The sequence below is a fragment of the Phyllobates terribilis genome, unplaced genomic scaffold, assembly GCF_046119375.1.
Source record: "Phyllobates terribilis strain yellow unplaced genomic scaffold, ASM4611937v1 Scaffold_3__8_contigs__length_932513732, whole genome shotgun sequence".
NCBI lineage: Eukaryota > Metazoa > Chordata > Amphibia > Anura > Dendrobatidae > Phyllobates > Phyllobates terribilis.
Window position 1 is genome coordinate 256,484,724 of NW_027362763.1, and position 72,089 is coordinate 256,556,812.

General features: G+C 44.0%; 1 protein-coding gene across 1 annotated transcript; it reads left to right on the forward strand.

The window, feature by feature from the left end:
• Positions 1-23,578: 23,578 nt before the first annotated feature.
• Positions 23,579-25,366, forward strand: RAP2B (RAP2B, member of RAS oncogene family). Its single transcript, XM_073674752.1, has one exon. The coding sequence runs from the start codon at positions 23,775-23,777 to the stop codon at positions 24,324-24,326; it is 552 nt and encodes a 183-aa protein (XP_073530853.1). The 5' UTR covers positions 23,579-23,774; the 3' UTR covers positions 24,327-25,366.
• The last annotated feature ends 46,723 nt before the right edge of the window (positions 25,367-72,089 follow it).

The following is a 72,089-nucleotide window of genomic DNA, read 5'->3' on the forward strand; positions in this document are numbered from 1 at the left end:
CCAAAACACACCTCAAGACTATGGAAGAACTAAATAACCAAAAAGGAGAGGGACAGATTGCTATGTCAGATGACATAACCTCCGCAATCACCTGACCTCATGAGATGGAATAAGTTGGACCAAAGAATGAAGGCAAAGCACCCAATAAGTGTTCAGCACCTCTGGAAACTCTTCCAATCCAAGACTGTTGTAAAGCCATTTCAGGGAACTACTAGAGATGAGCAAACGTGCTCGCCACTTCTTGGTACTGGCCCGAGCATCACTGTGCCCGACGAGTACGGCGCTTGGCGAGTATTTCTGGGTTGCTCGGTCGGGAACTCGGGTCCCCTCCCTCCATGTTTGGCGCTCTTTAGAGAGCCAATGAACATGCAGGGATTGCCTGTCATGCACTGTAATGCCGTAGCCATGTTGGTTGTGGGCATTACAGTGATTGGCTGGCCGCACAGCATCATCAGGTGTATATAAGACCGGGCGCCGCCATGCTTGTCACAGTCTACTCCAGAACTACACCAGTAGGGAGAGCTGCTGCTGTCTCAGGGAGAGATTTGCTTCTTCATAGTTAGTATAGGTATTCCACAACATATATATATCCAACTGAACTAACAGTCCTTCTGAGGACTAATCCAGCTGCATATATTCAGTGGTGTTTAGTGTTGAGCGAGCATGCTCGACACTGCTCGGTACACGCCCGAGCATCACGCTACTCGGGATGTTCGGCGAGCACCGAGCATTTCCGGGTGACTCGGGCGGGAGCTCGGTTCTCCGCCCTGCATGTTTGGCGCTCTTTACAGAGCCAATGAACATGCAGGGATTGCCAGCCAGTCACTGTAATGCCACAGCCATGTTGTTTGTGGGTATTACAGTGATTAGCTGGCCGCACAGCGTCACCTCGAGTATTTAAAACCAGGCGCCGCCATCTTGGACACAGACGCTCCGGATCAGACAATGTAGGGACAGCGCTGCTGAGCTAGGGAGAGATTTTTCCTGCGAAATAGTTAGTGTAGGGTCTGTAAAGGCTGCCAGAACAAACAAACAGTCCTTCTCAGGACTAATATCCATCTCAGATATCAGGCAGGCAGGCTGTATAGGAGACGCAGTGGTTATACCAGCAAATGCTTCATTACAGTCCTGTGTGCTCCTGTTTCTGAAATTGCTGGACTTAGCTGCAGGTCTCGGGGGCCAGTAAAAATCCTTTTTTTTTCATCTAAATCCTCTTTTTTTTTTCCTCCTACACACTGTACAAATACCCGTCTTATTAACCTATTGGTGTCCCCCCCCCCCACCAAAAAAAGTGTGTCTCTGATTTTTCAGACACAAATATATCTGTTGAAAAGAGTCTGGTATAGGCCACAGAAACAGAAGCGTGGTTTTGCAGTTCCACGGGTAAAATCTCTGTAGTATCCAGTTTTGGGCCTTTGATATCTAAAAAAAACAGTTTGAGTGTGTCGCTCACTGTTCAGCCGCAAATCTATATTTTTAAAAAAGTCTGGTATATACACCACTAAATTAAAACTGTGGTTTTGCTGTTCCACGGTAAAAAATCTCTATTATCCTGCTTTTCGCATTTTTTGCAGTAAAAAAAACCAGTAGTGTCTCCTGAGTGTTCTGACACAAAAATATATCTGTTGAAAATAGTCTGGTGTACGCCTGACAAATCCCAGTGTGGTTTTGCAGTTCTACGGGTAAAATCTCTGTAGTATCCAGTTTTGGGCCTTTGGTATTTAAAAAAAAACAGTTTGAGTGTGTCGCTCACTGTTCAGCCGCAGATCTATATTTTTAAAAAAGTCTGGTATATACACCAGTAAATTAAAACTGTGGTTTTGCTGTTTCACGGTAAAAAATCTCTATTATCCTGCTTTTCGCATTTTTTGCAGTAAAAAAAAACAGTAATGTCTCCTGAGTGTTCTGACACAAAAATATATCTGTTGAAAATAGTCTGGTGTACGCCTGTCAAATCCAAGTGTGGTTTTGCAGTTCTATGGGTAAAATCTCTGTAGTATCCAGTTTTGGGCCTTTGGTATCTAAAAAAAAAGCAGTTTGAGTGTGTCGCTCACTGTTCAGCCGCAAATCTATATATTTTAAAAAGTGTGGTATACACCAGTAAATTAAAACTGTGGTTTTGCTGTTCCACTGTAAAAAATCTCTATTATCGTGCTTTTCGCATTTTTTGCAGTAAAAAAAAACAAAACAGTAGTGTCTCTGACACAAAAATATATGTGATGAAAATAGTCTGGTGTACGCCTGAGAAATCCCAGTGTGGTTTTGCAGTTCAACGGTAAATCTCTGTAGTATCCAGTTTTGGGCCTTTGGTATCTAAAAAAAAAACAGTTTGAGTATGTAGCTCACTGTTCAGCCGCAAATCTATATTTTTAAAAAAGTCTGGTATATACACCAGTAAATTAAAACTGTGGTTTTGCTGTTCCACGGTAAAAAATCTCTATTATCCTGCTTTTCGCATTTTTTGCAGTAAAAAAAACCAGTAGTGTCTGAGTGTTCTGACACAAAAATATATCTGTTGAAAATAGTCTGGTGTATGCCTGACAAATTCCAGTGTTGTTTTGCAGTTCTACGGGTAAAATCTCTGTAGTATCCAGTTTTGGGCCTTTGGTATCTAAAAAAGAAACAGTTTGAGTGTGTCGCTCACTGTTCAGTCGCAAATCTATATATTTTAAAAAGTGTGGTATACACCAGTAAATAATAACTGTGGTTTTGCCATTCTACGGTAAATAATCTCTATTATTCAGGTTTCGGTATTTTTTCCGTAAGGAAAAACAGTAATAGTTTATCCCTGATTGTTCTGATTGTTTGAAAGAGTCGGGTGTAGGCCAGAGAAATAGAACTGTGGTTTTCCTCTTCCACGGTTCTAATCTACTTTTTGTTACCCTTTTTCCATTGATAGTGCGAGTGTAAGCTATTTTACTTCCTTTACAATGGGCAAGGTGCGTGGCAAGGGACGTGGAACTGGACGTTCTGGTGATGGTGCGTGCAGAGGACGGGGCCGTGGCCAAGGTGAAAATGTGCCACAACCAATAGCCACATCTTCTCGCTCCCACTTCTTGACCGAATTACTAGGGAAGCACAAAACAACACCAGTATTGCAAACTGATCAGTGTGAACAGGTTATTAATTGGATAGCAGATAATACTTCCAGTTACCTGGGCACCACCACATCCGGTCTATCTTCCACACGGTCAACTCTTAGTAGCCGTGAGTCTCGACCGCATACTCCTCCTCACCCTGATGCTCCTTCCTCCCACCATGCCGAGTGTCGTCAGACAGCAATTGATCCCAAACTTGGACACTCTGAAGAGCTGTTCACTGGTCCATTTCCATATTTGTGCCCCTCGCCTGCTAAACTTGAAGTGGTGGAAGAGGAGATCCCATGTAGCGATGCCCAAATATTTGAACAGCCACGGCCACAGGAAGTCGACGCTGGTAATTTGTCACAAGAGGTGGACGATGACGATACACAATTGCCAGGAAGTGAGGAGGAGCATCGTGGTGCGCAAGTGGAAGAGGAGGAGGGGGTGGATGATCTAGTAACTGACCCAACGTGGCAGGAGGACATGCAGAGTGAGGCCAGCAGCACACAGTGGGAGGGAGGCAGAGAACCCCAACAGGCAGGAAGAAGCAGTGTGGTGGCCGCAGACAGAAGGCGGGCAACCGTTCCCCGTAACACCAACACGAGGGACGTTGCCAGTACAAGCGGTAGTTTTCCAGAGTCTGGAATTTTTTTAAAGACTCTGCTGATAACCCCAAAAAGGTCATTTGTACCACCTGCCATGCCAGCATCAGCAGGGGTGACAAAACTACCAGCCTGACCACCACCAGCATGATCAGGCACATGGCAGCAAAGCACCCGACTTTGTGGGGCGAAACCCAGGGTCCACGACTAGTGTCAGCGGGTGACACCACTGCTTCTTCCGCTGTTGTGCGTGCAATAGAACCCCCTGTTGTGTGTGCAAGGCAATCCCCTGTCCATACTGCATGTAAAGATGCCCACTCCTCTCAGTCTTCACTTGTTATGGCAGTTTCTCAAGAAACAGCATCAACATCCACGTCCACGTCCCACCACAGCGTTCAATTGTCCATATCCCAGACCTTTAAACGAAAGCGGAAATTCGCAGCCAACGCCCCACAGGCCACAGTCCTAAATTCGCACATTTCACGACTGCTTGCGTTGGAAATGCTGCCTTTTAGGCTGGTGGAGACGGATTCCTTCCGCAACCTTATGGCGGTGGCCGTCCCTCGGTACTCGGTCCCCAGCCGACACTATTTTGCCCGGTGTGCCATCCCCGCACTACACAAGCACGTGTCCCAAAACATCTGCCGTGCCCTCAATAACGCAGTTACTGGGAAAGTCCACCTGACAACGGACACGTGGACAAGTGCTTGTGGCCAGGGACGGTACATCTCCCTGACGGCACTCTGGGTAAACATAGTGGAAGCTGGGACCAAGTCGGACCTTGGGACGAAACACATCCTCCCCACACCGAGGATTGCGGGCCCTATGTCAGTCAGAGTTGCCCCCACAGTGTACAGCTCCTGCGCATCATCCTCCTCCTCATGTTCAGCCTCCATCTCAGATATCACCACATCAGTTACAAGCTGGAAGCACTGCAGTACTGCCTCCGCCAAGCGGCAACAGGCTGTGCTGAAAATCATAAGCTTAAGTGATAAACCTCACACTGCTTGTGAGTTGTGGACAGCTGTGAAAGAGCAGGCAGATCTGTGGCTGAGACCGCTGAACCTACATCCAGGCTTGGTCGTGTGTGACAATGGCCGTAACCAGGTGGCGGCTCTGAGGCGAGGCGAGATCACACACGTACCATGCCTGGCTCATGTGCTTAACCTCGTGGTTCAGCGGTTTCTTAAATCATACCCGGAGTTGCCAGATCTGCTCGTGAAAGTACGCCGCCTGTCAGCTCATTTTCGCAAGTCGGCTACAGCTTCCACCGCCCTTGCTGTGTTGCAGCAGCGTTTGCAGCTTCCGGCACACTGACTGGTGTGTGATGTCCCCACACGTTAGAACTCTACCCTCCACATGTTGCAAAGGATTTGTGAGCAGAAGAGAGCAGTAGTGGAGTACCAGCTGCAACAAGGCCGTCGATATTCAGGTCAGACTCCACACATAAGACCTCATGAGTGGACCTGGATGTCTGACATATGTACCATCCTGACAAACTTTGAGGAGGCCACCAAGATGGTGAGTGGCGATGACGCCATCATTAGTATCAGCATCCCACTTGTCTGTCTTTTGCAACGCTCTCTGCAGAGAATTAAAGAGGAGGCATTGCAGCCAGAGTATGATGAGATGGATCAAGAAGCCGTAGTGGGCGATTACACACAGCCCAGGCTCATCTCATCCCAAAGTGCATTGGGGGACAATGAGGGAGAGGAGGAGGAGGAGGAGGAAGAAGAACAGGAGCTGTTATCATGCGCTGTAGACGGTAGTACCTGCACAAGTGTCATACCGTCGGTTCAGCGTGGGTGGCCTGAGGACAGGGGGGAGGAGGAGGAGGAGAGCATGGTCAGTCATCATCTTGGTGAGGACACGGAAATCTTGCCCGTTACCAGTCTGGCACACATGGCTGACTTTATGTTACGCTGCCTTAACCATGACCCTCGCGTTGTCAAAATGTTGGGTGACAGTCATTACTGGTTGTTGACACTTGTAGACCCTCGCTACAAGGAGAACTTTTACTCTCTTATTCCTGAGGTGGAGAGGTCTACAAAAATGGGCCAGTACCAGAAGGCCCTTGCTGCAGAACTGTTAAAAAAAATTCCCATCTGAACACGCTAGCGGCAGAGGTCACAGTTCGTTAACCAACCAAAGCGTACAATCGAGAGAGAGGCAACTCCAATTCAGCAGAGGCATGGAACACTGTCAACGTTCTGGGACAGTTTTCTCAGACCCTCCCTTCGGACAGACCCTGAGGTGCGGGGTACTCTCACAAGGAGTGGAAAGTTTCAAAAGATGGTGAGGGAGTACCTTGCCGACCGTACCAGCGTCCTCCGTGATTCCTCTGTGCCTTTTAATTATTGGGTATCCAAGCTGGACACTGGGAATGAACTCGCTCTGTACGCCTTGGAGTTCCTGGCCTGCCCTGCCACTAGCGTGTTATCGGAGCGTGTTTTTAGTGCCGCTGGGGGAATTATAACTGATAAGCGCACTCGCCTGTCAACTGACAATGCTGACAAGCTGACCCTTATCAAACTGAACAAGGGCTGGATTGGGCCAGACTTCTCATCACCACCAAATGACAGCAGAGTAACATAAAGTCAAATCTACTGTGTTATTTCGGGAGGTGTATTCACATGCACCGCTTCACACCCACACATGGGTATACGCTTCCTCATTTCGGCTGTTTTATGTTCTTCTCCTTATCCTCAGCCTCCACCACCACTATACCACCAGGGTGACCGTGGTCCGTGTTGCCATTATGGAAAGTTCCTCCGTCCTTATTTTTGTCAGCTTTTGCTTGGAAGGCATAAGCAAAGACTGTGGGAGACCGACTCCCAATAATGGGAATAATATTTTTAAGATGCTGTACTGTATGGCTCTTGTAAGGGGCATTAAAAGCGTCTTGTTATACTACTCTGACCTCCACGTCTCTTGTAAGGGACATTAAAAGCGTCTTGTTATACCACTCTGACCTCCACGTCTCTTCCGAGGGGCATTAAAAGCATCTTGTTATACCACTCTGACCTCCACGTCTCTTGTAAGGGGCATTAAAAGCATCTTGTTATACCACTCTGACCTCCACGTCTCTTGTAAGAGACGGGCATTGCATTTCCTCCTAATTATTGGAAGCTTTTGCTTGGAAGGCATAAGCAAATACTATGGGAGACCCACTCCCCAATAATGGGAATAATGCTGGTAATATGCTGTACTGCTTGGCTCTTGTAAGGGGCATTGCAAGTTGCTCAGTCTTAATTTTTGGAAGCTTTTGCTTGGAAGGCATAAGCAAACACTATGGGAGACCCACTCCCCAATAATGGGAATTATGTTTGTAATATGCTGTACTGCATGGCTCTTGTAAGGGGCATTGCAAGTTCCTCCATCCTAATTTTTGGCAGCTTTTGCTTGGAAGGCATAAGCAAAGACTATGGGAGACACACTGCTCAATAAAGGGAATAATGTTTTTAAGATACTGTACTGTATGGCTCTTGGAAGGGGCATTAAAACCGTCTTGTTAAGCTACTGCGACCTCCACCACTTTTCCGAGGGGCATTAAAACCGTCTTGTTAAGCTACTGTGACCTCCACGTCTCTTCAAAGGGGCATTAAAAGCGTCTTCTTAAGCCACTCTGAACTCCACAGCTCTTCCAAGGGGCATTGAAATGTTGTTTTTAATTACCTCTAACCTCCACGACTCTTCCAACGGGCATTGCATTTCCTTCTAATTTTAGTCAGCTTTTGCTTTTCAATGCAAAGGCGAAAACTAAGGGAGGCCCACTCCCCAATAATGGGTAGAAGGTTTTTAGTACGCTGTAATCCACGTCTGTTTGAAGGGGCATTGCAGTTCCTCATAATTTTTGGAAAGCCTTCCATTCACTGCTTAGGCTAACAGTGTACAGGAGACCCAGTTGCTATAAATGGAAAAAACAGTTTAGTTAAGGCCCTCTGACCTCCATGTCATTTCCAAGGGGCATTGGATTGCCTCAAAATTTTTGGTAGGCATTGCACTCACTGTATGCCCTATAACTGTGTAGCCGAACCGCTCCTTTTGTTACAGAAACATATCCTACAACACATATGTGGTTGACTGGCCTGATATTGATGTGAATGGTCCCTGTTCCTCCTGCTCTTTCTCCTTTGCCACTACCTCATCCATCAATTATCACCTGAAGCTTTGTTTTAATGGGAGTCATAGAACTGGAATAGTAGCAGGAAAACATCCAGCAATCCTCGGAGGATGTAGGATATGCGCCAAAACGCTGACCACCTCAGGTCTAGCTGCTACTACATACATGCGCTTGCATTCCAAGAAAACAAAGCAGATGCTAACTTGTATCATCATCATCATGGTCCTCACCTTGGCACTCTCAACTCCCCTGATGGAGAAGCCAGGGCCCACCGGAGGAGTCTGGTTCTCTGGTGGGCTCGTCCAATGCTGCCCTAAAGCAGGCCGGGCTAAGAAAAGTGTGTGGGGGGATGTTCCAAGGAGAAATAGGGGCGGCTGCGGACCGTTTATGGACACTCGGCTGCCCCCAGGCGGCTGGGGATCGTGTGTGGACACCCGGCCGCGGGGCGGCTGGGGACCGAGTATGGACACCCAGCCGCCCCCTGGCGGCTGGGGACCGAGTGTGGACACCCAGCCGCCCCCTGGCGGCTGGGGACCGAGTGTGGACACCCAGCCGCGGGGCGGCTTGGGACTGAGTATGGATTCCAGGCCGCCAACACAGCCATGACGTGGTGGCCAGATTCCGCCTCCACATGCCTAAAAGGCCCAATTTCAAGTGCAAGCAAGCAGTATGGTATTGCAGCCTGGGGGTGGGTGGGTGGCAGGCTGCATACTTGCTCATGCATTGCAAGGAATGGGAGAGGTACAATTGAACACTGCCCTGGGACAAGGACTTGAACGGGGATAGTTGCAAGTCTGCAACAACAGGTGCAGGGTGGGAGGCATCTTCGCATGTACCATGAACAGGGGTTTGGCATGCGCACACTACAGCGGAATAGGCTGTCCTTCCCACTAAATGCACTGGGGAGGGCACAGGTAATGTTTTGGTATACGCACTTAATCTTATGTATAAGGCACACCGGGACAAATAGGGGAGGCTGGGGACTGAGTATGGATACCTCGCTGCCGAAGCAGCCATGAGGTAGTGGCCAGCTTCGGCCTCCTCCAAACTAAAAGGCCCCATTTCAAGTGCAAGCTAGCAGTATGGCATTGCAGCCTGGGGGTGGGTGGGTGGCAGGCTGCACACTTATGCTTGCATTAAAAGAAAACAAAGCAGATGATAACTTCTATCATCATCATCATGCTCCTCACCTTGGCACTCTCAACTCCCCTGATGGAGAAGCCGGGGCCCACCAGAGGAGTATGCTTCTCTGGTGGTCTCGTCCAATGCTGCCCTAAAGCAGGCTGGGCTAAGAAAAGTGTGTGGGGGAAGTTGACAGGGGAAATAGGGGCGGCTGGGGACCGCTTATGGACACCCGGCTGCCCCCAGCCCCGTGCATTTGTCACGGTTGAAAGCAATACAAAAGTGCAAAAACGCATAAAAAATGCTACTTGTGAACATAGCCCAAGGTGTGGAGGAGTATTTTTTTGGGGGGGTTATTTATTTTACCTTATACACAAGTCTTCTTTACCCTGGAAAGGAAGTTCCTTAACATATTTCACAGGAAAGCAGTTTCAGTTTCGTTTTTGAACGTTTTATTGTGAGCCCTTAAAAGTGGCTTAATACCTCTGACCACGTTGTTGACAGCATTGACCTGGGCGTCAGAAATGCTTCCTGGGGCAATCCCCATGCTGTCTCCATGTCATTTGAGCACTGTCACTATCGTTTTGGGCACTTGTTAGGCTTTTAAAAGACTGCCGGGGGTGTCGCGCCAAAAATGCTCAGGTCTCCCATAGACTAACATTGGGCTCGTTGCTCGGGTCGAGCACCCGAGTATCACGGCGAGCTCGGCCCGAACTTCGAGCACCCGAGCACTTTAGTGCTCGATCAACACTAGTGGTGATAGCAGGAGTTAGGTAGGCAGGCAGTGTATGTGGCAGACGGCAGTGCATTACACAGCACAAGAAGCTTCATTGAACGTCATGTTAGTATAGGTATTCCACAACATATACAGTACAGACCAAAAGTTTGGACACACCTTCTCATTTAAAGATTTTCCTGTATTTTCATGACTATGAAAATTGTACATTCACACTGAAGGCATCAAAACTGTGAATTAACACATGTGGAATTATATACTTAACAAAAAAGTGTGAAACAACTGAAAATATGTCTTATATCCTAGGTTCTTCAAAGTAGCCACCTTTTGCTTTGATGACTGCTTTGCACACTCTTGGCATTCTCTTGATGAGCTTCAAGTGGTAGTCACCGGAAATGGTTTTCACTTCACAGGTGTGCCCTGTCAGGTTTAATAAGTGGGATTTCTTGCCTTATAAATGGGGTTGGGACCATCAGTTGTGTTGTGCAGAAGTCTGGTGGATACACAGCTGATAGTCCTACTGAATAGACTGTTCAAATTTGTATTATGGCAAGAAAAAAGCAGCAAAGTAAAGAAAAACGAGTGGGCATCATTACTTTAAGAAATGAAGGTCAGTCAGTCCGAAAAACTGGGAAAACTTTGAAAGTGTCCCCAAGTGCAGTTGCAAAAACCATCAAGCGCTACAAAGAAACTGGCTCACATGAGGACCGCCCCAGGAAAGGAAGACCAAGAGTCACCTCTGCTTCTGAGGATAAGTTTATACGAGTCACCAGCCTCAGAAATTGCAGGTTAACAGCAGCTCAGATTAGAGACCAGGTCAATGCCACACAGAGTTCTAGCAGCAGACACATCTCTTCAACAACTGTTAAGAGGAGACTTTGTGCAGCAGGCCTTCATGGTAAAATAGCTGCTAGGAAACCACTGCTAAGGACAGGCAACAAGCAGAAGAGACTTGTTTGGGCTAAAGAACACAAGGAATGGACATTAGACCAGTGGAAATCTGTGCTTTGGTCTGATGAGTCCAAATTTGAGATCTTTGGTTCCAACCACTGTGTCTTTGTGCGACGCAGAAAAAGTGAACGGATGGACTCTACATGCCTGGTTCCCACCGTGAAGCATGGAGGAGGAGGCGTGATGGTGTGGGGGTGCTTTGCTGGTGACACTGTTGGGGATTTATTCAAAATTGAAGGCATACTGAACCAGCATGGCTACCACAGCATCTTGCAGCGGAATGCTATTCCATCCGGTTTGCGTTTAGTTGGACCATCATTTATTTTTCAACAGGACAATGACCCCAAACACACCTCCAGGCTGTGTAAGGGCTATTTGACCAAGAAGGAGAGTGATGGGGTGCTACGCCAGATGACCTGGCCTCCACAGTCACCAGACCTGAACCCAATCGAGACCGCAGAGTGAAGGCAAAAGGGCCAACAAGTGCTAAGCATCTCTGGGAACTCCTTCAAGTTTGTTGGAAGACCATTTCCGGTGACTACCTCATGAAGCTCATCAAGAGAATGCCAAGAGTGTGCAAAGCAGTCATCAAAGCAAAAGGTGGCTACTTTGAAGAACCTAGAATATAAGACATATTTTCAGTTGTTTCACACTTTTTTGTTAAGTATATAATTCCACATGTGTTAATTCATAGTTTTGATGCCTTCAGTGTGAATGTACAATTTTCATAGTCATGAAAATACAGAAAAATCTTTAAATGAGAAGGTGTGTCCAAACTTTTGGTCTGTACTGTATATATATATATATATATATATATATATATATATATATATATATATATATATATATATATATATATATATATATATATATATATATATATACACTGCTCAAAAAAATAAAGAGAACACTCAAATAATACATCCTAGATCTGAATGAATGAATGAAATATTCTCATTGAATACTTTGTTCTGTACAAAGTTAAATGTGCTGACAACAAAATCACACAAAAATCATCAATGGAAATCATAATTATTAACCAATGGAAGCCTGGATTTGGAGTCACCCCCAAAATTAAAGTGGAAAAACACACTACAGGCTGATCCAACTTTGATGTAATGTCCTTAAAACAAGTCAAAATGAGGCTCAGTATTGTGTGTGGCCTCCAAGTGCCTGTATGAACTCAATACAATGCCTGCGCATGCTCCTGATGAGGTTGTGGATGGTCTCCTGTGGGATCTCCTCACAGTCCTGGACTAAAGCATCTGCCAACTCCTGGACAGTCTGTGGTGCAACGTGATGTTGGTGGATGGAGAACGACATGATGTCCCAGATGTGCTCAATCGGATTCAGGTGTGGGGAACGGGAGGGCCAGTCCATAGCTTCAATGCCTTCATCTTGCAGGAACTGCTGACACACTTCAGCCACATGAAGTCTGGCATTGTCCTGCATTAGGAGGAACCCAGGGCCAACCGCACCAGCATATGGTCTCACAAGGGGTCTGAGGATCTCATCTCGGTACCTAATGGCAGCCAGGCTACCTCTGGCGAGCACATGGAGGGCTGTGCGGCCCTCCAAAGAAATGCAACCCCACACCGTTACTGACCCACTGCCAAAGGCAGTGCTGAAAGATGTTGCAGGCAGCAGATCGCTCTCCATGGCGTCTCCAGACTCTGTCACGTCTATCACATGTGCTCAGTGTGAACCTGCTTTCATCTGTGAAGAGCACAGGGCACCAGTGGCGACTTTGCCATTCCTGGTGTTCTGTGGCAAATGCCAAGCGTCCTGCACGGTGTTGGGCTGTGAGCACAACCCCCATCTGTGGACGTCAGGCCCTCATACCACCCTCATGGAGTCGGTTTCTAACCGTTTGTGCAGACACATGCACATTTGTGGCCTGCTGGAGGTCATTTTGCAGGGCTTTGGCAGTGCTCCTCCTGTTCCTCTGCTTTGGAATGCACTACCCTGGACAGTTCAATTAATTCCCAATATCCACAGTTTCAAGCGGACCCTAAAAACCCATTTCTTTAGACTGGCGTATCGCCTAAACATACTATCTGTCCGTTCCAGTTTTCCCCCATATTAAAATCTTCTTCAATTTCAGGTTCATACCAGCCATGTACTTAATAGCCTCGGTCAGGACTGTACACATACTGGCTGGCGACCAGTCCAGGTATTATTATTTATCCTATTTAGTATATCAAGGCTGCATTATACAATATATGTACAGTTTGTGTCTCCCCCATTTCCTCATAGACTGTAAGCTTGCGAACAGGGCTCTCACTCCTTTTGATTTGAGAAATGTTTGTTCCGTATTGTTTGAATAAGTCCCCCCTAAAAGTGTAAATTGCTGCGGAACATATTGGCGGTATAAAAATAAAAATTATTATTATTATTATTCCTCCTTGCACAAAGGCGGAGGTAGCGGTCCTGCTGCTGGGTTGTTGCCCTCCTACGGCCCCCTCCACATCTCCTGGTGTACTGGCCTGTCTCCTGGTACCGCATCCAGCCTTTGGACACTACACTGACAGACACAGCATTCCTTCTTGCCACAGATCGCATTGATGTCCCATCCTGGATGAGCTGCACTTCCTGTGCAACTTCTGTGGGTTGTAGAGTCCGTCTCATGCTACCACGAGTGTGAAAGCACAACCAACATTCAAAAGTGACCAAAACATCAGCCAGAAAGCATTGGTACTGAGATGTGATCTGTGGTCCCCACCTGCAGAACCACTCCTTTATTGAGGGTGTCTTGATAACTGCCAATAATTTCCATCTATTGTCTATTCCATTTGCACAACAGCATGTGAAATTGATTGTCAATCAGTGTTGCTTCCCAAGTGGACAGTTTGATTTCACAGAAGTTTGATTTACTTGGAGTTAAATTCTGTTGTTTAAGTGTTCCCTTTATTTTTTTGAGCAGTATATACAGTATATATATATATATATATATATATATATATATATATATATATATATATATATATATATATATGTGTGTATATCCATCTGAACTCACCGTGCTTCTGAGGACTAATCCAGCTGCATATATTCAGTGGTGATAGCAGGAATTAAGCAGGCAGGCAGTGTATGTGGCAGACTGCAGTGCATATAGTGCAAGAGGGTCCATTGAACGTTTCTGCTGCTCCTGGTCTTACAGATATTTGTAGACATAGCCCCAGATATCAGGGGCCAGGTAAAGAAATTTTTTTATCTTAATCATGGCTATTTGCTTAAAAAGCAATCCCGAATACACCATTTTTCTGCTCCATTTGCTTGTTCTCACTGCAGAATTAAGCCAGATCTGTTCCATATTTCAGCGATAAAAATCCAGAAATTTAAACTCCTTTTCCATTCTGTTGCAGTGTGTCGGTCAAGCTATTCACACTAGGTGTCTGTGAAGGATAGTATTAGCAAATTACAAGCCTGCTACTTAAAACTGTGGTTCTCTGTCAGACATAACACCTATAACAGTGTTCCAAAATCAGACATTTCTTCCATTTTCATTTTGTTGCAGTGTGTCGGTCAAGCTATTCACATTAGATGTCTGTGAAGAATAGTATTAGCAAATTACAGGCCTGCTATTTAAAACCGTGGTTCTCTGTCAAACCTATCACATATAACTGCGTTCCAAAATCAGCCATTTCTCGTGAACGTGGAAAATATTGTTCTCCATTAAAAATGGGCAAGGTGAGTGGCAAGGGACGGGGAAGTGGACGTGATGGTGCATGCAGGGGACAAGGACGTGGCCGTGGGAAAGCTGAAATAGTGCCATAACAAAAACCCACATCTTGTTGCTCAACCTTCCTTTCCCAATTACTAGGGGACCTCAGAACACTGCTATGGAACACAGAGCAGTGTCAAAAGGTTAATGGTTGGATAGCAGATAATGTTTCCAGTCACTTAGCCACCACAACCCTGTCTTCAATCCAGTCAAGTCTCAGTAGAAGTGAGTCTGGACCGCATATTCCTCACCCTGATCCTCCTTCCTCCCACGATGCCGAGTGCCCGGAGACAACTGATCCTACACTTGGACACTCAGAAGAGCTGTTCACTTTTCCATTTGTAGATTTGGGCCTCTCGCCCGGCCAGCTTCAAGAGAGTCAAGAGGAGAACGCGTGTAGTGATGCCCAAATATTGGAGCAGCCACAGTCATACGAAGGCGACGGTGGGAAAGTGCAATTACTGTCGCAAGAGGTGGATGATGATGATGATGAGACACAATTGCCAGAAAGTCATGAGGAGGACCAGGGTGCGTAAGCGGAAGACGAGGTGGTGGAGAATATAGTAACTGACCCAACCTGGCAGGGGGACATACAGAGGGAGGACAGCAGAACACAGGGGGAGGGAGGCATAGCACCACAACAGACAGGAAGAAGAAGTGTGGTGGCCGCAGACACAAGGCAGGAAAGCGTTCCTCATAACGCCAAGACAACAGAAGTTGCCAATGAAACTGTTAGGGCTTCCCGAGTCTGGTTATTTTTTAAAGACTCTGCAGATAACCCCAAAAAGGCCATTTGCACCACCTGCCAGGCCAGCATTAGCAGGGGTAGCAAAACTAGCAGCCTGACCACCACCAGCATGATCAGGCACATGGCAGCAAAGCACCCGACTAAGTGGGCCGAACCCCATGGTCCAGCAACAGTGTCTGCGGGTGACACCACTGCTTCTTCCGCTGTTGTGCGTGCACGCCAATCCCGTCCATGGCACATGCCAAGATGACTCCCGCCCTGCACCTCTCGTTGCACACTCTTAACTAGCACCCTAGCACCATCAGCAAGCACATCCATGTCCTTGTCCCATCGCAGCGTTCAGTTGTCCCTACCCCAGTCCTTGGAACGTAAGCGCAAATACGCAGCCAACGCCCCACAGGCCACACTACTAAATTCACACATTTCGCGAATGCTTGCACTCGAAATGTTGCCCTTTAGTCTCGTGGAGAAGGAAGCTTTCTGCAACCTGATGGCGGCGGCCGTCCCTTGGTAATCGGTCCCCAGCCGCCACTATTTCTCCCGGTGTGCTGTCCCCGAATTACACGAACAAGTGTCCCACAACATTAGCCGTGCCCTCAACAACGCAGTTACTGGGAAAGTCCACTTAACCACAGACACGTGGACAAGTGCTTGTGGGCAGGGACGGTACATCTCACTGACGGCACACTTGGTTAATATTGTGGAAGACGGGACCCAGTCGGACCTTGGGACGGAACACGTCCTCCCGACGCCATGGATTGCGGGCCCTGGGTCAATCCGGGTTGCCCCCACATTCGACAGCTCCTGTACCTTCTCCTCCTCCTCTTCCACCTCCATCTCTGAAATGACCACATCAGTCGCAAGCTGGAAGCACTGCATCACTGCCTCGGCCAAGCGACAACAGGCTGTACTAAAGCTAATATACTTAGGTGACAAACCACACAACGCTGAAGAGTTGTGGACAGCTCTGAAAGAGCAGGCAGATCTGTGGCTGACACTACTGAACCTACAGCTAGGCATGGTCGTGTGTGACAATGGTCGGAACCTGGTGGGGGCTCTGAGGTGAGGCGAGCTCACACACGTACCATGCCTGGCCCATGTGCTTAACCTCCTGGTTCAGCAGTTTCTCAAATCCTACCCGGATCTGTTGGATCTGCTTGTAAAAGTACGCTGCCTGTGTGCCCATTTTAGAAAGTCAGCTACAGCTTCCGCCGCCCTTGCTGTGGTTCAGCAGCGTTTGCAGCTTCCAGCTCACCGACTGATCTGCGATGTCCCCACACGTTGGAACTCTACATTGCAGATGTTGGGAAGGATTTGTGAGCAGAAGAGGGCAATTGTTGACTATCAGCATCAACAAGGCCGTCGGTATTCAGGTCAGATTCCACACATAAAACCTCAGGAGTGGACATGGATGTCAGACATTTGTACCATCCTCCAAAACTTTAAGGACTCCACCAAGATGGTGAGCGGCGATGATGCCATAATTATCGTCACTGTAACGGGTCTGGGAGGCGGAACCTCTGAGCAACTATACAAGGGGGCGGTCCTTGTAAGGAAGCGGGTGGCTCCCAGGGAAGACGGGCAGGTAGTCACGGCAAGTGACAGGGACAGTCTCTGGGTAGAAGGGCAGGTAGTCACGGCAAGTGACAGGGACAGTCTCTGAGTAGAAGGACGGGTACTCACGGCAAGTGACAGGGACAGTCTCTGGGTAGAAGGACAGCAGGCAGGTGGCTGGTGAGCGCTCCCAGGTGAGCGGGCGAGAGTCTTTGGACAGGCAGGTGGTCAAGGCAAGTGACGGCAGAGCCTCCAGGTAGGCTAGCAGGCAGGTAGCAGGTGAGCGCTCCCAGGTGAGCGGGCAAGAGTCTCTGGACGGGCAGGTGGTCACGGCAAGTGATGGCAGAGCCTCCAGGTAGGCTAGCAGACAGGTAGTAGGTGAGCGCTCCCAGGTGAGCAGGCAAGAGTCTCTGGACAGGCAGGTGGTCACGGCAAGTTACGGCGGAGCCTCCAGGTAGGCTAGCAGACAGGTAGCAGGTGAGCGCTCCCAGGTGAGCAGGCAAGAGTCTCTGGACAGGCAGGTGGTCACGGCAAGTGACGGCGGAGCCTCCAGGTAGGCTAGCAGGCAGGTGGCAGATGAGCGCTCCCAGGTGAGCGGGCAGGCTGGTCCATAGACAGACTGACACGTGTCGGAAGGCAGACCGTCGGACCGCAGGCTTGCAAGCAGGTAAACGGATATCAGGCAGGTATCAAGCAGGAATCTGGCAGGTGACTGGCAGGTAACAAGCAGGAATCTGGCAGGTGACTGGCAGGTAACAGGCAACGGGACCTGAGGGCTGAAGCAGAGTGAAGGCTTTGCAACAACATTGCTCGGGCACCTCCATTTTGGAAGAAGTGCCTTATATATGGTGAAGTCCTCCAGCCATTGGCCGGGGACTCCTTAGGACGGCGCGCGCGGCCCCTTTAAGAGAGGGGGAGCGCGCGCGCCCTAAGCACCGTGGCCGGGAAGCAGCGCGCGCTGCCAGCAGGGCGGGAGGAAGACGCCGGGCACGGAGCGGAGAGATGAGGGGAACAGCGTCCCTGCCTAGCAGGAGGCAGGGACGCCGACTCTACAGTCACCATCCTGCTTCTCTGTCTTTTGAAACGCTCTCTGCTCTCAATTTAAGAGGATGCATTGCAGGCGGAGCACAATGAGATGGGGCAAGAAGCCATACAGGGTGATTCCACAAAGCCCAGCCTAATCTCATCCCAACTTGGATTGGGTGACAATGAAGAAGAGGAGGAAGAGGAAGAACAGGAGCTAGTTTCATGCGCTATAGATGGTACTACCTGCACAACTGTCATACTATCTGTTCAGCGTGGATGGCCTGAGGACAGCAAGGAGGAGGAGGAAGAGAAGGAGGAGGAGAGCATGGTCAGTCATCCTCTTGGTGAGGACACAGAAGTCTTGCATCTTTGCAGTCTGGCACACATGGCTGAGTTAATGTTATGCTGCCTTTCCCGTGACCCTCTCGTTGTCCAAATTTTGGGTGACAGTCATTACTGGTTGGTGACACTTCTAGACCGACGCTACAAGGAGAACTTTCTGTCTCTTATTCCCTTGCAGGACAGGCCTAATAAAATGGGGCAGTACGAGAAGGCCCTTGTTGCGGAATTATTTAAAAAATTCCCATCTGAAAACACTGGTGGCAGAGGTCACAGTTCATTGGACAACCAAGGAGTACAGACAAGAGAGACACAAATGCAATCCAGCAGAGGCAGGGGAACACTGTCAAAGTTCTGGAACAGTTTTCTCAGACCCTCCCATTGCACAGGCCCTGAGGCGTGGGGTATTCTCCCAGGGAAGGAAAAGTTTCAGAAGATGGTGAGGGAGTACCTTGCCGACCGTACCAACGTCCTCAGTGATTCCTCTGTGCCTTATAATTATTGGGTATCAAAGCTGGACATGTGGCATGAACTGGCTCTCTATGCTTTGGAGGTCCGGGCCTGCCCTGCTGCTAGCGTTTTGTCAAAGCGAGTTTTTAGTGCCGCTGGTGGAATTATAACCGATAGGCGCATCCGCCTGTCAACTGAAAATGCTGACAGGCTGACTCTTATAAAAATGAACAAGGGCTGGATTGGGCCAGACTTCTCAACACAACCGAATAACAGCAGCGTAACATAAACTGAAATACAGTGTCTTTTTTTATGGAGGTCTAACTCTATTCCCATTAACCTCTGTCTTCACACCCAGACATGGGTATATGCTTCCTGATTTTGTCTAGTTTCTCTTGTCCTCCTCCTTCTGCGCATCCTCATCCTCCACCACCATATCACCACCACATGTACCATATCAACATATCTACGTCTCTTGCAAGAGGCATTGGAGTTGCTCCAAATTTTTGGCAGCCGTTGCTTCACTGCATAGGCAAACAGTATGGGAGACACACTTCCTAATATTGGGAGCATTTGTTGCAGGAAGCCCTCTGACCTCTACGTCTTTTGCAAGAGGCATTGGAGTTCCTCCAAATTTTTGGCAGCCGTTGCTTCACTGCATAGGCAAACAGTATGGGAGAAACACTTCCTAATAATGGGAACATTGTTTTCAGGAGGCCCTCCGACCTCTACGTCTCTTGTAAGGGGCATTGGAGTATCTCCAAATTTTTGGCAGCAGTTGCTTCACTGCATAGGCAAACAGTATGGGAGACACACTTCCTAATATTGGGAGCATTTGTTGCAGGAGGCCCTCCAACCTCTACGTCTCTTGCAAGGGGCATTGGAGTTCCTCCAAATTTTTGGCAGCCGTTGCTTCACTACATAGGCAAACAGTATGGGAGACATACTTCCTAATAATGGCAGCATTTTTTGCAGGAGGCCCCCCATCCTCTACATCTCTTGCAAAGGGCATTGGAGTTCCTCCAAATTTTTGGCAGCCGTTGCTTCACTGCATAGGCAAACAGTATGGGAGACACAGTTCGCAATAACGGGAGCATTTTTTGAAGGAGGCCCTCCGACCTCTACGTCTCTTGCAAGGGGCATTGGAGTTCCTCCAAAATTTTTGGCAGCAGGTGCAGTCACTGCATTCGCAATAACAGTATAGGAGGCCCACTCGTTAATAATGGTAACAACAAAACATAGCGGGCTGATGGCTCTCTAACAATAGTAAGGGCCGACTGCTGGCCCTTTAAGAATAGTAAGGGCTGCCTGATGGCCCTATAAAAATAGGCTTTGTCACTTTCAGAGTCCCTCCATCATAAATGAAACAGGATGTGTCTGATGATATGTCACACACCACATGGCCAGATAAGGTTGTAAAATGTTAAAATGACATATCCCGATGAATGCATTTGTCTTGGTTGAAAGCAATGCAAATGTGCAAAATTCGCATCAAAAACGCTACGTGTGAAGATAACCCAAGGTGTGGAGGAGCATTTTTGTCTCTGTATATTTATTTTGCCTTATATACAAGTCATTACCCTGGAAAGGTATGTTCCTTAACATATTTCCCAAGAAAATCCATTTTGGTTTCATTTTTATATGTTTTATTGTGAGTCAGTAAAAGTGGCGTAATACCTCTGACAACGTTGTTGACAGCAGTGACCTGGGAGTCAGAAATGCTTCCAGGGGTCTTCCCCATGCTGTTCCTATGTCATTTGAGAACTGTTCCCATCGATTTGGTCAATTTTTAGGTCCTCTGCAGACCGCTGGGGGGAGCCGCCGGAAAAATGCTCGAGTTTCCCATAGACTTGCATTGGGCTCGTTACTTGGACCGAGCACTCGAGCATTCCAATTTGCTCGACTCGAACAACGAGTACCCCGAGCATTTTAGTGCTCGCTCATCACTAGTAACTACCTGAGGAAGCTTCTTGAGAGAATGTCAAGGGTATTCTGTAAGGGTATGTGAACATGGTGTCAGTTAGATGCTGGCGCAGCCACTGAGTTTTCCCTGGTGTAGCAGCTTCAAGAAAATACCAGCAGTTGTCTTCCTACTGCCGCTTCATTTTTGTCTATGTTTTTGCAGCAACTCTGTTGCCAGCGGCTTTCACTCTATAGTGTTTAGTATAGAAATCAGAGAAAGCCTCTCAAATTATGAGCATGGCACTTCTTTGACCGCTTCAAAATTTCCAAACCATGAACCAGTTTAACCTTCATGATACGTCATCAGCCATGTCCCTGGTGTTGATGCGGGCTCTGGTGCTGAGCCCACATATTTCCCTGCACATGGCAGCTGATCTGATCAGCTGTTATGTGCATCTACCAGCCATGGGTGGAATCACGATCCACCCGCTGCTAAGTTAAACGCCGCTATCAATCTCTGACAGCGGCATTTAACTCGCGCTAGCAGGAAATGCGTCACAAGACACGCTTATCGGTGCCCCTGTCACGTGATCGCAGGGCGCCGATGAGTTGTCTGCAGAAGACCCATGTGCTTGTCATTGTGAATCTCCTATGAACGCTGGCCTGTGGCTGAAGCCCTGCTATGTGTAGCACAGGCGATCGGATCGGATTCAAGTCTCCTAAGGGGACTATTAAAGTCAGTAAAAAGCAAAAAAAAAAAGTTTTACTTTTACGTTTAGTCACTACAACATTGTAATAAAATGCAATAACAGTTGATCAAAACATTGTATCTATCCCAAGATGGTATCAATAAAAACGTCAGCTCTGTGCGCAAAAAATAAGTCCTTACCCAGCCCCAGATCACGAAAAATGCATCGGGTCTCAGAAAATGGCGACATTTATTTTACCTTAGAAAACATTGGATTTATTTTCACCACTTAGGTAGGTTGTTGTGCCAATGGTTAGAATATCACCAGCACCAGACACTTATCACCAAACTACACACGCAAAGCACTAATTATATATCTCACAGATATCCATCTATATCTTTGCACATCTGATCTAAAGAGAGAAAAAAAAAACATGCGGCAAAAACGCAATGAAAAACGCAAGTGAGCTGAGGTGCGGAATTCATGCAGAAACCCAACTGTGTGAACAAACACTGATCGTGGGAACGTTCCCTTAGGGTATGTTCCCACGATGAGCTTTTGGTGAGTTTTTGATGTTGAAGATTTTCTCCACCAATTCTGCATCCATTAAGTAAAATAGGTTACTTGCATTTTTTCAAAAATCTGCAGCGTAAAAAACGCACCAAAAACTCATCGTGGGAATGTAGCCCTAGGCTACATTCCCATGAAGAGCTTTGTGTGCGTTTTTGACGCTGAGTGTTTTTGCTGCGTTAAAAACGTGACATCTTACAGTTTCAGCAAAGTGGATGGGATTTATAGAAATCTCATGCCCACTGTCCTTTTTTTTAACGCTGTGTAAATTGACCTGCGGTGAGTTTTCTGTGCGGATTTTCCCCATAGACTTACATTAGATGCAGAAAATCCGCAGCAAAAAAACACACGTAATCTACACCTAAACATATCAATAAAGTTTTGTCAAAGCAAACAACCAAGAAGTATGAAAAACAAAGTAGCTTTATTTAAAATATGACACACAACACAGAGACAAAAACGCATATTAAAAAGCGCAGCCAAAAACTCAATGAAAAAGCACAAGTAACCTAATTGAAATAATAGCCGCAGAAATTCTGCAACATCAAAAATGCACCAAAAACTCATTGTGGGAACGTAGCCGTATAGCCTATGAAACTGTTCAAATGTCTGTGTATTTTTGAGGATAAAATCAAGGAGATATATGTCTGATATTGATCTGAGTCACAGACTAAACTCAACAATGCATGTCCATGGGTCAGTGAAGATATCGGACAGCACGCTGATGCCAATTGTGAGTTTTGTTTTTTTTTGCATACGAGAAAAACCGATGAAACACTGAACAAAGTCTGAAGAAAATCTCATCGAAATCAGAGATGGAAATTAGTTTGTTTTTTGCATTCGAGAAAAATCACTGACATCTGAATGAGCCCCGAGGGCCAGCATGAACCTGAAACCGGCTTTGCCCTGATTGGTTATTAAAGGGGTTGCCCGGGTTTAGGCTACAAGTCTGCAGGGACTCTATGTAACAGCAGACTTGTGAATCCTCACAACACAACACACACACCATGAGGATTCTCCGCTAGAAGGCGGTCAAGTACGTGATTTGCATACTTCCAGCCACATTCCGACTAGACTGTGTCAGGCCTTAGGCTACCAGTCTGCCGTCACTCTGCGACTGCAGACTTGTGAATCCCTAGATCGCGCGCACTACTCGCTGTGAGGGTTCTCCAGTGCTGGTGCTAGAAGCAGGCGGTCATGTGAGATTTGCATACTTCCGACACATTTCGACTAGACACTTGCACTGAGCGAGGCTGCGTCCATCTTGATAGCATGTGACATACTTGTGGTCACGCGCCCGCCGCTCCTGCTCCCTGAGACTCCTCGCAGCATGTAGTGCACGCAATGTGAGGATTCACAAGTCTGCAGTCACATAGATGACTGCAGACTTGTAGCCTGAGGCCGGACAACCCCCTTAATGTATCTCCTTGTTTTTATTAGTAGTAAAGCTGTGTGACAACCAATATGTCCGCCATTATAACGCTGACAAGGGTGTCAGTCAGCTTTCCTATAGTCCTGAATGAAGATTGATTACTTAGAAGAGTGACTAGTACAGCCGGCAGTATAGCCATTCAACCTTCTAGGAAAGCTGGGTGACTACCTGCTGCAATTACCAGTGCAGTAATATTAGGCACACAGCTTTCTCAAAAGCAGATAAAAAAAAAAACTTAACAGACGCTGAAGGACTTTGATGGACGTAAGTGCAAGGTGTCGTGAAGAGGACATGTATAATGAGACGTTATGAGGCGGGTAATGGGAGGGAAGGTGATTCATGTGAGGGACTACATGGAACCATCCTGGCAATGCCGCGCACAGCCAATCACGGGCCGCGCACCGGCAGCCAATGGGAAATGACTCATGTTTGACTAATGAGAGGACTTTCTCTGCAGCTAATCAGCTGAGCCAATCACGGCGCGACATTCCAGACTGACAGCCTGAGCAGCCAATAAATGCAAAGAAGTAACAAAATGCAAGTGTAATTGAAGATAAGTAGAGTGTGGGCTGCAGCCTCAGAGAGGAATGGAGAGCTGCGGGCAGAGAGCACAGCAGAGCCGGAGCTGAGCCCACTCGCCTTTGTTGCATGTGGAGCTGATGAAGTGAGTTGCTGCCTTCCCTCTCAGTCCAGCAGCCGGCGAGCAGCAGACAGCCAGGAGCCATGAGAGAATACAAAGTAGTGGTGCTGGGCTCAGGCGGGGTGGGGAAATCTGCCCTCACCGTGCAGTTTGTCACAGGCTCGTTCATAGAGAAATATGACCCCACCATTGAGGACTTCTACAGGAAGGAGATCGAGGTGGACTCGTCGCCCTCGGTGCTGGAGATCCTGGACACTGCGGGCACGGAGCAGTTCGCCTCCATGAGAGATCTGTACATCAAGAACGGCCAGGGCTTTATCCTGGTGTACAGCCTGGTGAACCAGCAGAGCTTCCAGGACATCAAGCCCATGAGGGACCAGATCATCAGGGTGAAGAGGTATGAGAAGGTGCCCATGATCCTGGTGGGCAACAAGGTGGACCTGGAGGGGGAGAGGGAGGTCTCCTATGGGGAAGGCAAGGCTTTGGCCGATGACTGGAACTGTCCCTTCATGGAAACTTCTGCGAAAAACAAAGCCTCTGTGGATGAACTGTTCGCAGAGATCGTCAGGCAGATGAACTATGCTTCCCAGCCCAATGGGGACGATCAATGCTGCTCGTCCTGTGTCATCCTCTGAGGTGGCCCTTTTGGTTTACAATGCACTGTGTCACTTGTTGTAACGTGATTGCAACCAACTTTGCATCTCTGGATTTCAGCTCTGAAGGATCTATCCTGCTGAGACGTCACTGGGGTCTGCAGAGTGGAGAAGAAAAGTTTGCTGAAGGGGTGAGGGCCAGGATGAGCCCTGTGCCCTGGCCAGGAGGCATGGGCTCTCCCCCCCCCCCCCCCCCTCTGACTGTCATATCACATACTTCTATGCAAAGTGGGATTGTTGTTACAGAGTATCCATTCATAAGTATTGCACATCTACAATGATGCCAACTGGCGTGGGCAGCTTGTCTGCTCCCCTGTGGTGTATGTTAGTGTGTGTGTGGGGATGAGAGGGGGAAATCTATTTTGTTTACCTGCTGTATAAAATGGGAATTTGGGAAGATTGTTATTATTTTTTTTATCAGCTGTGAAAATGTGTTTTTCTTTTTTTTTTTTTCATGTGCTGGCAATAACTGTTTTTTGATGCCCAGCTATATTTAATAGACAATGAAACAATGACTTGTGTACCAGGGTCACCAGCACCCAGAGTGCCTTCAAAATTCAGCTGTTCCAGCCGGTGCCAACCTGTGAAATCTCCACAAAATCCCATTATCTCCTATTCTGCAAACTACTTAACAGTTTCCTCTTGGTAATCACACTGAACAAGCAGTGGACAAAGGGAACTATTGTCCCTGGAACCTATATCTGAGCCTGTAAATGTCATTTCCATGTCTTGCACATTTTTAAGGGGGGGGAAGGGATTTTGGAAGTTGGCTAACAAATTTTGTCTTGCGCCAACAACAATACGGCACAGAAAGGGTTACAGTCTTATTACTCCTTGTTTTTAACTTTTACTTGGCAAGCAGTGGCTTTATCATTGCACAGAGGCCTGAGATCTTACAAAAAGGAAATGTGATGTACCACAAGACTATAAACCAGTGTCATTTTATTTCTTGGACATGCTAGAACAAGTTTTTCCTCTTCTGTTTTAAAGTATGTTGAATACAGATTCATTGTGACATAACATGATGTGGCTTCTTTGCTTTTCTTTGGGAGGGGGCACGGAGGGTGCAGTTACTGTACGGGTGGGTGCTCATGAATCCATGCTGGTTATGATGCCAGGCCTCATTGGATTGATGCCACAGTGTGGTTGGTGTTCCCTACCTCTGACTACTGAATTGGGATTCTTTTTGTTTACATGTGATCTGTTTATTTTACAGTCTTATTTCACAATTTTGTAAATAGACAGATGTAGCCTTGGTGAGTTTGTTACAATATTTACAAAAGGAACTGTACTTCCAGTAAGGCCATGTTCACACCTTCAATATTTGTAAGCCAAAACCAGGAGAGGGTTAAAAAAAAAAAAAAAAAAAAAAAAAAAAATGCCGAAGTGGTGACTTGTTTCTATTATACTTTTCCTCTGATTGTAAGCCAAATTCAGGAGTGGAACAAACACTGATGTAAAATACTGAATGTGTTCTAATAGGAATCTACTTATGAGAAAAGATTCTCCAAAGTGTAATGGCGCTTCAGGCTTTGAGACCCTTAAAGTGTTAATTAGAAAGCATATTCACACAGGCTACTATCAACTTTATTTGGCTTTACTTAGGAAAGCTGAAGACAGTGGATAGACTGTGATGCATATCTAAATAAAACTGGGAGTAGCTGATGCTCCTGGACCCTCAGGCTACATTCCCACAATGAGTTTTTGCTGCGTTTTTAATGTTGCAGAATTTATGCTCCTATTTAAATTGGGTTACATTTTTTTTTTTTTTTTTTCCCTTTTCATTTTTGTGTGTTTTTGACATTGCGTGTTTTTTTTTTTTTATTTATTTATTTTTTATTATTGTTTTGTTTTTTTGGTGTTTCCTGTTTTGTTTTTGATACTTCCTGTATTTTCACTCTAACAAAACTTTTTTTATTGGCCTACTTGGATGAGGTTTTGATGCACTTCAACCATGGAAACGTTCTAAAATCACACGAAAGTGTTTTTTTTTTTTCCTCCTTTCTGCGGATTTTCTGCATCTAATGCAAGTCTATTGGTAAAATTCACACACAAATCTCAGTGTACCTGCAAGAGAAATCAACATGCTGCGGATTTGAAAAACGCACCGCAGGTCCATTCACGGCGCATTAAGAAAAGCACAGTGGGCAGGAGATCTCTATAAATCCCATCCACTTTGCTGGAACTGTAAGATGCTGTGTTTTTAACACTGCAAAAAAAACATGCAGCACCAAAAGCTCGTTATGGGAACGTAGCCTAGCAAGAACTCTTATATATTTTCTCTAGAGAAACAGTGGGGATCTTTAAACCTGGAGTCCCACCAGTAACAAATCCTCGTATGTATTGCACATCAGGGATTTTTAAGATTGCAGAAGCGTATATAGCTGTTTAACATTATACTGAACATAGGTTTTCAGCCCTCTAACTGATCACGAGTGCTCCTGAGTATTTGGTTCCTTTAGGCTATGTGCCCACGATGCAGAATTGCTGCGGATTTTTCCTGAGCGTTTCTGCATCTCCCTGGCAGAAAAAAAAACGCATGCGGATTTTACATGTGTTTTTCCTGCCAGGGACATGCGGAAGTGAAGCATTTTGCACATACGATTTCGCATGCCGGTTGTCAAGCGATTATTTATTTTTTTTCCTTACTTGGAAAGTGCTTGACAACTTGGTCACACTATATAAATCCATGCAACCGACATGGATTTATATAGTGTGACCGTAAATGAATGGTAAAAAATAAATATTATACTTGCCTTCTGATGGCCCCCGATCTGCTTATCTGATGTGTCTGGTCACATGACTAAATGACGTCATGGCAGGTCCTTTTAGACCATCGCGAGCTGCCGGGAAGCCAGGACGGATCGCTGAGGAGACTGGGGGCCATCAGAAGGTAAGTATAATGTTTTTTTTTTATTTTAATTAGTGTTTTTTTTTTTTTTTTTTTTTTTTTTTTTTACAGGTACTATGGTACCTGGGTCTGGATGAGAGTCTCCTCTTCTCCAAACCCGGGTACCATCCACACATTGAATCTCATAATATCCGCATGTGAACATGTAGTGATGTGGATATTATGCGATTGAGTGCAAGCCAATGGCGGAGAAAACGCCATGATTATGCAGAATAATTTGTAGTGCTGTGGATTTTTCTGCAATGATAATCCGCAGTATGTGCACAGCACATGTGGATTATCATTGGGAAACATAGCAGACCTTCTACCATGCGTTTCTGCAGCGGAATTACACAGCCTTACTCAGTTTTGCTCAGATGTTCCACCTAGAATGTTGCAAATGCTTTTTCCATTCTTATGGAGTCTGGAGAGTAGTCTGCGTAATACAAACTTTGGGGTTTTCTTCTTCCTGTTTCTTTCTAGAGGCGGAAACTGCTGTAGTAAATCCATGCTGAGGAGAGCAATGATCCCCCACCATGGTCAGTGTGACTCTTTGCTTAACTAGAATTATAGGAGGACAGGGGAAGTAGTGCTTGTGGTTTTAAATGTAGGGAGCACTAAATATTGAGGTGTAGGCTATGGCCCCACTATCAATATTTGGTTGGTATTTTTCCTCAGTATTTGGTAGCTAAAATCAGGAGTGGGTGAAAAATACAGAATTGGTGACGCGTTTCTATTATACCTTTTTCTCTGATTGTTCCTCACCTGGTTTTGGCTTACAAATACTGAGGGAAAAATACTGACCGAATACTGATAGTGGGACTGCAGCCTTGCATTTAGATCTTAGTGACTATATATGGGCCTGTGCAGATTTGTCACAACCTGATGGGTTACCTAGTACCAGCAAAGTGGATGAAAATCCTGAAGTCTCATGCACACCTTGCTTATTTGTGACCAGCAGATTTAAAGCTGCAGGACGTCAATTCTTTCAGTGTTTTTTTGCTGCAGATTTCACCAATACTAATGAGTGTGGGAAAAATCTGCTCCAAAGATGCACCTATTTTACGCTGCTTTTATCTTGCTGAGAGATGCAGAAATTTCTGCACCTAATACTTGGGGTATGCACACACGTTATCGGTTCGTCCATTTTATATGCAGATACTATGTTATTTGTGGCAGCATAGTTTTATGTAATTGTTTTGTGTTACAGAAATCTTGTTTTAGCTTTACAGGTATGTGTAATATATATATATATATATATATATATATATATATATATATATATATATATATATATATATATATATATATATATATATATATATATATATATATATGAGCATCATTATTTCAGACATGTCCATTTTTTAGAAAATGCTTGTATTCTCATCTTCTTTTAGAATTCATCATGCTGTTATTCATCCTAGAAATGTATGATTTGATAGCTAAAGATTTCCTTTTGTAAAAGGGGTGTGTTTCCATGCAGTAATCACTGATTGTCCAGTGTAAGCGTATGGAGGGACACGCACTCATGGTAGAATTCAGTTGTCAAGTTTATCCATGAATATCTTTGAGGAATAACAAAGGGACTGTACAATGCTGGGTTCAAAGAAAAGATTCTCCAAAATTGTTACTTAATGGAAAATGCAAGTATTTACTATTACATATGATAGGGGAGCTGACATGTCACCTGATGTGTAGGGGGAGTTGTCCCTTGCTTACTTTACAGTGACACCTTCACAATGATACAAGTTTCCATTAACACTGACTTTTGCTTTGAACCGGATTTATTTGCTAATGTGCTTTAGATTTATCTGTAAACATATTCCACTTGAAATGAAAGTGGCATCTTTATTTTAATGCCGCTTCTGTTGTCTTCTCATGGTCTTGCTTGTTTCCATTAGGTGAGATGAGGACAGTTTACAGACAACTGCCAAATAGAGCTACGGTTTAATCTTATTTGATTATTAACTGTTATTTCATTCACACTTCAGTATTGTTAATCTGTAATTGGTATCTTACATCTATTTTTATTCAATCAGATATTTAAGTGGGAAACCAGATCTTTGCTGCACTAGTTTTAAAGGGAACCTGTCACGTCCTAGTTACTACCATTATTGCCCCCATTGGTGTGTTAGTGATGCAGTGTGCATCACTAACAAGCTGTTTTCATGCAAATTGGTGGTATTATAATGCTTTTCTAACGTTTTATATACTTTGCCCTACCTGCTCGTATTCAGTCATAGGGGTGTGATTCTCAGATTCAGTCACTGCTGGCGCTGCCCATGACATTTGAATACTGCTGGCAAGCGCTAGGTTTGAGGGGCCCATGCGTATTTGCACACATCGGGCTGCTGGTCCGGTGCGTGTGCACTGAGGCTGTGTGATTACCAGCTTTAGTGCGTGCGCGCTGTGACCTGTGCCTCCTGGCGCGTCCGCGGTCAATGTATCTTGTGGTCACCACATGCGCAGTGACACTGGAGCAGTATTCAAATGTCATGGGGGGGCTCCAGCAGTGACTGAATCTGAGAATCACACACCTATGACTGAATACGAGCAGGTAGGGCAAAGTATATAAAATCATTATACTACCACCGATTTTCATGAAAACTGCTTGTTAGTGACGCACATTGCATCACTAACAAGCCAATGGGGACAGTGATGATAGTAACTAGGATGTGACAGTTTCCCTTTAATAAACCTAAGTAAAGGGTGTAGTGCAGTATAATACCTCCGTACAGCATTGGATTCTCCATTGTAAGCCATGCGCAATCCATGAGAAGAAAACAGTGATTGCATTGGCGTCAGAAACAGACCTGCAGCATTGGGTCCTAGCCGGGTCAGAGCACTGTATTGGGAGGTGATAACATGCAGATCCGTATTCCAGTATTGTTCATGTGGGCTAAACTAGACCTTTAATAAACTGCAAAAGTGTAGCTAAGCAATGATGTGATCCTGTGCTAGGTTTGTACTTTCGGTTGGTGTCGTGCCAGCCCTGGTATGTTTACACTATGCTGCGCACACTGGTAGCTGAAAATAGTAAATGATAGACTACCATATCATTACTCATGGTGTAAACTTTAAATAGACCATAATACAAGAAGCAAACTTCAAGATCTAGAATTGGTTGGAACTAGTAATTTGTCTGATGTTTTGTATGTTGCCCAAGGGGACTCTGGCACCAGATTTCTGCCGCCTAACTTGAGAGCAGTATAATGTAGAGACCCTGATTCCAGCGATGTAACTTACTGAGCTGCTTGTTGTGGTTTTGCTATAAATTTTTTTTTTTTTTTTCAGCAGCAGATAATCACTAGAGAACGAGTAAACGTGCTGCTGTGTATATCTACGTTATTTATGAGCTCTGTATAGCTCCATGTACTAGCACTGATTGGCAACTTTCTGCCTATGGACAGTGCACAAAGAAAGGTGCAAATCAGTGGTGTGAGTGGGATTATACAGAGCTTCAGCAGAGACAACTGTTTTTTATCAAAACTTCAGCAAGCAGCTCAGTAAGTGACACATCGCCGGACTTGGGGTCTTTGCCCCTGTGCAATGCTGATCTCGGATGGATGCAAAAAAAACTTGGTGACTGATTCCTTTTAAGTAGCCCATAAACCCTTAACAGCTAACACGAAATAAGATGACACCTGATATAGCAGCTAGAAAGAAGAATCAGCCTTTGTGAAATCTAACATGCTTGATCCTACTTTTACCTGATGTCAACATTTGGGAGAGTCAGCTGGTCCTATGTGTATGGGCGCCTTTAGTTACATTTTCAAAACTCCTATAAGATAAAACCATAAATGATACACTGGTAGTAATGAGCAAAGTTTTTTTCTGTAGTACAGTTAAGGTGTAACAGATCCTTTTAATATGCCGTAAAGGGTTTACAATCCTTTTTTAAGCAGTCTAGGTCATTTCAATAATGCATTTATACTCCTAAGACCCCTTCAATTTTAAGTTTTGAGTACGCCTCTTGTCAGGATTACAACAATTCAGTTTAGTCACACCTTGTTACAAAGTTCTTGGCAAGTAATATGAGCCCCCATTGCAACTTCATACAAAGTAGTTACTCAACTCCTTAATGGGATGTGCGCCTCATTTATACATCCCTTTCATATTTCTGTGCAGCTTCCTACACGATGCTGTCCAATCTGTGCCGACTGTGTGACGTTGTAGGGGCACACCCCACTGACTAGGGAAAATGGTAATACCCAGTTGGTAAATGTATAAATTACTCGTAAGAATAATAGATGACTGGCACAACATAGTTGTGAGAAAATTCCACAAATTTGAAAGAGAATCTGTCAGCAGGTTTTTGCTATGTAATCTGAGGTCAGCATGAGGTAGAGACTGAGACACTGATTTCGGGAATGTGTCCCTTTATTAGACTGTGTGCTTTCATTTCAATACAATGAGTGTTTTATCAGCAGGATAATATCACTGCCCAAACTAGCTGCACATGTGCACCCTGCTCCGGCCATGCCCCAAACACTGAGTAGCTGCTGACTCTTATTATAAAATGTACACAAAGCTGCTAATCAGGTGGTACAGGCATGGCTTTCTGAGCTCTGCTACATCTGAAACCTGTGTCACAACTGCTACAATCAGGATCTTTCTCTACAGTATGCTGCTCTCAGAGGAGGAAACAAAACCCTACTGGACATATTTATAAAACGGGCTTGTCTTGAGGGGTAACGGGTCTTTATTTAAACTTACTGGTTATTTTTGTACTAGGAAGAATTGCCCTTTAAAAACCTTAGAGGGAATCTGTCACCCACTGACACTTATCTGACCTCTAATATGGGCATACAGGTGATTAGAAATGTAAATCTATACCTAGCTGTATGCCTCATATTAGAGGTCTTGTTGCTGTGAAATTTTGTTTTAATTCAATCAAGTTTCTGATGTGTTCCAGTCCTGGGGCCCTGAAGAAATCCTGCCTCCTGTGTGAATTACAATGTTTCCCCCCCTCCCCTGCATGTCACAGTGCCTGGATTTGGCTGCTGCAACTGCACATCACAGGTCACTGTGACATGCAGGGGAGGGGGGAAACATTGTAATTCACACAGTAGGTGGGATTTCTTCCAGGACTCGAGACTGGAACACATCAGAAACTTGTAGGAATAAAGACATTTCACAGCAACAAGACCTCTATTATGAGGTAAACAGTTAGAAATGTAAATCTATACCTATCACCTGTATGCCCATATTAGAGGTCTGATAAGTTCCAGGGGGGTGACAGATTCCCTCTAAAGGGCGATATATAGCATAACATGCAAATGTCACATTTAGTATTGTAAGTTTTCTCCTTATTTTCTTCAGCTATTGTTGCTCTGTAATGGTTATACATATTGCTTTTCTGTGGATACCTCTGTGCAGGGTTTATGGTTTCATGAGCATTAACTACTGTAAATAAGTGAACTGCTAACGAAATGTCAAAGTTAAAAGGGCAAGTAGTCCAATAATAAGAACCTTGGTCTCAAGAAGTGGGAGTTACTTTATTTTATTTGAAATACAACACTGACACCCACACGACATGTTGTCTGGGCAGTCCACCATCAAAGCTCTTGTCACTGGGCGTGCTAATTACTGTAAAATACCCTGTTTACAAGGGCAGCTAAATAGCTCGGCACATTGTAAGGCCTCCCTCGTGATTTACATTTTCAACTTTGTTTTTTGCATGACTGTTCTTTTAGCAAAGTTGATTAAAATGCCAACTTCTAAGCTATGTTCCCATTCTGAGCTCTTGAGTTTTTCAAGTTGCAGAATTTCTGCACCTATTTAAATTGGTTTGCTCACTTTTTTTTATTGCGTTTTTTTTTTTTTTTTTTTTGTGCAGTTGTGGTTTTCAACATGTGTATTTATCGCTTTTTTTTTTTTTTTTTTTTTTTGTTTTTGTCTTTTTAGTGTGTCATGCATTAAATAAAGCTGCTTGTTTTGTTTTTGATTATAACCTGGTATTTGGGTTTGACAACTTTATTGTGGATAACATGCGTTTCTGCCACAAAACCGCACTGAAAACGTATATATTTTTTTTTACCTGTGGAATTTCCGCACCTATTGCAAGTCAGTAGGGAAATTCTGCCCATAAATCTCAGCGTACCCGCAATAGAAATTGACGTGCTGCGAATTTGAAATATGCACAGCAGGTCAGTATACGCTGCGTTCTAAAGAAGCACGGGGGGGCAGGAGATTTCTATAAATCCCATCCACTTTGCTGGAAATGTAAGACGCTGTACTCTTGACCCAGCAAAAAAAAAAAAATGCATATTGTCCAAATGCAACAAAAGCTCATTGTGGGAACATAGCCTTAAGTGTACAGTAAAGATTTGGCAGGCTGTTTGCAGAAAGTTCTGCCACTTCCCCTTTCATCTGAATAGGGCTTGATAAAATCCATATATATGCTGCCGAAACAACCCTGTTTATGTATGAAATAGATTTTTCTCTTGTAAGCAGGTTTGCCAATGATTACAAGTCTGTGCCATGAGAATATATCGTTATTAAACAGCAGATTCTGTGGCCTAATCTAAGACCCATAAGTAATTCTGCCTGTAGTAACATGCAGATTTTGCTGTGCATTTCATAGCAAAGTGAAATATACGATCTGACGTAGGTATGCAGGTTTTGCATCTGTCCTGTGTACGTCGCCTATAAAGTATGGGTGTTGTAACTGAACTGTTCACTTGTGGGTGGTTTTTTTTGTTTTGTTTTTTTTTCCTAGACCTCACCTTTTTAGCAGAAAATCGGTGAAATCTAACTTGATATATCATAGGATCAATAAATCTCAAAATTTATATATATATATATATATATATATATATATAATAAAAAAATTATTATTATTTTTTTTTTTTCTCCTGAGATCTGTAGCAGTTGTTTTTGACTAGGTACTCCTTATACCTCTCCAAGACCCAGTTTGATTTCTAACTGGCTTCTAAAATCTGTAGCAACTCGTGCATGTCTCTGGCCACTAAACCTAAAACCGTATTTCGCTATTTATCCAAACAACCCCAAATGTCCTATCTTGTCATTCCCCAAAAGACCACATTTTGGTAATCTAACTTGAACCCTTTAATTTGGTGCTAGCCACTCCTCTCCCGCTTACACATTATGAGGCCACACAGTGGTTAATATTCAGCACTATGGATAGTATGAGGGACTAATTATTCAGGTGTAAATGGTAAACAAATTGGTGCTTGCAATGTACGGCCAGCACTATCCCTGTCCCTGGACCGAACCTAAAGCCAAATGTGGAGCCAGCAAAAAGGTGAAGTTTATAATTCCCATTCCATTAGAATCTATTTTCTAGCTTTGGCTCAAAAACTGCTTTTGTGATTTCAGCCTAAAATTTTTCTTTCCATTACAATCAAGTATTATGAATGGGTTTTGATAAGAAATGAGTTTTAGGCTGTGTTCACACGATGCGTATTTCATGCGTTTCCGCGGCGTTTTTGCAGTTGCGTAAACGCCGCGGAAACGCATGAAAAACGCATGGTAGAAGGGAAGCAATGTTCCCCAATGGAAATCCGCATGTGCTGTGCCCATGATGTGGATTTTTCCGCAGCGTTAACGCTGCGGTCAAAAATCCGCAGCATGTCAATTAATTTTGCGGAAACGCGGCGATTTCGCCGCCATTGACTTGCATTAGAACGCGCCAATTCCGCAAGACTACATTTGTACTTGCGTAATTGGTGCGTTCTAATGTGCGGATGGTACCCGGGTGTGGAGGAGAGGAGAGTCTCATCCACACCCAGGTATCATTAAAAAAAAGCTGTAAAAAGAAGAATAAAATAAAAAATAAATGTATTCTTACCTTCTGTCGGCCCGCGCAGCGCTCCCGCTTGGTTCCCGGCACTTGCAGTGAGTTGTAGGACCTGCGGTGACGTCAGAGTCATGTGACGGGTCACGTGACGCTGACGTCGGCAGGTCTTTCAATTCAAAGTTGCCGGCAGCCGGGAGAACGGAGTGAGCAGGACAGCGCGGGCCATCGGAGGTAAGTATATACACTCTCTCGGTTCACACTGTATAAATCCATGCTGTTTGCATGGATTTATATAGTGTGACCTAGTTATCAAGCACTTTCCAGGTGATGCTAACATCGCCTGGAAAGCGCTTGTCAATCTGCATGCGGAAACGCATGTGGATCCGCATGTATTCTGCAGGAAAAACGCATGCACAATCTGCATGCGTTTTTTCTGCCAGGGAGATGCAGAAATGATGCAGAAATTTTCTGCTTCATTTCTGCATCGTGTGCAAATACCCTTAGAAGCACTTATGACTTTGGCTGAAACATTACATCTCCAACGGTGACTGATTCCAGCCCAAACATGATCACTTTGATTGTATAAGGCCACGTGCACACGTTCAGTATTTGGTCAGTTTTTGACCTGAGTATTTGTTTCAATTTTTATTGGGTATTAATTTTTATGATGGGAAGGGAAAGGGGGAAAAAATGGGAAACAAGGGAAGGGAAATATTTATTAAGGAAGGGCAACAAATAAAGAGGAGGGTAAAGGGAGGACAAAGATTGTATAGTCATATTTGTACATTTAGAGCAAGAAAAGAACAAGATTACGCAATTCACCATACTTCAGTTTTAACTAACAAAATAAGTACCAGCGAGACAAATTAAGAGAATATTTAACTCCAAAGATCCCTTTTTTGTTTTTATTTATAAAAAATTTCCAACATATTAATTGTACTGGCACATTTACATTCATATGTTTTATATAGTGATATTTTCTCAATGTCAGTAAATTTAGGAGGAACCTGTTTTGTTTTTTTCCGTAAGGCTGCTATTGAATTTTTTACCACCAGAAATTTGGTGATTAGTCCACGGCCCCACTATCAGTATTTAGTCAGTATTTTTTCTCAGGAGTGGGAGACAAAACCAGATGAGGAACAAACAAGTCACCAATTCTGCATTTATCACCCACTCCTGGTTTTGGCTCCCACTCCTGAGAAAAAATACTGACCAAATACTGATAGTGGGGCCGTGGCCTTAAAAGGAGCTTAAGAGGAGAAGGGAGTTCCATCTCGAGAGAAAGGAGAGCCATTTAGGATGACAGTGTAATTTCACTGTTTAAGTAGATTATTAATTAACTGAGGCCCCTGATACCACAGATTCTTGATCTTCAGACAGTTCCAATAAATATGCATTAAAGAAGTTGTCCACTACTTTAGATTCCCCCACCCCCCACAATGTATCCTCCCCCATCCCCTGGGGCCACTAAGGATTTTTGTAAATACCTCCCGCTGCTGTTTCTGCCTGTGAGTGGCGCTATCGGTGGCCGCTCACAGACGTCACGACAAGTGAGGCGTGACCAGCGCTGGGGTCCCCGCGGTGACTGCTGGGTTGTGGATGGGGTTACCCCACATGTCACACCGCGCGCTTTCCCAATGGATGGGGAGAGGCAGAGCGCGCGGTGGATGCTGGGTGTGACGCGGGGGGGGGAGGGGGAACCCCGCCCACAGCCTGGCATCCGCCGTGGAACCAGGAAGACAAAGACCCCCCCCCGACTGCAGCCTGCACTTGTCGTGACATCAGCGGATGGCAGAGCTGGCTGCAGCCGGGGGTCACGTGATGCCTGTGAGCGGCTAGTGATAGCGCCGCTCACAGGCAGAAAAGGCAGAGGAAGGTAATTACAAAAATCCTTAGGGGCCCCGAGGGTATACGTTGGGGGGGGTAATATAAAGTACTGGACAACCCCTTTAAGTCACTTTTTTTTTCTCACAATTTCTCCAGCAGTTAAGGGAATAATTTGAATTCATTTTAGAAAGTCTAATTGCTTTATTATACCATCTGGTAAGAATCTTAATACATTTTTTGGAGGGACACACAGATATTGGATGTTGAAGTTAGTTTTAGGCCATGGCCCCGCTATCAGTATTTGGTCAGTATTCGGTCAGTATTTTTTCCCAGGAGTGGGTGATAAATGCAGAATTGGTGACGTGTTTCTATTATACCTTTTCTCTGATTGTTCCTCACCTAGTTTTAGCTCCCACTCCTGGAAAAAAAAAAAAAAAAAATACTGCCCAAATACTGATAGTGGGGGGTCGTGGCCTTATACTCTTTTCCCATTGATCTAGTGAAAAGGGATTTTTTTAGGTCCTCTTTCCATTTAATCATATGAGAGTTTTTTTTTTTTCAAAGTGACAGTCTGTCTTCAGATTGTATAAATTATTAGTATTCCAAAGTAATTTGTTGGTTGGGTTCCCTACTAACAGACCTATGATCTCAGAAATAGGAGCTTTGCTATTTAAAAGAGTTTGAGTTTGTTCTTTAATCAATAGGAAATGTAGAAAATCTATGCTAGATAAATTGTATTTTAAGATCTTTAAAAGGAAGGAAACTGACACCATCATGTATATCTTTAATCTTTTTAATGCCTGCCAGGATCCAAGATTTGAGAATTTCTCCTTTACCCAAATAATTGATAAAAGTGAGAGGGAAATTTTTTATTTGATGAAACTTAGATATTCTTTTATTGGATTTTGTGAATAGTGGTGACCTGAGTATCTGTAAGCCAAAATCAAGAGTGGAACAATCAGAGAAAAGTATAATGGAAACACTTGACCACTTCTGTATTTATCACCCACTCCTGGTTTTGGCTTACAAATACACGTGTGAACGTGGCCTTAGAATCTGATATCCGGGCTGATTGTTTCTCTTAAGGTTTTTTTTTTCCTTCATCCACGATCAGCTCCATGGTCCTTCTATTTTAGTTTGTATTCCCCACAAAATAGCCATTTGGTAGCTTTGTCTTGGGACTCTGCCTTGAGAAATTCCATTAATATTCCTATTAGAAATTATTTGACAACTTCATTCCATATCAGCTCTATCACAGCACATACCCATTCTTCTGTGTTTTTCATTGGACAGATGGTCCACCGAACAAGAATGGAGACTTGTTTAAACTTTATTCAATTTACAGATCAAAGTTGCCCATTTAAATGAAGAAGTCCTTGAAGAAAATAGCACGCATGTGCCATCCCTGTACCGTCCATTTTCAATGACTATTTGATAAAAATACGTACAGCAGTCGGAGGGCATCCATGTACCATCCATGTGCTGTCTGTATTTATCATTGCAAAGTATAGGAGAAGCTTTGTCATTTATTACTTTATTCATCCTGGAAAAACACTGATGACCCACTGATGTGTAAAAACAGACCCATGGATGACACACTGACCACGGTACCATTTTTTCCACGTACGGATTTTGTGCGGATAGGTGATGGAGTCCTTAGGGTAAGTTCACATGTTGCACATTTTTGTGTGGGGTTTTTCATGCATATTTGGGAGCAACAACGCATTGCTGAAAACCTCTGTACAGAAAGTGACGTGGTGCAGATTTTAAATCTGTAGCATGTACAATACGTTATTTGCATGGACTTCAAAGCGAAGTTCCTCATTTACAATGGAAATGGAGAATTCTTCAACTCCATTTCAAAATTTGCATGCAGGTTCCATAGCAGATGAAAAATCTGCATGGACTATGCACTGAACTTACACTAAGTGTTAATTCCCACGCTGCAGATTTTGTTGCAGAAATTTCTCGCAACTGGAGAACTGTTCCATTCATCCGAATGCGTTCATTTCAGAAGACGACATCGGCAGAACTTTCCACAACAATGTCGGTAACAAGTAAGCAATGTGTGAACATGTCCTAAAGGGCCATTTAGATGGCAGATTTCTGGTCTGTGTACACAGTCTTTATGTGTTTTTTGGCAGCTTTATACTGCTTGCAACTTGTTTCCTGTTCATTTGAATGAGAATACTCGCTTGGGCTACGTTCCCACAATGAGTTTTTGGTGAGGTGTTTTTTTTACGCTGTGTATTTGTGAAAAAAATGCAAGTAACCTGGCTGCAGCAATGGTGCAGAAAAGCTGCAATATCAAAAACTCACCAAAATCTCATTGTGGGAACATAGCCCTATAGTGCATATATTGTGCGGTTGTTGCTTTTTTTTTAATGTGGGGGGCGTTCATGTGTCAAAAACGCATGTCACTTCTTTTTTTTTTTTTCTGCATGTAAATCACGATACAACCAGTGTTTTTGCCATGTTTTTTAAATGACCTTTGATGCGTTTTGCGATGTTTTTACAGCGAAAACTCACAGAAAAATACTATTGCTGCATCTCATAATTAAAAATGATGAAAACAATGTATCAAAAACTGCAGTGTTTGAAAACCATGCCAAAAACCACGTGCTTTAACTAGTGGGATTATAGTTAATTTTAGAAAATGTAATTTCAAAAACTACGTGATCATACCCTTCTGCGCATAAACATGTGCCAATCCACTATGTCCAATTTGAAAACCAGTTCCCACAGCCCAATAAAAAGTGTATGGGGACAAGACAATCATTCTGTTCTCATACAATATCCATTTTAGTTCCATATATACGATTGATTGAATCAACCAATGAATGAGCAGTTGTTCTGCTGAACAGTCTGATATTTACTTGGGCATTTAAATAAACGCCTAAAACACCAAATGTAAGAGAATTACTAACATCAGTTTTGATTTCGTGAGTACGCTCTATTTGTACATCATGTATCTAATAGGCATTCACCCTGTGGTCTCTGCATCCTGCCACAGTTATTATTATTACTTTACTCTGTTACTGAGGTGGAGCTCTGTTTTCCCTGCTTCAAAAAAGAAAAGAAGAGTTGTCACATGTCTGTCCAAATACACGAGCCATAGCTTGCACCCGTGTGACCCATCATCATGTGAAGGATGCACGGTTCCTATAATCTGGTTCAGTGGTTAAAAAAAAACCCTGCTATTTCATAACTGTGCCCTGAAGTTGAGAGATGTTATCATGTGTGAAAGATCATCACATTCTTATCAACTCCTCCCAAAAAACATGATACGAGACCTATCACTACCTCAATAGAAGTGAAAATGAAATTGAATAAACTGATTTGTAAGGATTAAGGGTATGTGCCCACGATGCAGAAATGAAGCAGAAAATTTCGGCAGCGTTTCTGCATGTTCTTGGCTGTCAAGAACGCTTGCGGATTTTACACGCTTTTTTGACACATTTTTTGCAGCGTTTTTACATGCGGATTTGACTTGCGTTTTTCAAATGCATTGGGACCTCAAATCCGCATGCAGAAACGCACTGATAATGGACATGCTGCGGATTTTTCCGCAAGGAAAATCCGTTGCGGAAAATTCTGCAGCATGGGCACAGAACATGCAGATTTTCATTGGGGACCATGGGGCACGGATTACCAAGCATTTTGCAAGTGTTTACGCTGCGGAAATTCCGCAGCAAAAACGCTTGAAAAACGCATAGTGGGCACACAGCCTAACAGAACAAAATAAGACCTATCATTATCCATACTGAACGGCCCCACCGTTTACCAGAGTATAATATTAAAGGGGATGTCCGGTCCAAATCGATAAGTCACTCCGTGTGACTGCAGACTTATGAATTCCCCCAGAGCATGCACTGTGTGCTGCGGGGATTCGCCGGTTTCTGAGCCGGGACCGGCAGGTACATATGCATTATGCATACTCCTGGCCAGAGCCTGTCCACTGGGTGTGACCGCGTCTGACTACAGGGCGCTGCCTCACTCCATACAAGTGTATGGAGAGAGGCCACACCCACTGTACGGGCTCTGGCCGGGAGAATCTATAACTCATTCATATCCTACGGTCCCAGCTCAGAAACCGGTGAATCCCTGCAGAGCACAGTGAGTGCTTTGAAGGGATTCATAAGTCTGCAGTCACACAGAGTGACTGCAGACTTATCGATTTGGACTGGACAACCCCTTTTAGGCTGCGTTTACACTGCAAGATTATCATAATTGAGCATTCTTAGGAACACTTGTTTCACAATAATCTTACAGTCTAAACAGGCTGCCGATCACCCAACGAATGGGCAAAATGCTCATTCATTGGGGGAAATGATCTTTTGGTTTGCCCACAAGATTATCATTCTCGGCCGCACAGTTACTGCTTACACATGGCGACACTCTGCAGACAGAACGATGATGGCGTGCGGATAGGCTGAACAATGGCAGCCAATCCACACGGAATGATCTATTACAGATTTTTCAGTGCATCTGCAGCGTGGTTGTGGTCTAAACAGGCTAATAAAGGATTGCCGATCAACAAACAAATAGTTAATCAATGGTTGTTTATTGCCGCAGTTTGGCTAGTGTGAATTGACCTTTAACTGGAGTAGGGCAACGCTGCAATATGTTCCACCCCGGGTGCAAAAAGTATGGCGTACGTAAGTACAAACAAGGAATACAAAGAAGAGCCTTCAGGACCCACACAAGCACCGCAGACTGTTCTGATCATTCCCACTAATGTGCACATGTTCTAAATAGAGTAAACCACTCGCAGGCACTTTACGGAGGCAGCTTGTGTCCTCTGAACAAAAAGGGTGAGTATACTAAAAACAGCAGATTGGTATTCTTTTCATATGAGAGCTGTTTTCAGGAAAAATTAGATGACCAAGACATCCATCCTAAGGCCACGTTCACACGTTCATATTTGGTCAGTATTTTACCTCCGTATTTGTAAGCCCAAACCAGGAGTGGAACAATCAGAGGAAAAGTATAAACACGTCACCACTTCGGTATTTTTAGCCCGCTCCTTGTTTTTGGCTTACAAATACTGATGTAAAATACTGAATGTCTGAATGTGACCTAAGAGTCAGTGATCACATGCTCCCGTATCAGTTGGATATGATGTGGATTGGTTATTAAAGAAGACCTGTCACAACATTTTTACTGTTAATCTAGACACAATATGTAATAGTGGCTGCGGAACAGAATACTTATTTTTCTTTTTAAATTTTGCTTCTTTGTTGTGGAGATATTAGCTATTAAAGTATTTGGCACCTAGTCAATGTTCATTATGTCCAAGTGGGTGTTATCAGATAGTCCTCACTCCCAGTAAAAACTCCTTCCCATTGTATGATGTTGAATAATCATAAAGCAGCAGCAACAATTAAGGTAAAGAAGGGCACAACCCCACCATAACTTAGAGCAGGTTTTTCAGTGTGTGAGATGTAATGACAGTCTAATCTTTTCGTCTAACATCTTGCAGGATTAGAGTGCTTGAAGGAGAAGACAAATGATAATATCATTCAGGTAAGGTCCATCTGGGGTGTGGGGCAGCACAGCTGAGGTTAGCTCTCCTCCTCTCATAGCACTGTCACCTCTGCTGTACTGCCTATTCAGAGATGAGAGCGCAAAGGTGTCTGTATCACATTTATGTTTGTTGTGCTTATAGCAACAGTTACTCGTTTTACAGTGACATCAGAGCAAAGTATTATTACATCTCGCATAGGAGTAGCCTGCCCGTTCTAAACTACTCCTGTGCAAGATGTAATTATACAATGCTCTGATTTCACTGAAGAGTGAGTACAAGTTGTTGCGAGCACAACAAACATTAAAAATTGTGATTGTGACACCTTTGAGCTCATCTCTGGACAGACATTGTAGGGTGGAGGGGCAGGACTGCAAAGGTGACAGTCCTATGAGATAGGGAAATCTGATAAAAGTGTTGTAAAGTGACATAGCTAAACTTAGATGTGCTGCCTCTCCCCCTCCCCCTCTGGGTCCTTATTTGAAAGGTGGTGGTCATCTGTACTCTACTCCCAGTACTTTCTAATCATGCAGGAGGCTAGGCCAGGAGATGAAAGATGTATCCTTACATTTCACATACTGAGAGATCTGCTATAAGCTAATGTAGAGATGTGTTCTTTCTCCGTTCATAATTGGTCAACATCATAGATAACACACACTTGAACTTAAGGAAAATGAGTTCATTAGATGCCAAATACTATGCTATCTCCGCAACAGAGAGGCGAAAGAAGTAAAATGTTTTATCCCGCTCTGCAGCCACATATGAAAAATTTGGTGAAAGATCCTATTTAATGTCTAGTTGTAACCAACCAATGTTTCAATTCACTGGAAACGCTCAACGCACCTTGTAGTGTCTCATCGTGCAGAAGGTCTGAAGGTTTGCCGTTTTAGAAGCCAAGTGAAAGCCGCGTGCTGATTCCCACAAAGTTGGTAAATATAGTGGAAGTTTTGATTTTTGTATATGGATTATTGTTATGGAAATAAAATTCAATGAATTTTTGCTGAAGCAGTGAAGAAAAAAAATTATGGCTTGTGCTTTTTGAAATGGTGTTCCAATTGAGAAGTTGAATATGCTGAAGCACGGAAGTACAACGTATAGTAAAGATAATCAAATGCAAAATAAATGGTAAAGAAGAGAAGGGCAAATTGAAAGTATGTATTGTAAGGCAGCGCTCGTCATCATACTGGGGGTAACTCGCTTCGCTGCGTCAATCAATGCACACGTGCAATGTCTTTACAGTGTTGCAGTTTATTATGGCACTTCATAAACCGCTGTTCACACACAGTTCATCTTAGTCCGCCACCGGCAGGTTTACACACATAAACAATTCATGAGCCAAGTGGCACACTGGCCCACTTGCTCCAGGGTACAGCTTACGGCAAGGTAATAAAGTAGCAATGTTCATATCACAATGTCCATATAGCACCGGGTATTACCTTTGCCGGGTATAGCTGTCTCAGTCCGTTACTCTGCCACCGCTGTGGCTCTGCGGCTTCCCAGGTAGGGGTCTCCAGCCGTCGTTCCGTCTAAGGCTACTGGTATGTCTCCACTCACATCCAGCCTGCGCCTTTCAGGACTCTTCCACAAGCCGGCTTTCCCTCAAAGGCCACTGACATCCATGCATCGGATCCAGGCTTGGCCTTTCAGGCTGCCAGGCTTCACTCTCGGCCTCACTAGGCCTCTCACAAACGGTATCACGGTATCCCACACACATATGGAACAGGCCTCACACCGAACACACCTGTCTCAAATTAAGCAGGTTTATATATGCTGTGCACAGACAGCCACATACCGACAGGACCTTGCTGATGTCACAGTCATGTGATCAGTCAGCTGTGTGTATAGGTCCTGTGTGCTGTCCCAGTCATGTATACAGAGCTTTACTGTGCATGCAGGACCTGGGTGATGTCACAGTCATGTGACCAGTCAGATAAAGGGGAAGGTACATGGTCCGGTAAGCACATCCTGGACCATTTACAGTAATGCTAGCAACCTGCTGCATTACATATCCCCCCCCTCTTCAAACTTGTGGGGTTGAACACATAATATACACAATAACATTATAACCCCCAGCTCACATATAGACCATGAACTTTACAATTGTGCTACTCAGTCCCTGGAACCTTAGTCAATGACATTAGCCCATTCCTTAGGGACCTACCATTTGTCACTGTCACTGACTTCGTCAGGTCACCTTTCCGGGTCGTAACGTTGTCAGGTCTCCCCCGCTCCCAGCGGTCAGTTGTAACCTTGTCAGGTCTCCCCCGCTCCCAGCGGTCAATCAAAACCCTGTCAGGTCTTCCCTGCTCCCAGCGGTCAATACAGCAGTGCGACTCACATGCCCTGGTATCTAAGGTCCGGTTCGACTCCGTACTGTCCTGTCCTCTATTGGGTCGTTTGTACGGACTGCTCAAACCTGAGTTACTGGAGGTCTCACTACCTCTAAACCCAGGCCCACTAATCTCAGGACATCTTGAAAGGTCCCTAACTTCAGCTGTAGCTGTTCTGTTATTTAGGGGGCCCTTTCTCTGTCGGGTCTCACTATTTCTAGACGGCTCCCATCTTCTGCTTCTCAGATGATACTGTCTATCTACTCGCAGTCTAGCGAGATTCAATTGTTCTACCTCCTGCAGGTAGGTCACTCGGTACTCAATCAGCATGCGTATATATTCTAGGCTTTCTTCTGTTCCTACAGTGGAGAAGGACACCATGCCGTCTTCGTCTGGTATCCAGTCCTGATGATCACGTGGACTGCTTACTTTCACCACACCAGACTTCTTGACCATCATCTGCATGGCTCGACCGCTTCTCCCAATGAGCTTTCTCACCAGAACATGAGGCACCCGGATGACCTCTTCACGCATACTGTGAGCTTTTCTCCTAAGCTCCAGTTGCCTAACGGCTTGTTCCGTCTTCAACCGGAGAAACCGCTTCGTACGAATACATCACCAGTGCATGTCACTTAGGATAGCCACCCTCTTCACTGTGACTTCGGTCGTGGACAGGACCACCAGCTGTTTAGCTTTTGAGGTCAGGTACACCTTACAGGCTCCCACGGCTTTCTTAAACTCCTCATGCACGAACTCACGGGTGCATTCTTCCCTCAAGTCCTCGGGTACATCTACGAGGCACTTGTACCGAGACGTTTCGGTCTCACCAGTGGTTTCCAAACGATCAACCAGCTCAGGTTTCAGGGACAACTGACTTCCAGCTTCTTCACCTTGGATGCTTCCCCTGAGCTGACTCACAACTACCACTTCACAACTTTTCGTCTTGACCACCTCCACTTCACCTTTATCTTCCAACACCATACTCTTAGCTCTCCTCAGGTCTACCTTCTCATGGTCTAAGGGAGTAAGTGCAACTTGTTTGCCTTTTCCCTTCTCCAAGGAGACCTCGTTCACCATGTGACACTTTGCTAGGCGACCTTTGAGCTCCAAAACTTCTCCTTCCAGCTCAATTACTCGCCTCTCAGCGGCCCGTCTCTGAAGCTCTTCCTGCTTCAACTGCTCTTCCAGCAGCAGAGCTCTCTCAGACCTCTCCATCTCCAATGTGCCCACTCGGCTCTCAATAGCCAGTCTCTCACGCTTCTCTTGCGTCCACTGGGTTTGTAGATCGGTTCGATAAATTCCGGTTTGTATATCGCGGCGCTTCCAAATAGGGCCCAGTGGATATTTACATTCAGGATTTATTGATTAGAATATAAAATAGCAATGTACAACGCGTTTCTACTCATTACAGAGTCTTCATCAGGTACAATTTCGTAGTCAACCTTAGATTGCATAACTAATCACATGCATAAATCAACTCAATTAACATGATTAATTAACTGGGCGGTCCATGACCCTGATGAACCTGATCAGTGCTTTATATAATGAAGAGACTTTCCATAAGCATGACTACGAAATTGTACCTGATGAAGACTCTGTAATGAGTAGAAACGCGTTGTACATTGCCATTTTATATTCTAATCAATAAATCCTGAATGTAAATATCCACTGGGCCCTATTTGGAAGCGCCGCGATATACAAACCGGAATTTATCGAACTGATCTACTGAGCAAACAGGATCTTCCAACATGAGGACCTGATCCTTCCGGTAAAGCGTGCTGCAAGCCACAAGAGTCCACCACTACTAAACGTTAAACCTCAAGATTACTTAAAGGTGAGCAGTTTTCAGTTACCTCACCCTTATTTACAAATCCTAAAATATACTGCACTTAGATCTGCGCCGTTCCTTTTTCCATTTTCTCCCCTAGAAGCTGAGAGACAGCTTTACTAAGTCCACTGGGTTTGTAGCAACTCCTTGAGCTCCCTGATCTCGGCTCTTACTTCCACCGAATCATCCAAGCTCGCATCACTCGAGGAGGTATCTGCTTCACACCTCCCCTCACCAGCGGCCAACTCCTGGCCCTGGTCTGTGGATTCTCCGACAGACTCCTCCATCTTTTTCCGCTCAGCTTCCATCTTGCTGACTGTTTCTTTAAGGTACGTCTCCGCCTTCTGGAGAGCATCACAGGACATCTGTAGCTCCTTCACCTGAGCTTCCAGATCTAGGGTCTTTCCCCGGAGACCATCATTCTCCTCACGGGTGTCTTGCAGAGTGGTCTCAACCGCTTGGCGCACTTGCTCTGCACCCACCTTATCCTCCTCTAGTTTTTCCTTCACCTTGAGGAGATCCTCATAATCTCTCTTACTCTGTTGCAGTTCCCTACTGCGTTCACCACACTCCTTCTTGGAGTCACACAGCTCCTGGTTGAGCTGTTTGCGCAGTCGTTCTAGGATTTGTTCGCGTCCAGAAACACCATTCTGCCGCGCCTCCTTCTCAAGCTTCAACTGCAAAACCTCTTCCTGGATTTTGCGGCGGTCCTCCTTAATTGCGTAGAACATTTCCTTCCACTGGTTAATTTCCTCGTTGCTTCCCTTTAGATCTCGCTGTAAGTCCTTCACAAGCTGGTGTATTTTCTGCTGTTCAGACTCCAGGATCAACTGGATTGAGGACACGTTCCCTAGGTTTCCACATAATTGCTGCCCGTCACTCTGACCCTGCTGGCCGATAGGTTCCAGCTCTTGGTCACGACTGGCCGCCTCCCCTTCCAGGGCTGTCAGATCCTTCTGACTCGGTACCGTACCGGAGGTTGCTACTGGCAACGTCACCTCCTCTTCTACCTCTAATGGAGGATCCACACAGTACTACCCTCTCTTTATTTTTATTTTCAGCCAAGTCTACAGGAGCAACCTTTTTGTGGCCCTTGCGCCGTCTACGAGATGGGGACTCTCTCACCTCGTCTAGCCCCTCCTGACTGAACTCACTTTTTACTTTCATAGTGTCACAGTCAGCTACGGGGTCTGTGTCACTACCCATGGTGTTGTGGACTAACAGGTCACCTCCCACTTTGACGTCACCCCCTTCTACTGGAGTTACCACGTTATCAACGGTCACATTGTCATTTTTAGGAGGCACCAACCCACCACCAGTAACAATTTTCAGTTTTCTACACTCCATACTCTTGTGAAAATCCGCCCCTTTTTTAGACTCCGCCCCCTTTTTAACAACCACACCGGCAGGGTAATTTTTACACAAAAAATCAGCAGTAGTCTTAGGACTCAGTTCACAACATCTCTTACCACCTCCCCGGGTACTCTGGGACAACACTGGCGCCCCCGGAGAGTCCATAGAATGGTCCACTGCCGCCATTCCATATGGTGCCCACAGCTCCTGCGGTTCCTGCACCATGTCCAGTAAAAGTTTCCCAAATACCTGCTCCGGTCCCAACCGGCCCTTCAACCGCTCAATAGCTCCAGACAGATCTGCTGCTTTGCTCACAGCCATCGCGGTACACTGTTCACACTAGCACTTCATCGCTCTCCCGGAAAATTTTCGTGGCCCCACCAAGCCACCGCAAAACCGGATTTGAGTGCGATGAGAATCTTCGCAACCCCGCCGAGTTGCCGCAAGATGCTTTATACTTCGTGAGCCCCGCCGAGCCACAGCAAACCAGGTTTGAGTGCGACGCCAATCTTCGCAACCCCGCCGAGTTGCCGCAAGATGCTTTATCCACAATCGTCGTCCTGTGCCGTTGCCCCTAGCAACCAGGGTTGTCGTTGCCACTAGCAACCGGGCTGCCGTTGCCCGCACTCTCGAACCATATGTAAGGCAGCGCTCGTCATCATACTGGGGGTAACTCGCTTCGCTGCGTCAATCAATGCACACGTGCAATGTCTTTACGTTTTTCACACAGTGTTGCAGTTTATTATGGCACTTCATAAACCGCTGTTCACACACAGTTCATCTTAGTCCGCCACCGGCAGGTTTACACACATAAACAATTCATGAGCCAAGTGGCACACCGGCCCACTTGCTCCAGGGTACAGCTTACGGCAAGGTAATAAAGTAGCAATGTTCATATCACAATGTCCATATAGCACCGGGTATTACCTTTGCCGGGTATAGCTGTCTCAGTCCGTTACTCTGCCACCGCTGTGGCTCTGCGGCTTCCCAGGTAGGGGTCTCCAGCCGTCGTTCCGTCTAAGGCTACTGGTATGTCTCCACTCACATCCAGCCTGCGCCTTTCAGGACTCTTCCACAAGCCGGCTTTCCCTCAAAGGCCACTGACATCCATGCATCGGATCCAGGCTTGGCCTTTCAGGCTGCCAGGCTTCACTCTCGGCCTCACTAGGCCTCTCACAAACGGTATCACGGTATCCCACACACATGGGGAACAGGCCTCACGCCTCACACCGAACACACCTGTCTCAAATTAAGCAGGTTTATATAAGCTGTGCACAGACAGCCACATACTGACAGGACCTTGCTGATGTCACAGTCATGTGATCAGTCAGCTGTGTGTATAGGTCCTGTGTGCTGTCCCAGTCATGTATACAGAGCTTTACTGTGCATGCAGGACCTGGGTGATGTCACAGTCATGTGACCAGTCAGATAAAGGGGAAGGTACATGGTCCGGTAAGCACATCCTGGACCATTTACAGTAATGCTAGCAACCTGCTGCATTACAGTATATACAGTGTATATATACATACACACATTGATATACATATACACAAAAAATAAGATGTAAAAATGGATAACAACACTCCAAGTGTCAAGTTAAATGAAAAAGTTGTGCCTTTATTAAGCCATGTGGTTAATGGCTTAATAAAGGAACAACTTTTTCTTCATACTTGAATCTTGGCGTGCTGCCATTTTTTACATCATATCTACATGTGGATTTGATTAAAATCCCTGGATTTGCTCCCTTTAATACTACAGAGTTGTTTCACATTTCCTTTGCCAATATTCAAATACATATATACATACATGTGTGTGACAAATGATATATGGCTGAAAGGTCCATTGTTATTTTGCTAATACTCTCAATTTTAAACCTTACTGATCACACAATTTCTGCTACTGTCATTTGGTCATTGAGGTTCTGATCTTCTCCTGTAAGCTGTGATGCATTGTCCCAGCCTGAAGTGGCAGGAAACTTCCCCCTTCCTTGTGTGTTGGTGACATGTCATAAGGCCCTGGTTGACTAGCTCAGTTCATTACTTAAGCCAGACCCCTTCTTAGTTACTGAATATGCTATGACAAAGAAGGGGCCTGGCTTATCCAATAATCTGAGCCAGACACCTAGGCAATTTAAATACATCACCTGCACACAGGTAGAGGCGAAACCTTCGTGTCTTCTGAGTCTGCAATCTATTTTTTTCTTATCCTGTACATAACCCCTAGGATATGTTCAAACGTCATGTTTTTTGCCACACATTTTTCCAATAAAAAACCACAGGATTTTACTGTCCAAGCAAAGTGAATGAGATTTCTGAAATCTCATATACTTGCTGCTTATTTTTTTCCATGGAGCAGTTTCAAATCTGCAGCATGTCAAGTCTTTCAGCGTTTTTTGCAGCATTTTTCACAGATTCTAATAAATGGGGAAAAAACGCATCAAAAACACACAAACAAAAATGCACATTTTTATGCAGTGCTTTATCTGCCAAAAGACACATTTTTGATGCTGAAATGTCTGCAGCAAATGCTTAACGTGTGCACATACCCCTAAAGCACAAAATTACTGCAGTGAAACGTCTTCAAAAAGAACCATCCAAAATTGCATTTTAAATTGGGCTTCTAGGTGGTGGTCTTCTCAAACAAGATGGATAGCGTGCATAAAATATGATGGAACTGAAAATCTGTCTAATGATTTCTGACCTGGATAAGGGAATGGCCTCCGCAGAAAGCTTGTCTTAGAGAGGTTTAACTGTACTTTAGTAATATACTCTTTTGTTCCAGTTTTAATATTTTCTGTAAACTCTTTCCAAAACTTCCACAGCTATATCACCTACATTTTACAATGTAAGTCTGGTTTATGGATGTCTTGGAACTATTGATGCCAAGGAGCCAGATTTTATAAGCTAGTCATCCATGCAAACCAAATGTAATGAGGTTAGTGATTTATGTGTTTGGGTTACGTTATATCTGTGCCACTTGGATGCGAAGATGTGGCTGCCCTGTCACAGTGATTAAGATCTCAAGCTATCTCCTATACGGCATTCATGACTGCCTTGTCATTTTGATCGCCTTTAGCTATTGTTCACAGGATACTAATGCAACAGTTCAGCACTGGGTGCATTTTAACATGAAGATGACATACAGTATATACGATACAAATGTGTACTCTTTTATAAAGGGAATCTCTGACAGCACAATTACTTCCACCTTTTTATAACCTAGACATCATTATAATGCATAATGCTGTTCCTGTTCAATTTAAAGGGGTTTTCTCATGATCATAAATGGGTAAAAGTCCAAAGTACTTGTAAAATCAATTGTACCTATTTTTAAATATTATCTCAGAGGGATTTTTTAATTCTGCTGCTTATTGCTCATTGTCTAGGTCACTGGCCATGGCTGCAGTTTAAAACAGGTGGCCGTTTTTTCTAGGCAAAGAACATGCACTTGCAAGTGATATTCTGAAACTGGCAGAGCAGCTCAATCATGTCCCTTGTCTGGACTGTCAGTCTTTAGGAGCACATAACCCCCTGGCCAACAAGAAGCCAAAAGGCATGGGAGGTGTGCACACCTGAAGATAAATCAGGAAAGGAAACCTTTAACCCCTTAGCGGTCATACCCTATTTGAACCTTATTGACAGGCCCAAATTTTTTAAATCTGACCAGGGTCACTTCATGTGGCCATAAATCTGGAACGCTTCAACGTATTACAGTGATTCTCAGATCGTTTTTTCGTGACACATTTTATTTTATGATAGGGGTAAATTTAGGTCATCATATTTTGCATTTATTTGTGAAAATATCGGAATTTTGTCAAAAATTTCGCAATTTTCAAACTTTCAATCTTTATATCCTTAAACCAGTTAGTCATAATTGAGGGTTTTTTGGCCCTGATCAGTTCCAAAACTGGCCAGGGCTAATATCTCAGGGAATCAGTCGTCACATACAACTTTCACACATGGGAATTGCGCCTGCGAGGGGCGCTATTCACTTATTCCTGATCGCCTTTTTAAAACAGCGATCAGGAATAAGGCCCCTTAACACTCACCGTTTTAATGCGTATTGACAGTCATTAACGGGTTAATGTTTTAGCTAATTAACCAATTGCTTGTAGAATTGACTTGGGGTCACTGCTTGATGTTTAGCCCCAGCTTTGAGTGGCAGTTTGTACTAGAAAGTAAGGAGATAAATTAGAAATATTACAGGAAACAGTGAGAACTGTAAAATTAAGCCCTCCTACACACTTTAGAAAGCTGCCGGCTAAACAGTGGTTTGGCTGATCATTTTGTAGCTATCTTATAATTATTATTTATTTTTAGAGCCCAAATGAGTCTGTACATGAGAAGGGGTTATATATGAAATGCATAAATGCAATGAGATGCATTTTCAAGTTCTGTCTGAAGGTTTTGAAACTGGCGGATAATCAGACGTGTTGGGACACAGAATTCTAGAGTACGGTGGATGATCAGAAGTCTTGGGGGTGATTGGGTGAGGAACGTATAAGTATGGATGAGAGAAGAAGGTTTTGAGAGGACTATCTCACCTGACTCTCTGATAGACCACTCTGCCAAGTGCTCCTGTATTCTCTATCATAGAGCTGCTGTCAGACATCTCACCCACTCTGTTATCACTTAGAGAACAAAAGTATTGGCAGTCAAAAATAGGATATACCGGATCAACATCTCTCCCAATAATCATTGGTCAGTGAACAGTCGTGAGGTCTTCTTACACATTGGACTGGTGGCCGAATTCATTGATATCTACAGGTTCAGCCAACGTTAGTGTAATGTGTATGGGTGCTTTTACAGTGTGGGATCACTCATTGAATCGGAGATCTGCTTTTATTCCCCAATGAATGTAAAGATTGATCTGCTTTGCAATACTCCAGTAACATCCTAATTTCAGGCAAGGATGCATATTGGAAACTTGGTAAGTCAGGTTACCTTCAAAGTGTAGGTCAAGTTCTGAAGTATAACTAAGCATTCTCGGTCCCAGATACCTTGCAGTCCAACTTACAAAGCTCAAACCTATAAGGTTAAATGTCGAGTATTCCCTCAGCAAGAGCGTGTCCTTTTGACATACTGTGGTTGGTATGTTTTATGTGTGGAGAGGATGGTAACCTACTGCCAGACAAATCTGTCTCCTTCAGATTCCTCTGGTAGCGTTTTATCTCCTGTGAGAACAAAGGATCAAGTATGTAGAAATCCAACATGCCTGATTCCAAATTGCCTTGACATTTGCCATATCTAAATATTAGATGGTCAGTTCCAATAAAAAATAACAGGTGGGGCGACTTTCATTAAATGTGTATTGGTGCTACTAAAGGGAGCGTATCATTCAGAGACACCTGCACAAATATGGCCTTCATGGAAGAAATCCTCTGCAGAGTCTTCACCATAAAATTCAGCATCAGAAGTATGCAAAAGAACATCTAAATAAGCGTGATGCATTTTGGAAAAATGTCCTGTGGACCTATGAGGTTAAAATAGAACTATTTGGCCACAATGATCAAAGATATGTGTGGAGATAAAAGGGCACAGAATTTCAGGATAAGAACATCTCACCAACCATTAAGCATGGGGGTGGATCAATCATGCTTTGGGGTTGTGCTGCAGACAATGATATGGGGAAAATTTCACGAGTAGAGAGAAGAATGGATTCAATGAAATTTCAACAAATTCTTGATGCAAATATAACACCATCTGTAAAAAGCTGAAGTTGAAAAAGCATGGCTTCTAGAAATGGATAATGATCCTAAACAAGTCAAAAGCCACAATAAACTACATCAGTAGCGCGAACTGCAGGTTTTACAATGGCCCTCACAGTGCCCTGATCTGAACATCATTGAAAATCTGTGGCTAGACCTTTAAACAGCAGTGCATGCAAGACGACCCAGGAATCTCACAGAACTCGAGGAATTTTCCAAAGAAAAATGGATGAAAATCCCTCAAACAAGAATTGAAAGACTCTTGGTTGGCTACAAAAAGCATTTACAAGCTGTGATACTTTCAAAAGGAGGTGCTACTAGGTACTAACCATGCAGGGTGTCCAAAATTTTACATCGGCACATTTTCCTTTTTGTAGTTTTTAAAATGTAAAAGATTAAAATATATATTTATTTGCCTAAAATGCAAAGAAAATGTGTTATCTTTAACTGTAGGCCTTTTAGAGATCATTTCATCTTCAGCTTGCTTAACTGTTCACAATAACAGTCATTTTGACCAGGGGTGCCCAAACTTTTACATGTCACTGTAAATGGCCACTTAGTGAAGGTCTTGTTCTGCTTGGTCAAATGCTCCCCATCATGATAGACAAAAAATAGTGTTATGCTTAGCAGCCAAATACCAGATTCCCTTTTAATAGTGTAGATTAGTAAATTAAAGCATTGATCTAATTGTATAAATATGATTCCCACTGCTTCAGTAAAACACAGGCAACATCAGACGCTGTACAGAAGTATTTTCCTCTAGAAGAAATGAGTCAGATGGAGTAAGTTACAACATATGTCTGAAATCAGAGACATAAAGGACCTCATGGATCTCTATGGAAGTCCCATTACGGCCATACAAAACATTGGCTTTGTAGAAACATGTACGAGGGGAAAAGTAACAGAATCACACAAGACTTATTTATGTCAGATCCATTGCCAACACTCTTCTAATAGTCTACTAGGCAACATTGACTCTTAACTGGGTCTAATGCCTATGGCTATCTTAACCCCTTTCTCTGACTTTACTTTTACTTCGATATACAGTGAAGGAAATAAGTATTTGATCCCTTGATGTTTTTGTAAGTTTGCCCACTGACAAAGACATGAACAGTCTATAATTTTAAGGGTAGGTTAATTTTAACATTGAGAGATAGAATATCCTAAAAAAAATCAAGAAAATCACGTATAAATTAGATGCATTAATTTGCATTTTGCAGTGAGAAATAAGTATTTGATCCCCTACAAACCATTGAGTTTTGGCTCCTACAGACCAGTTAGACGCTCCTAATCAACTCGTTACCTGCATTAAAGACAGCTGTCTTACATAGTCACCTGTATAAAATATTCCTGTCCATATACTCAATTAATCAGTCAGACTCTAACCTCTACAACATGGGCAAGACCAAAGAGCTTTCTAAGGATGTCAGGGACAAGATCATAGACCTGCACAAAGCTAGAATGGGCTACAAAACCATAAGACGCTGGGTGAGAAGGAGACAACTGTTGGTGCAATAGTAAGAAAATGGAAGAAATACAAAATGACTGTCAATCAACATCGATCTGGGGCACCATGCAAAATCTCACCTCGTGGCGTATCCTTGATCATGAGCAAGGTGAGAGATCAGCCTAAAACTACACGGGGGGAACTTGTTAATGATCTGAAGGCAGCTGGAACCACAGTCACCAAGAAAACCATTGGTAACACATTACGCCTTAAAGGTTTAAAATCCTGCAGTGCCCGCAAGGTCCCCATGTTCATGAAGTCACATGTGCAGTCCCGTCTGAAGTTTGCCAATGAACACCTGGATGATTCTGTGAGTTATTGGGAGAAGGTGCTGTGGTCAAAAATTGAGCTCTTTGGCATTAACTCAACTTGCCGTGTTTGGAGGAAAAAGAAGAATGAGTACAACCCTAAGAACATCGTCACAACCGTGAAGCATGGTGGGGGAAACATTATGCTTTAGGGCTGCTTTTCTGCAAAGAGGACATGATGACTGCAGCATACTGAAGGGAAGATGGATGGGGTCATATGTCGTGAGATTTTGGCCAACAATCTCCTTCCCTCAGTAAGACCATTGAAGATGGGTCGTGGCTGAGTCTTCCAGCAAGACAATGACCCAAAAAATACAGCCAAAACAACAAAGGAGTGGCTCAACAAGAAACACAGTAAGGTCATGGAGTGGCCTAGCCAGTCTCCAGACCTTAATCACATAGAAAACTTATGGAGGGAGTTGAAGCTCCGACTTGCCAAGCGACAGCTTCAAAATCGGAATGATTTAGAGATGATCTGCAAAGAGGAGTGGACCAAAATTCCTCCTGACATGTGCGTAACCCTCATCATCAACTACAAAAAACTTCTGACTGCTGTGCTTGCCAATACTGGTTTTGCCACCAAGTATTAAGTGTTGTTTGCCAGAGGGATCAAATACTTATTTTTCACTGCAAAATGCAAAAAAAATTATCCAATTTATACAATATGATTTTCTTGATTTTTTTTGAATATTCTATCTCTCAATGTTAAAATTAACCTACCCTTAAAATTATAGACAGTTCATGTCTTTGTCAGTGGGCAAACTTACAAAAACAGCAAGGGATCAAATACTTATTTCCTTCACTGTAGCTGAACAAGGGCTTGTTTTTACAGGACAAGTTGTACTTTTTTTCCTGAAACAGTTGATTTTTACCACACAATGTACTGAAAAATGGGAAAAAATTCAAGTGGGATGAAATGGTGAAAAAAAACACAATTTCACCATTTTTTTAGGATTTAGTTTTTATTGCATTCATTTTGTGGAAAAAGTTGCATAGTACCGTGATTCTCCAGGTCAGTATGATCACGGTGATATCAAACATATGTTTTTTTTCCATTTAAAGTTTTGGAAAATAGCAAAACAAACCCAAACTTTTTTTTTTTTTTTTTACAAACTTATGTTTTTTTTTTCAAGTCCCACTGCACATGATTCAGTACGGTCTTCATTCACTAGGTTCTCAACTTGTGCCTTCTCAGTTGCTGCTTATGTAGATCGCAACAGAGATGAGTTTGTTATAACCTGCTACGTTCTCTAGAAGGTGACTAAGATGACACTGCTCACTTCATTATGTTGAACTTTGTCTTATCAGTTGCTTCCTATGCAGACTACAGCAGGTTATGACATACCCATCTCAAATGCTGTGTTCTGCATGGGTAGTGCTGGGCGGGCACTAATTGCCCCGCTCCAAGAAGAAGCTTGTTGGTGCCAATCATTTGACAGAGGAGGTAACCAAAAGCCCCCCCCTGTAGAATTTGATGCCCATAACAACCGCTTGTGTGCCCCCCATTCATCCCTCAAGCTTTGCCACTGGTTGATATGACTTTAATGTCTATAGGGGCCTGAAATGGAAGCTAATCATTTTTTGGCAATGGTATTTTTTTTTACATATCACAATTTGTATTAAAAATAGAACTCTTGCAATTTTCAGACTGTCCACTTGGACTTTTTTAGACTCCGACTTCCTATTTTTTTTAATGAAATAACACATGTACATTAGCCTCTATAGTCAGGCCCCGAACCTATATATTGAAGTGCCTAATGAGCGTGTGCAAAGGTCATTGTGAAGGGAGGGGCAGCAGAGTCAGCTGTTACATTGCCTACTGTGATTGGTGGATCCATTGTTATCAGATGAGTGTAGAGGTGTAACCTGGTGCAAAGGAAATATTCTTGGTAAAAAAGAGCACCAGTTTCCATATAATAAATAAAGCAATCTGACTACTAGAATATAAAGCTTTATTGTACAATATAGATGCCCAGAAAATCACACAGATAAAGATTAAAACCAGTTAAAAAAACAAAAACCAAGGATTGTTTCTGCAAGAGACACCAAATCTCCACAATAAAATATCAATGTGGCAGTAAAAGCTGACCCCCTCCAAAATATACAAAAATGTGTAAGGGTAATATGTCTAAAAAGAAATGACAAAATATATCAGTAATAACTGTGTAACGACAAAAGGAACACAGATATAAAATAGTTTCAGATAAAGAATGTACAATCTTGGCCAAAAGTGTTGGCATCCTTGAAATTATTCCAGAAAATGAAGTATTTCTCCAAGAAAATTATTGCAATTACACATTTTTTCTTATACATACAAGTGCTTCTCACTAAATTAGAATATCATCAAAAAATTAATTTATTTCAGTTCTTCAACACAAAAAGTGAAACTCATATATTATATAGAGTCATTACAAACAAAGTGATCTACTTCAAGTGTTTATTTCTGTTAATGTTGATGATTATGGTCTACAGCCAATGAAAACACAAAAGTCATTATCTCAGTAAATTAGAATATTTAACAAAAAACACCTGCAAAGGCTTCCGATGCATTTAAAAAGGTCTCTTAGTCTGTTTCAGTAGGCTTCACAATCATGGGGAAGACTGCTGACTTGACAGATGTCTAGAAGGCAGTCATTAACACAAGGAGGGTGAGCCACAAAAGGTCATTGCTAAAGAAGCTGGCTGTTCACAGAGTCCTGTATCCAAGCATATTAATGGAGAGTTGAGTGGAAAGAAAAAGTGTGGTAGAAAAAGGTGCCCAAGCAACCGGAATAACTGCAGCCTTGAAAGGATTGTTAAGAAAAGGCCATTCAAAAAATTTGGGGGAGATTCACAAGGAGTGGACTGCTGCTGGAGTCATTGCTTCAAGAGCCACCACACACAGACGTATCCAGGACATGGGATACAAGCGTCGCATTCCTTGTGTCAAGCCACTCATGACCAATAGACAACTCCAGAAGCGTCTTACCTGAGCCAAGGAGAAAAAGACCTGGACTGTTGCTCAGTGGTCCAAGATGTTGTTTTCAGATGAAAGTAAATTTTGCATTTCATTTGGAAATCAAGGACCCAGAGTCTGGAGGAAGAGTGGAGAGGCCACAATCCAACCTGCTTGAGGTTTAATGTGAAGTTTCCACAATCAGTGATGGTTTGGGGAGCCATGTCATCTGCACTGTGTTTTATCAAGACCAAAGTCAGCGCAGCCGTCTACCGGGAAGTTTTAGAGCACTTCATGCTTCCCTCTGCTGACAAGCTTTTTGGAAATGGAAATTTCATTCTCCAGCAGGACTTGACACCTGTCCACACTGACAAAAGTACCAATACCTGGTTTAAAAACAACAGGATCACTGTGCTTGATTGACCAGCAAACTCCCCTAGCCTAACCTTATTAAGAGGAAGATGAGAGACACCAGACCCAACAATGGAGACGAGCTGAAGGCTGCTATCAAAGCAACCTTGGCTTCCATAACACCTCAGCAGTGCCACAGGCTGATCGCCTCCATGCCACACCGCATTGATGCAGTAATTGATGCAAAAGGAGCCGACCAAGTATTGAGTGCATTTACTGAAGATACATTTCAGTAGGCCAACATTTCGGATTTTAAAAACATTTTTCAAGCTGGTGTTATAAAGTATTCTAATTTACTGAGATAATGACTTTTGTGTTTTCATTGACTGTAAGCCATAATCATCAACATTAACAGAAATAAACACTTGAAATAGATCACTCTGTTTGTAATGACTCTATATAATATATGAGTTTCACTTTCTGTATTGAAGAACTGAAATAAATTAACTTTTTGATGATATTCTAATTTAGTGAGAAGCACTTGAATGTTAATTTCCTTTTTCTGTTTTTTTGTGTTGTTCCAAAACACACAAAAGAAATAAACATGTGTATAAAAAAAAAATTGTAATAATTTTCTGGGAAAAATACTTCATTTTCTAGAACAATTTCAAGGGTGCCAACACTTTCGGCTATGACTGTATCAAATCAAAACAAGCAGACGTCTGAACTTTTGGTATTACCCTGGATATAGATAAAGGGGAGGGAGAAGCTACAGATCCCTCAGGTTACACCAGCAACGTGTGGCTTCTCCCCCGAATGAGCCACATGTTTCTGGTGTAACCTGTGGGATCTGTAGCTTCTCTCTCCCCTTTATCTATATCCAGGGTAATACCAAAAGTTCAGACGTCTGCTTGTTTTGATCTGATATTTACATTCCTTATCTGAAACTATGTTATATCTGTGTTCCTTTTGTCGTTACACAGTTATTACTGATATATTTTGTCATTTCTTTTTGGACATATTACCCTTACACATTTTTGTATATTTTGGAGGGGGGCAGCTTATACTTCCACATTGAAATTTTTTTGTGGACATTCAGTGTCTTTTGCAGAAACAATCCTTTGCTTTTGCTTTTTAAGTGGTTTTCATCTGTATCTGTGTGATTTTCTGGGCATCTATATTGTACAATAAAGCTTTATATTCTAGTAGTCAGATTGCTTTATCTATTATATGGAAACTGGTGCTCTTCTTTACTAAGAATATTTCCTTTCCGCTTTGTAAATTGCCTCTTTCTTAGTTTGTAGCACAGTAACATTTAGTCTGGGTGGTGTCGGTCTGTCTCCTCCTTCTCCTAGAGGTGTAACCACTTATTGTAATCCTGCCTCTGATGATAAGAAACCTGGTGAAAACACTCCCTGAAAGGACAGGAAGTATAAGTCTAAAAAAAGACCCAGTGGCCACTGTGAAAATTGCAAGATTTCTAATCTTGTTTCGTTTTTTATAAAAATTTTAATATGAAAATTAAAAAAAAAAAAAAACATGTAACCTAAAAACCTGATTTAAAAAATAAATCTTTTTCTGATGATAGCTTCCATAGACATTATTTTATTCTCGTTGCTGTAACATCACAGACCACAATTTCAGGACATCTGTGCCGGCTTCGTGCTACTGTTTGTGGTTAGATAATGCAGCTAATGGGTAAAATTAATTTGCTGTCTTAGTTTTTTTACTCTTTGGATGAGGATTATGCATGAAAACTTTACACTGAGACAAATGACAAGAAGCCTGGGGTTGTGTTATGGTGTGTTCACAATTCAGAGATTGATGTGACAGGAATTTATATTCACAGTATTCCCACACCCCCCCTAACACCAACTGTACATTTTGGATGATACCAGCAGTGCCTCCAGTTATATTGGGACAGTCTGATTTTGGGGTAACCATCACAAGTGTCAATAAAATGTCTAAATCATCTTCCAGGGCTACCATCACTTTGGTCATAGCCCTTGTAAGATGCTACACAGAGGACTTTATTCACACGTATATTAACTTTACAGAGATTGTCTGCATAGTGATACACAATGTTATATGAATGTGGTGGAAGGAAGGTGGAAAACTATAATTTGTTCATATATCTTTTTGAGAATAAAAGTGCATTTACACTACATGATTACTGTGTATGAGTATTCCTAGGAACGCTCTTTTCCCATTAATTGTGCAGCCTAAACAGTCCGCCAATCACCCAACAAATGAGCAGAGCACTTGTTGGGTGAAATGACCTTTCGAGGTGTAAAAAAGATTGTTGTTCTCGGCACCGCATTGCGCTGTGTAAATAGAACTTATGCTGTAGAGAGCAATGGCAGCAGATCTACTGCAGATTGTTGCGTGCACATCTGAACCGTGGTCGGCCTGTGTAACCAGGCTATTAAAGGACCGCCGATCGGCAAGCATGTTGCTGGTCAGCGGTCACTTAACACTGCGAGTAGTGCAGTGAAAACGTACCGTTATAGTCTGTTTACATGTGGCAGATTTGTTGAGAAACTTCTGGCTGTTCTATTCATCTGAATGGAATTTGCAGAAACCAATGTGTATGTTGTGGTAACAACCCCATTCAGATGTGTGAAATTGATTTATTAATTGTGTGACTTTCTACAAAAAATCTGCTCCTTGTGAACATACTAACAATTAGCGTGGACACGTCCGGGCCATAAATTTATACACTGGACAAATCGTCTGCAAAACCTGCAGCCTTCTTCTAACCACAGAATTATTATTATTATTATTATTATTCATGGATGCGTTTGTCACAAACATGTCAGATCAGGATTCACTGAAGACCAATTTTACCTTTAAAATGAGAATTTTGAGAATAAATGATCAGTCTAGTAGGAGAAAGCTAATTTCTCTAATAAGATATATTATGAAGTTTGTTATTTTCATTTGTGCTATTGATTTATGAACTGCTTCCGGACCCCCATTGACGTTAACCCCTTTACCCCCTGAGGGTGGTTTGCACGTTAATGACCGGGCCAATTTTTACAATTCTGACCAGTGTCACTTTATGAGGAAATACCTCTGGAACGCTTCAACATATCCCACTGATTCTGAGACTGTTTTTTCGTGACATATTCTACTTCATGATAGTGGTAAGATTTCTTCGATATCACTTGCGCTTATTTGTGAAAAAAAACGGAAATTTGACGAAAATTTAGAAAATTTTGCAATTTTCAAAATTTGAATTGTTATGCCCTTCAATCAGAAAGATATGTCACACAAAATAGTTAATAAATTACATTTCCCACATGTCTACTTTACATCAGCACAATTTTGGAACCAAATTTTTTTTCTATTAGTGAGCTATAAGGGTTAAAAGTTGACCAGCGATTTCTCACTTTTACAACAAAATTTACAAAACCATTTTTTTTAGGGACCACATCACATTTGAAGTCACTTTGAGAGGTCTATATGACAGAAAATACCCAAAAGTGACACCATTCTAAAAACAACACCCCTCATGATGCTCAAAACCACATTCAAGAAGTTTATTAACCCTTCACATGCTTCTCACTAATTAATTGAACGTGAAAGAAAAAAATGAACATTTAACTTTTTTTGACTAAAATTTTACTTTAGACCCCAACTTTTTTATTTTCACAAGGGTAATAGGGAGAAATTGGACCCCAAAAGTTGTTGTACAATTTCTCCTGAGTACGCTGAAACCCCATATGTGGGGGAAAGCCATTGTTTGGGCGCACGGCAGGGCTCGGAAAGGAAGGAGCACCCTTTGACGTTTTCAACGTAAACTCGCTGGAATTGACAGTGAACGCCATGTCGCATTTGGAGAGCCCTGATGTGCCAAAACTGTGGAAACCCCCCACAAGTGACCCCATTTTGGAAACTAGACCCCTTAAGTAACTTATTTAGATTTGTGGTAAGCACTTTGAACCCCCAAGTGTTTTGCAAAAGTTCATAATGTAGAGCCGTGAAAAAGAAAAATATGTTTTTTTCTACAAAAACGATCTTTTAGCTGCAATTTTTTTATTTTCACGAGGGTAACAGGAAGTTGTTGTGCAATTTCTCCTGAGTACGCTGATACCCCATATGTGGGGGAAATCCATTGTTCAGGCGCACAGCAGTGCTCGGAAGGGAAGGAGTGACACTTTGGATTGCAGACTTTGCAAACGCGACATGACGCCCACAGACCATTCCATCAGAGTTCCTGATGTGCCTAAACAGTGGAAATGCCCAACAAGTGCCCTCTTTTTGGAAACTAGACCCCCCATTGAATTTATCTAGATGTGTTGTGAGCATCTTGAACCGCCAGGTGCTTCACAGAAAATTATAATGTTGACTTGTGAAAATAAAAAAAAAAAACATTTTTTCCACAAAAATGTTAAAAGGGTAACAGGAGAAAGTGGACCTCAAATCTGTTGTCCAATTTCTCCTGAGTACGCTGATACCCATGTGTTGGAGAAAACTACTGTTTGGACGCATGTTAGGGCTCGGAATGAAAGGAGTGACGCTTTGGAATGCAGACTTTGATGAAATGGTCTGTGGGCGTCATGTCACGTTCTCAGAGCCCCTGATGTGCCTAAATGGTGGAAATGCCCAACAAGTGACCCCCCTTTTTGGAACTGATACCTGATTTGTGAATACTATAATATAGTGTTATATGTCAGTTGTGTAGGACAACTTGACTAACACTACGTCAGTTGTGTAGTGTTCGTCAGGTTGTCATACGTCAGAAATTAATTTAGTAGTGCATGGAAGTATGGTACCTTCTGAAGCATTCTTTCATGCACAGGCCAGGTTTGTTGGGGCAGGTGTCGCATTGGTAAGTGGTGTCATTGCGTATTCCCCTTTTGGAACACACTCGGCACCTCTTTTGTGACTTACCTTTTTTTCCTGTTTTAGGAACGCCCCCCCCGGGAATTTGCTGGCCTGGTACAATTCAAGGTCCTTCAGTTCCGGAATTGCTGGGGCCCACTCCGTCACCGCTGCCAAATATCAGGGCCTTGATAACTACCTCCTGGAAGTGAAGATACGATGTAGAAGTCTCGCCTGCACTTTGTGACAGAAGGAAAGCGTTGTGCATTGCCATCTGTACAATGTGCACGGCCAGCTTCTTATACCATACCTTGACCTTTCTCAAAGCACTGTACGGCTGGAGGACTTGATCAGAAAGATCAACTCCCCCCCATGTACTTGTTGTACTCCACTACACAGTCTGGTTTGACGACCTGTGTAGTGGAACCTCGTACAGTGCTGAGGGTACTGCCATCACCATGTATGGTGGTCAAGAAAACGACATCCCTCTTGTCCTTGTACTTGACCACCAGAAGGTGGTGGCTACATTGGGCTCTGCTCTCATCCCCTCTGAGCAGCTGCCCAATTAGCATCTTTGGGAGGCCTCTCTGATTTTTGCGGACAGTACCACAGGCTGCGGTACCTCACGCAGAGAGGGACTTAAAGAGAGGGACCCCCGGTATAAAAGTTATCCACGTACAGATGATAACCTTTATCCAGCAGTGGGTGCGCCAAATCCCACACAATTTTCCCACTCACTCCCAGAACAGGGGGGCATTCAGGGAATTCAATCCAGGAGTCCTTCCCTTCGTAAACTCTAAACTTGTGAGTGTACCCTGAGTTACTCTCACAAAGTTTATACAGATTGATTCCGTACCCTCTTACTGGGCAGGTACTGCAAGAATTCAAGCCGCCCCTTAAAAGCGATTAAGGACTCATCCACGCAGATGTCCCTTTGGAGCACGTACTCTTCAGCAAACTTGTTGTTGAAGTATGCAATGACCGGCCGAACTTTGAAAAGACAATCAAAGTTCCGGTCATCGCGTGCAGGACACCTTGCATCGTTGTAATGCAAGAACTTGAGGATGGCCTCAAAATGTATCCGGGTCATGACCATTGAGAACACTGGAGTGTTATACAAAATGTCAACACTCCAGTATTGCTAAACTTCTGCCTTCTTCAGGATCCCCATATGAAGGACCAGGCCCCAAAACTTCTTCATTTCTTGTGCGTCTACAGGAGACCAGTTAGAAAATGATGAAGAGGGGTTTTGTTCCAAAAATTGATGAGCATACAAATTAGTTTGGCCCACCATGAGTTTTACAAAATCCTCAGAGAAAAAGACTTTGAAAACTTGATTCCCGATTCCGCTGATTCCGCCAGTGGCTCATAATTTTCAGGGGGCGAGGTCAATATGAGGGGGGCGCTGGTTCATCTTCTCTCCTGAGGTGACTACGTGGCGGTCCAGCAGCACCTGAGGAGGAAGAGGAGGAGGAAGACGACGAGGAGTCGGAAAAATAAATGTGGGATCCTCGCCCTCGCTGTCAGTGTCGGAGGCAAGGAAAGCATATGCCTCCTCCGCTGAATAGCGAGTTTGGGATGAGCGTTTTTTGTTATGTATGTGGTGCGTGTGTCAGTACTTTATTTAGAGTGTGTGTGTGTGTGTGTGTGTGTGTGTGTGTGTGTGTTTGTTAGTGTGCTTGGGTGTAAACTTTTTTTTTCTAAAAAAAAAAAAAGAGAAAAAAAAAGGAAAAACCGTAGGTGGTGCAAACAGCAAGCACGAGTGCGGATCGGTGAATTATGTCACTGATTAACACTTGGCAGCTGCTGGATGTGCACGCAGATGTGGTGCAATGGATGAGGCTGTGTAAAACAGCGAGCACGAGTGCAGATCATTGATCTGTGGTCACTGATCAGCGCTTGTCCGCTGCAAGAAGCACTAAAAAAAACGGACAACAGTCGAGCGATCAAGTACTCAAGTAATGATCAGCACTTGGTGGCAGAAAGGGGGATGGGAATGGGGGAAAGGGGAGAAGGGGGAGAGGGGGATTGTAGTGGATGAGGAGGGATCAAAAAGTCCTACTTACAGTTGTCGTCTTTCAGATGTCGTCTTTCAGTTGTCTTCTGTCAGATGTCTTCTGTCAGATGTCTTCTGTAGCTGGAGCAGGAGCGGCAATTGTGGTGTCATAGGCTTCTATGGCACCGCAAGGCCCAACAAGGCGCACAATCAGACAGCGTGACCGCCCTCTAGAACAGAAAAAATTTAGTGGAAAAAAAAGTGGCGAGTGCTGATCGGTGAATTGTATCATCGATCAATGCTTGGCTGCTGTTGGATGCACGCACGGAAGTGGTGCAAAGTGGGAGGGGGGAAAAAGGTGGGAGAAAGAATTGACAAGGACAAAATAAAGTCCTGAAAAGCAGCGAGCATGGACGTTGATCAGTGACGTAGTCACTGGTCAGCGCTTGGCCGCTGCAGGACACACTAAAAAAAAAAACTGGGGAGAGGGGGATTTGGTTGGAAAGAAGGGTAAAAAGAGAGCAGAGGGAGATTGGGGTGGATGAGGGGAGATCAAAGCAGCAGGATCAGCAGCAGACCTGAGCAGGAACTGGAGACCGGAGCCTGATGACCGGAGCAGGAGCCTGGAGCCTGAAGACCAGAGCCTGGAGACCGGAGCAGGAGCCTGGAATAGGAGACAGGAGCCTGGAGACAGGAGCCTGGAGACTGGAGCCTGGAGACCAGAGCAGGAGCCTGGAGCCTGAAGACCGGAGCCTGGAGACCAGAGCAGGAGCCTGGATACCGGAGCAGGAGCCTGGAGCAGGAGCCTGGAGACCGGAGCAGGAGCCTGAAGACCGAAGCCTGGAGACTGGAGCAGTAGCCTGGAGACCGGAGCCTGGAGACCAAAGCATGGAGACCGGAGCAGGAGCCCGGAGCTGGAGCCCAGAGCAGGAACCTGGAGCCCAAAGCAGGAGCCGGGAGACCGGAGCAGGAGCCTGGAGACCTGAGCAGGAGCCTGAAGACCGGAGCCTGGAGCAGGTAGGAGAAGGTCTTGTGGTATCACAAATGCTGTGACACTATAAGGCCCAGCATAGAGATCAGCAGTGTGACTGCTCTGTAGAAATTCTTACCAAGTGTGAGGAATGGCAGGGCGGTCACAGGGGGGTGAGAGGGTGGTGACAGCCAGGTCACAGGCCGGTCACCACCCGGTCACCTCCCAGTCAGGTACTCTGATTGGTGTGATCGATGATGACATCGATTGCACCAATCAGAGATGGCTGGGGCCTGGGCAACATCACAGGAGGTCACAGGGAGGTGACACCGCCCTGTGACCACCCTGTCACCTGTGTTCAGGTACTCTGATTGGAGCGATCAATGTCATCATCGATCGCTCCAATCAGAGTTGTCTGGGGCCTCTGATCACATCACAGAGGGTAACAGGGAGGTGACCGGCAGGTCACAAGCCGGTCACCACCCCTTGACCGTCCTGTCAGCACGCGGTCCCGCTATGATCGGTGTGATCGGCGATCGCACCGATCATAGCGGGTTGGAGCCAGGGCTGGGCTTCCTAGGCAATAGCCTAGGATCGGTGCTCTTAAGCAGTGAGAAATTCTGAACAGCCAATCACAGCGATTGTGGTAGCAGGGGGGGTACTGCTCCAACTGTGCAGTGACGTTCTAAAATGTCACTGCATCCGGATGTAGCAGAGTCAGGATCGTTATGGGACGTTGGATGGATTTACGGTGGACCCCTTTGGATTATTTTATTTTTTAAAGGTAATAAAAGGGTAAAAAGGGGTCGGGGAGTGCTTTTTTACAATTAAAGGACTTTTCTCTGTGTGTGTTTATGGCTTTTAACTACGGGGTTAATATTGGGGGTGTCTTATAGACGCCTCTCCATTACTAACCCTTGGAATCTGATATCAACCCCAAAACCATTACCCTGCTTTCCAAAGCACCAGGGCAAGCAGGAAGAGCTGAGGCTAAGCACAAGAATTTGCGCATCTAATGGTTGCCCCATTTCTGGGGCAGCTGAGGGCTGGTGTTATTAGTCTGGGAGGGGGCCAATATCCATGTCTGCTTAGCCTTTGCTGGTTATTAAAAATAGGGGAGGTCCCATGTCATTTTTTTAGGAGGGCCCCCTTTTTAATAACCAGTAAAGTCTATGCAAACAGTTGTGAGCTGTCATTAATAGGCTGGGAAGATCCATGGATATCCCAGGATGGATGGATATCCCAGAATAATAACACCAGCTCACAGCTGTCTGCTTTCCCTTGGTTGGTTTTTAAAAATAGGGAGGACCCCAAGTAATTTTTTTTCATTCATTTATTTATTTTTATATTAGTATTTTTCATTAATTTATTAATAATAAATTAATAAAACATTGTGGGCCCCCCCTATTTTTAATAACCAGCTAATGGAAAGCTGACAGCTGCGGGCTTATATTAATAGGCTGGGGATGCCCATGGTGTCAGTCAGACAACCCCATTACTAACCCAGTAGTAAGAATAAATAAACACACAGAAAAAAATTGTATTTGAATAAAGACTCCCCATACCTAGTACACCCATTTATTATTTAATTGATCCCATGAAGTAATCCTGATTCCACGTCCACCTTCTTCTTTGTCTCCAGCGCCTGTGGATAGCAGTAAAGCTACTACTATGCACAGTCGCCGGCTGGTGAATACTCTCATCAGTGTAGCCTGCTCTTGCTGATATCAGCGAGAGCAGGCAAAGCTGTTGACAGTAGTAGTCATCAGCCGACACCTGACCAGCGGTAACCTTTTTACCACAAGTCACAGCTACTGGTTCACACTCTGTCCTCTGTGTGGCAGCGTGCGCTACCTGGCGGCTGAGGCTGGCAGTGACTTCAGTAAGGTTACCGCTGGTCGGAGCTGGTGTTTCCCACGCTGTCACACAGATCATAGTGTGGGAACTGCCAGATGTTCAGGCCCTACGTTCACTTGAATGGGCTTCGGGTTCGGGATCAAGTTCGGGTACCGTTCTGGTACCCGAACCAAACTTTTTTATAAAGTTCGGTCGCACCTGATGGATCCGAACATCCACAAGTCTGCCAATCCCTAGTTGTGATCACTGGGTATAGTAAGGGAACAGGAGCTGCTGGCTTATAGTAGACCCAGACAGCCCTGCTATGCAGTCAGGAGGTTGCATTTCCTTTGTAACTGGGGATAATATAACAGCCCCAGTTATAAGGGAAATGAGATGAAAGTAAAATTATTTCAATATTCTAATGCCCCCTTAAGATCTTTTATGATTTTATAAAGGAGGGGACAATGAAGTCTTGTATCAAGAAAAAAAGACGCAAAAACTACATGAATATCTGAACAAGAAAAAATGTTGCAGCGCTTTAAAGGGAAGCTTACAGGTCCCCCATGACCTCTAACCCATCAGCATTTGTATATCTCCTACTAAATACCCTGCCTAACCAGCCATTTCTAGTGTTTGACACCTAAATACATGTTTAAAAAAAGTAATAGATTAAAGGTAATAGATTAAACTGTATATGTCTGGAGAGCTAAACTTTTGTACAGCTTTTGTTGGATTAGTAAGTGGATGTGCTACAAGGGCCTTACAGCTACACAGTGATTTCTTAGCATATTGTAAATGCTGCAATTCATATTTAATGAAACAAAGTGATGGAAGTTTGGGAACCCTAGAATACATGTAACACTGTTTCATCTACTGATAAAGAACAGATGCTTGGCAAGTTAGCTTTTTCAAAACGTGGTGTAATTTTATTAATATGTTCAATGTAATGAGGTCAGAAATGTTTGGGATTTTACTTGGAAATAAAATAGGGAAGCGTTTTAATAAAGTGAAGCTTAGTGCCAAAGTGCTGAAGCAATCTTCCAGACAAAGATCGTGGAGCTGATTGCTAAATTCCCCTACTTTTGCCTGATAAAATTTCATATTTTTTTAATGCTTTAACAATATGCAGCAGAAGACATATTGTATAAATTAGCTGAAGATGTATTACAAAAGGTTATTCTCAGCCACAAGTCATCTAGTATTTACACAGCTTTACTGTACTTGTGTAGCCAATGCATCTGTAGGCACGGATATGACTTTTCTCCTCTTACTCTGAGGATGACTTGCTATTTTCACATTATTGAAAAGATCAGCGTATTTCTGCAATTACATTTGTCATGTACAGTAATGTGTATATCAGCTGCTGACTGGGCTGACCGCTCCATAAATCTAAGCTTGTGATACACTTGAGGAAAACGTCAGCTGATCACTACACTATACACTTGTTCTCTGATTCCAGATGTTAAAAAAAAGGATCAGCCATGATGGATTTCAACATGCCCAATCTTTTGTAACCACAGAAGTTGAATCGTTGGTGTCCAGAATCTATTCGCCTCTCGCTGCTGAAATAAATATATACACTTGATGCGCACAAGCATGGTTGATTAGATTGAAGTTTCGATAGAAAATAGCTGTCGGCTGAACAAGTGCTTAGCCAGCAGCTATCTAAAGTATTTGACTTATAGCCTGTGTGGCTTGTGTAATGTCACAACTGAGGTTTTACACAATTCTTGTGTGGAGTCTGTCGCGTAGACAAAAAAACATAGTAGATAATAAAGTGGCAAGTAATCCCCTATGGGAAATAAATGAAAAGAGTTTACCACTTCTAAGTTTTGTCACTTCACTTTCATGTGGTCTTAAATATCAAAATCAGCTTTACTTGCTCCCTGACACTCCAGCTCTGCCTTTCTGCCATTGCCATTGCTCCCTGACACTCCAGCTCTGCCTTTCTGCCATTGCTCCCTGACACTCCAGCTCTGCCTTTCTGCCATTGCTCCCTGACACTCCAGCTCTGCCTTTCTGCCATTGCCATTGCTCCCTGACACTCCAGCTCTGCCTTTCTGCCATTGCTCCCTGACACTCCAGCTCTGCCTTTCTGCCATTGCCATTGCTCCCTGACACTCCAGCTCTGCCTTTCTGCCATTGCTCCCTGACACTCCAGCTCTGCCTTTCTGCCATTGCTCCCTGACACTCCAGCTCTGCCTTTCTGCCATTGCCATTGCTCCCTGACACTCCAGCTCTGCCTTTCTGCCATTGCTCCCTGACACTCCAGCTCTGCCTTTCTGCCATTGCCATTGCTCCCTGACACTCCAGCTCTGCCTTTCTGCCATTGCTCCCTGACACTCCAGCTCTGCCTTTCTGCCATTGCCATTACTCCCTGACACTCCTGCTCTGCCTTTCTACCATTGCCATTGCTCGCTGACACTCCAGCTCTGCCTTTCTGCCATTGCCATTGCTCCCTGACACTCCAGCTCTGCCATTGCCATTGCTGATTGTCTTTGTTGATATGGTTGTAGCAGTGACATAATAACTATAGCATGTGAGCGTAGCAGTCAATCACTGGGCTGATTAGCGATTACACTGCATGTAATAGAAGACACTAAGCCAAGTGATTGGCTGCAGCGGTCACGTGCTGTGATTGAGACATCACTGCCTCAGCCATTTAAGCAAACGCAGGGGGCAGCGGATGAGAAGCTATGTTTGGTAAAGATGATTTTACTATAGTGAATCTGTCAGTAGGTTTTTGCTATTTAATCTGAGATTAGCATAATATAGGGCACGAGACTTTGAATCCAGGGATGTGTCACTTATTAAGCTGTGTGTTGTAGTATCAATACAAACAGTGTTTTATCAGCAGGAGATTAACACTGCCGGACTACAGCTCACGTGACCAGGAGTCAGGCTAATCAGTGTAACCCCACCCTTACCACTGAGTAGCAGCTTGCTCACAGTATACACAAGAATCTGCCAGTCAGGAGTGTGGGCGCGTTATACACAGAGCAGAAGACATCTACATCAGACAAAACAGGTATTCTATGAAAACCACACCAAGCAGCCCAGTTAGGGTGCTTTCACATTGCGTTTAGGAACCCGTTCAGTGGCTCACATCTGGGCTTATATCCGAACCCTCCACAAAACGGGATTCGGAAGTATGCGCCTACTGGGCCATAGACTATAATGGTGCAGACGGAGCAAAGGTGCTCTCTGCTGTGCATCATTTTCGGGAGTGTATGCCTACTGGAGGCGGACACTCAGACGCAGTCTACTACTTCTTGCATACATCCGATTCCCATTTTGGGGTTCGGACGTAAGCTCTGATGGGACCACTGAACGGGTGCCTAAGCGCAATGTGAGAGCACCCTTCATGATGCATCTCTGAAATCATACTTTCTTGCTCTGTGTTATGCTGCTCTCAGACTATATAGCAAAAGCCTGCTGACAGATTCATTTTAACAGAGCATTCCTGTGAAGTGGAAAAACTTAGAAGCTTTGTGTATCACAATTACAAGGATGGAGCTGGAGACCATACTAATCCCCATTTTGTTCTTCACTACCCATTTTCAACTTGAGATGAACTCCGAATAGCCAAGTCAGGACCCTAGAGTTCCCTGGAACAGTGCTAGATAAACTCCATATAAGTGGTTGCCCAATTTGTTTCTTGAGATCTACCAAAAGTGAAAATGTTCCACACTACCAGGGAGCTAGAACTTTAATGTTGCAGTAAGGCAGCTTTCTACAATTCCATTATTTCACCACTAGAGCAGCTTAGTCTTTGTAAGTTGAACATA

Bases quoted from the DNA above. Each gene is read 5' to 3' on its own strand.
- RAP2B (XM_073674752.1), top strand. From the start codon at position 23,775: ATGAGAGAATACAAAGTAGTGGTGCTGGGCTCAGGCGGGGTGGGGAAA.